The sequence below is a fragment of the Cibotium barometz genome, chromosome 22 (assembly GCF_041138505.1).
Source record: "Cibotium barometz isolate CiBa-2024 chromosome 22, ASM4113850v1, whole genome shotgun sequence".
NCBI classification, from domain to species: domain Eukaryota; kingdom Viridiplantae; phylum Streptophyta; class Polypodiopsida; order Cyatheales; family Cibotiaceae; genus Cibotium; species Cibotium barometz.
This window is the reverse complement of record NC_141067.1, coordinates 14,057,474-14,129,562: the sequence shown is the minus strand read 5'-3', so window position 1 is coordinate 14,129,562 and position 72,089 is coordinate 14,057,474.

The window sequence follows — 72,089 nt, the reverse complement described above, 5'->3', positions numbered from 1 at the left end:
TAACATGCTTGTTTCGGAAGTCCACAAGCCAAAAGTTTGAAAGCAAGCAAGCTAGTTAGGAAACAAGTTTGAAAGCTATGAGCCCCATAAACCAGGAAGACCTTGCATATGAAAGCATTATGAATGCATAAGAGAGATGAAAGATCCCTGTCCGCTCCGTGCAACGAATTCTGGGGTGCTAAGCAAAAGTAGCACTTCTTGCGCAGGGACAGAGCCTCTCACTCGGGGCCTTGCCCATAGATATCTGGAAAGAAATTAATCCCTCGATTCTTCTAAAACCGAACCTAGAAAAACTTCCCTCGCCCAGCAGACATAGGCGATTCCTCCAGGATATTTTATTCTAACGTAGTCAAGGTCTTCACTAACCAAACTAATCCAACCAAACCCATAAATCTCATGGTCAGATCTAGGAAGAGACTTACACTTGGATCATAGAGACCAACACTTTTTTCCTCGTCAAGAGGCATAGCCGTTGATTCTTTTCCATAGAATAAGGACTATCCAGGATTTACTTCATCTATCGTAACATAACAGAATTGAGTCTCATTTTAGGGATCCATCAGTCCAGCCTAGCTCCATCCAATCCCATGGGTTAGCCAACCGTCCACCCAACCACTGTAGCGATAGGATACATTTAGGAATTTGGTTATGTTTTGCCCCGGGTACCAGGGAAAAGAGTTCCGAGGCCCCTGTAAGATTCCTCCCCAGCCTCTCAAAATGTCCAGCATCTTCCCCTGTAATCAATCCCTCTTCAGAAATATAAAAGACTTGTTTCTAACTGTTTTAACCTAGAGAGAGAAAATATTCTAGAGAGAGAATATTCAGATTTTGAATATTTCTGGATAGAAAAATATCTCTTATAATTAAGATAAATTCCCCTGAAACAGAAATTCAAAAAGAATTTTCCAATGTGCAATTGGAATTAATTGAAAATGGGTATAAAGGACCTTAGCCTAAGGGTCTAGATTTTCAGAAAATTTTGGATTATGGTCCAATTAAGGTTCCTATGGGCCAATAGCATCAATCCAAGTGTAGGGAGGAGATAAATCCAATTTGTAAAAGAAGATACCCAAAAATGAGTAAATGCTCACATAAGATGAAGAGTTGAAAATGTACAAGGTTTATTAGTAAAAAACTATGAGCAATATTAAAATGATTCCATTATGACACATATGTAAGGAAGGGGAGTTCTTTAAAGGAGGTGCATATTTCACATAAGATGAAGAGTTGAAAATGTACAAGGTTTATTAGTAAAAAAACTATGAGCAATATTAAAATGATTCCATTATGACACATATGTAAGGAAGGGGAGTTCTTTAAAGGAGGTGCATATTTCACATAAGATGAAGAGTTGAAAATGTACAAGGTTTATTAGTAAAAAAAACTATGAGCAATATTAAAATGATTCCATTATGACACATATGTAAGGAAAGGGAGTTCTTTAAAGGAGGTGCATATTTCACATGCTTGAATGAGTTTTAAACTCATAAAAATTGAGATATTTCATCTCTCCTCTCTCCTCATTTAAGTCTAGTTCCAAAAAGTTAGCTTAACTGACCTAAAAATGGTCAAATATTGACCAAACTGATTTAGAAAATTCTAGAATCAGTTTGTTTGGTTAGGAGCTCAATTTTTCCTATAAATAGAAGCCTCCCCCTTTGTTGAAAAATATATAGTGTTTATGCATCGTTACTCTACTCCACCTAAGCCAAGAACTGTGAATTCATTTAATAATTCACTAGTTTTTGGAGCTTCCCTCTTTCCTTAATCCCCATTAGTGGCTCCATCAACATACTTAACCAATTGATTGGTTGGGGGCTTCTACCGTGAACAAAGAATCAAGCAAGTTGTAAGGTAATTAGTGAATATTGATCTTTCTATAATTTCTCAATGTTTCTCTCTTCTCAACCCCTCTCAAGCTTGAGAAGTTTAATTGGTATGGTTTTTTTAAATGCTATTGAAGTTTGAATAGTAGTGAAGAGTTACATAATTTAATAAATGCTATTGAAGTTAATTTTTATTTATGTTTAAATTCTAATGATTCTTATGTAAATTCTCTCTCTCACTCAAGAAATGGTCATACTCATGACCCGTTCTCAATCCAAATCAAGCTTTTCATAAAGCTTTTCCTTAACCCAAGATTAAGCTATGCTTGAGGCCAAATTAATGGCTTTTTTCTATGCTTTTAGTTTATGTATATTGATGATTCAATCCATTATGGATTAATAATCCAATTAGAGATCATTTTAATTATTTCCTTAATAATAAGCATTATCCCTTAGAAAAATTGAGATTTATCAGTCATAGCAGCGGAGCTATGGCAAAATTTTTATAAAAATTATGCATAAAATATTCAAAGCATAAAAAGAGGACTTCCTACCATATTCTAGGAATTATCATCCTAGATTAATTGAAAGAATTTCATTACAATCATGGAGAAATTGAATTTTAATATCATGCATAAAGGATAAGTTTTTATATCAAAAGTATTATTTTTATCATTTTTATTTCATGCATAGAAGTATGCATAATCGATAAATTTTTATATCAAAAGTGTTATTTTTACCATTTTTATTTCATGCATAGAAGTATGCATAATGGATAAATTTTTATATCAAAAGTGTTATTTTTATCATTTTTATTTCATGCATAGAAGTATGCATAATGGATAAATTTTTATATCAAAAGTGTTATTTTTACCATTTTTATTTCATGCATAGAAGTATGCATAATGGATAAATTTTTATATCAAAAGTGTTATTTTTACCATTTTTATTTCATGCATAGAAGTATGCATAATCGATAAATTTTTATATCAAAAGTGTTATTTTTACCATTTTTATTTCATGCATAGAAGTATGCATAATGGATAAATTTTTATATCAAAAGTATTATTTTTACCATTTTTATTTCATGCATAGAAGTATGCATAATGGATAATTTTTTATATCAAAAGTATTATTTTTATCATTTTTAATTTTCATGCATAGAAGTATGCATAAAGGAAATTTTTTTATATCAAAAGTGTTACTTTTATCATTTTTAATTTTCATGCATAGAAGTATGCATAAAGGAAAAATTTTTATATCAAAAGTGTTACTTTTATCATTTTTAATTTTCATGCATAGAAGTATGCATAAAAGAAAAATTTTTATATCAAAAGTGTTACTTTTATCATTTTTAATTTTCATGCATAGAAGTATGCATAAAGGAAAATTTTTTATATCAAAAGTGTTACTTTTATCATTTTTAATTTTCATGCATAGAAGTATGCATAAAAGAAAAATTTTTATATCAAAAGTGTTACTTTTATCATTTTTAATTTTCATGCATAGAAGTATGCATAAAGGAAAATTTTTTATATCAAAAGTGTTACTTTTATCATATTGGATTTCATGCATAGAGGTATGCATAAAAGTTGATTATTTTATTATAAAAGTGTGACTTTTATCATAATTGAATTTCATGCATAGAGGTATGCATAAAAGTTGATTATTTTATTGTAAGAGTGTTACTTTTATCATATTGGATTTCATGCATATAGGTATGCATAAAAGAAATTCTTTTATTCTAAAAGTGTAATTTCCTACCAAATTGAATTTATGCATAAGAAGATGCATAAAAGATTGATTTTAATTTCGAAAGTGTTAGTCTTCTTAAATGGAATTTATGTATAAATAAATGTGTAGAGAAATCTTATATCAAATATAAGAATTCTCTTTAAAAAAAAAAGATATGAAATGTGATAAGATGTGATAAGAGGTGTATGAGATGTGATAAGAATTGATAAGATGCGTATGGAAAGTGATAGGATGTGATAAGAGGTGTATGAGATGTGATAAGAATTGATAAGATGCGTATGGAAAGTCATAGGATGTGATAAGAGGTGTATGAGATGTGATAAGAATTGATAAGATGCGTATGGAAAGTGATAGGATGTGATAAGAGGTGTATGAGATGTGATAAGAATTGATAAGATGCATATGGAAAGTGATAGGATGTGATAAGAGGTGTATGAGATGTAAAAAGATGTGATAAGATGTGTATGAGATGTGATAAGATTTGATAAGATGCGTATGGAAAGTGATAGGATGTGATAAGAGGTGTATGAGATGTAAAAAGATGTGATAAGATGTGTATGAGATGTGATAGAATGTGTTAAGATGAGTTAGGATGTGTTAAGATGTATATGGGATGTGTTAGGACGAGAATGAATGTAATATGGTTGTATGAATGTGATGTGGATGAATACATGTAGATGTATATGTATGAATGTGAATGTTGATGTGGATGTGGATGTATGGATGTAGATACGGATGTGTATGTATGTATGTGGATGTGTATGTATGAATGAGGATGTGAAAATGGACGTATGTATGTAGATGTGGATGTATGGATGTATGTATGTAGATGTGGATGTATGTATGTAGATGCGTATGTATGAATGTGAAATTGGATGTATGATGTGGACGTACGAACATGGATATGTATGTAGAATAATGAATATGAAGATGTATGTGAGATAATGTAGTCTATATGAGTGAATGGACGAGAACGAGTACACACTGAATGGAATGTGGAATAAGTAATGTGGTCCGAGAGTGGATAATATGGAAAGACAAGAGTTCGATTTAGAAACTGTATTTTGTGACTGTTTGTAAATGACTGTTTTATGTCATGAATGCTGGGGAAGCATTTTGACCGTCTTGTGGATTAAGGTCATGAAGACCTAACTGTTAAAGTTGCAACTGCTGACGGAGAGTCAATGGAGGACGTCTCGCGTAGCAAGGTCGACTGAGGTCTTGACCAGCCTCGGTTCGATTTAAATGGTGAGCTTCCGGTAGGGTGGATGAGGGACCAAGGAAGCGGCCTATGAGTGAAGCGCTAGGTCACCTACGAAGGATCCTAGAGGGTGCTGACCATACGGTGCTCGGGCTCTCGGTCGCCGAAGATACCCACACGTGCGTCGTGGAAGATATTGGAACAAGGAGTAAGAGTTGTTTTCTGAAACCGGGCATGGATCTGGTTGACTGACCTTGCTGGTCCTCAACGGATGAGTCCATGGCTCTTTATATGGATCTGTTGGTTGATCTTGCTGATCTTCAACGAGAGTCCATCTTGATAAGTGATTATATTGCCGAGTATTATGGGCTAGGAACTAGGAAACGGCCCCTGTGTGGACAGGTGGTGAGCGTTCTAGTTGCCAATGATGCCATAGATACTCTGATGAAGGAATGATGGGAAATTATGAATCAACTGGATAAATTGGAAGATTGTGATTAGCGGTACTATGGTTTCATTAAAGGATTGTTTTAAAGTTAGCTGATGCTAAGAAAAGGCAATTTCATATTGGGTGTGTAAGTGGTGTGACTAGTTTTATGTTTGCATGAACTTCCGGCTAGGGGGCCTTGGAACTCTTTTCCTTGGTACCCGGGACAAAAACCTAACCAAATTTCAAATTGGATCCCATCACTACAGTGGTTGGGCGGTTGGCTAACCCATGGGATTGGATGGGGTTAGGCTGGACTGATGGATTCGTAAATCGAGACTCAAAAATTCTGTTATTACGATAGATAAAGTAAATCCCGGACAGAAATTGTTCTATGGATAGGAATTAACGGCTGTGCCTCTTGAATGGGGAAAAAAGCGTTGATCCCAATGATCCAAGTGCAAGTTTCTTCCTTGATCTGACCAAGTATCTTATAGATGCAATTGGATCAGCTCGATCAGAAATGATCTTGACTACGTTAGAGTAAAAAGTTATCCTGGTGGAATCGCCCGTGCTTTCCGGTAAAGGAAGTTTTTCCGGGTTCGGTTTTGGAACAACCGACGGATTAGTCTCTTATCCGGATATCCGTGGGCGAGGCCCCGAATGTGGGACCCCTGTCCCGCGCGAGAAGTGTTATTTCCGCTGCTAGTACCCCGAATCTGTTGCGTGGTGGGAACAGGGCTCTCACAGTTGGTATCAGAGCGGTTTTGAAAGCTAATAAAGATAATTAAATTCTTATCTGAAATTCGTAATAAGAATTCAAAAACAGCAATTTCATAATGTATTTTCATTCCGTAAACTTCTTTAATGAAGAAATTTTAATCAAAGAAATTGTTTTTATAGATGGAAGTTCCACATTTATCTGGTATTCCCGACCTCACCCAGTCTCAAGATATGATTGCATTTGCCTTCGAGCATCTCATCTCTTCCGCTTCAACTCAAACAAGCCGAGCAAGACTCGCACGCCATTTCGCGGATTTATATTTTCCTACCCTAGCGGAGAGAATACAACATAAGTGGTTTGCAGGGCAATATGTCCACGCCCATTGCAACCGCCGTACAATGCTGTGGGCAGAATCTCTCATTGACTATGATCCTGTTAAAGCTGAAAATGGTGCGTGGTGTCATTCTATATCATTCGACACCTCGAAATTTTAGACTTTCATGTCGAATTTATAGACTCCTTAGTCGATTTATCCCTAAGGAGAAAATAATAACTCCCTTCGCAGTTAGAGAACTTATGTAACAGGGCATGACTATGGCCCAGTACCGTCGTCTTATGCGTCTTTCGAAGAGATTTTGAATTTTGGAGCCGAGCCACTCTATGTAATTATTGCAACTTGTATATAAATATACAAATGTTTTTTTTTACGGACGATCGGATAAAGAAAAATCTATTTATCAGACTTAAGTCATAGATCTCCAATAAGATCAACTGAGGAGCAAATTATGTCAAAAGTTTATCAAGACGCACAAAAAGGTTGTAATTGTTTGATATAATTCATACAAATTGTTAATTCAAATTGAAATTCGTAAATTAGTAATTGGGTCTTCAATTGGAAGTACCGCAATTGTATGGAACCCTGACTTGCTTGAGACCTAGACATGATGGTATTTACCTTATAGTTTCGAGTATCATGACTATCCGTATATACCGAGGGTATAACTGCAGCTCTTTACCGACAGTATATACGAGTAAATCTAAGACTTGAAATTATAAGCGTTAATGCTATCCAGAGGATGATTTCGAATGTGGTTGATATGATTTTTAATTCTGTTTGAGAATTGATGAATTGATTTGGATTCTGATTGAAAAATGATGATCCCTGAAATTTGGTTGAAATGTAATAAGCTTCAATGAGGATGAATGGGATGAGTCCCTGTGATGATATTCATAACTGGAATGATGATAATGATTTCAGCAAATCACTATGAGATTAGTGGATTGTGCTGTCAGATTGCTACTATTAATACTTGACTTGGTGGATCAAGTTAAGGGATGACAAATTGAGAACTTGCTTGACTAAAATTCCTGTGGAGGAATGTTCAGAAGAAAATTTTTCGGTCTAATGGACCATTATCGTGTTAAAAATATGAATGATATGATCTGAATGAATTGTTATTTAATGATGAGTTCTATATAAGGGATATTTATCCCCATATTCTGTTGGGTTGACCGGAATATAAGGAACCCTAGAATAAATTGGATCTTAAGCAAAAGAGTTGTTCTCTACTTGCGAGATGAGGACATCTTGCACCTTTTAAGTGGGGTAGAATGTAAGATTCCTCCCCCAGCCTTAGAGGCATACAGGAGTAAGAATCTCCCTTTCTGATCTTATAATTATTCTCTCTCTAAAATAAAAGAAAGATTCTGTTTAAAAAAGGAAGAACCTTTTTCCTGAATACTTCTCAAGAGTCCCACCTGTTTTAAGGATTCAGAACAACGAGTTCAGAAGTGAGAATCGATGTTTTGGATATCAAGGTTTTGGTCTCGAGTACGGCCCAAAAGAAGTTCTTTATCTCTTGGGAAGTATAAGAAGTTATCTCCCAGATATTGTGGACCAAAGAAAGTAGGTGATTTAGCTTACGAACTTCTTTTATCTCCTCATCTCAAAGTTCTGAATGCCTTCTATAGAAAAATGTGCCAAACCCAAATCATGAAAAGACGGTAAAACTTCAGTGGCAAGTTACCGTTGGCTTCTAAGTTACGCTAGCTCCTTCCTTTATATAAGTCGTAACTTTTACTTGTCGTTCACAGTAATCTTACTTCCATCGATCTTCTTTCTTTCTTAATCTCCTTTATGGCTTGGCAACAAGAATTAGTTTTATCCATGATGATTTCTCACCTTCAAGACGCAAGGGAGTCTGTGAAGAAAGATTTTATAGAGCAGTATGAGCGCTCACTTTTCCCTCACTTGGGAACTTTTGTAGCGCAGACAAAATGGCGGACCTATCAAGACATAACTAGGGTAACACCAGCACTTCCGTAACAATGTCCGCCTGGCCATGGTTATTGAAGCTTTGGGTTTGGGTCCCCGATACTACTGCGTCATGAGATCAAGGCATCCTGGGTTTTCTGAGCGGGTCTTCTTACTGGCGTGTTTTCTTCCTCATGAGAAGATATGCCTTTACCCCGTTTTTGGCTTGCCTCTCAGAGGTCCTTTTGTTAGATCACCTCATACCACTGAGATAGGTGCGGCAATAACCAGCAGAATCATTCCCATAGATGAGTTACCCTATACTTGTGCAGCTTGTGAGTGCTGCTTTTGTGATCATATGATGGACGGGCTTATGGAAGTGTAAAGAGTTCTTCTATCTTTACTGTATAAGTTCCGAGAATGAATAAAGTTTAAATCTTGTTCTTATCTTGAATCTTGCTCTCTTGAGATTTTTTTTAATTGGTGGTTAATCTTAATTAAAAAAAAATTTCTCTCAGTCTCATACTTGTGCATCTTGCGAAATTACCCCCAGTTTGCGAGATGAGGGCATCTCGCATTTTTTAAGTGGGAGAGAATGTAAGATTCCTCCCCAGCCTCTCAAAATGTCCAGCATCTTCCCCTGTAATCAATCCCTCTTCAGAAATATAAAAGACTTGTTTCTAACTGTTTTAACCTAGAGAGAGAAAATATTCTAGAGAGAGAATATTCAGATTTTGAATATTTTTGGATAGAAAAATATCTCTTATAATTAAGATAAATTTCCCTGAAACAGAAATTCAAAAAGAATTTTCCAATGTGCAATTGGAATTAATTGAAAATGGGTATAAAGGACCTTAGCCTAAGGGTCTAGATTTTCAGAAAATTTTGGATTATGGTCCAATTAAGGTTCCTATGGGCCAATAGCATCAATCCAAGTGTAGGGAGGAGATAAATCCAATTTGTAAAAGAAGATACCCAAAAATGAGTAAATGCTCACATAAGATGAAGAGTTGAAAATGTACAAGGTTTATTAGTAAAAAACTATGAGCAATATTAAAATGATTCCATTATGACACATATGTAAGGAAGGGAAGTTCTTTAAAGGAGGTGCATATTTCACATAAGATGAAGAGTTGAAAATGTACAAGGTTTATTAGTAAAAAAACTATGAGCAATATTAAAATGATTCCATTATGACACATATGTAAGGAAGGGGAGTTCTTTAAAGGAGGTGCATATTTCACAGAAACCCACCCAAACCCACACACATATTCTCTCTCTCTATGTTCACACACATTCTCTCTCTATCTCAATGCACACACATCATCTCTCTCTCTCTCTCTCACACACACACACACACACACACACACACACACATTGGGAAAAGACAAAAGTGCCACATACGATAGACTTCATCGACCATCGTACATGGCACTTTTTTTCCCTAAACTTGGTACTTCAAATCATCTCTGTCTTTCTCTCTCTCCACATACACATGTACACCCACATTTTCTCTCTTTCTCTCGACACACACACAAATATACATTTTCTCTCTGTCTCCCTCAACACACACACAGACACACACATACACACACACACACCACCCACCCTCTCTTTCTTTACACGCATACACCTTCTTTCTCTCGACACACACACAAATATACATTCTCTCTCTCTCTCCCTCAACACACACATAGACACACACATACACACGCACACACCACCCACCCTCTCTTTCTTTACATGCATACACCTTCTCTCTCTCTCTCTCTATCTATCTCTCTCTCTCTTACACACACACACACACCACACACATATTTAGAAAAAAGAAAAACACACACACCCTAAACCCATCCACAACCATACACCCCACCTTTACCCCACACACACATATTTCTCTTTCTACACACACACATTCTCTCTCTCTCTCTCTCTCCCTCTCATACACACACACGCACGCATGCACAGAGATACATTGTGTGTTTAGATCTCAACACACATATATACACATTATTTCTCTCTATCTCTCTCGCTCAACACACACACACATGTTTTACCTCTATACAAACACCATTCTCTCTCTCTCTCTCTCTCTCTCTCTCTCTCTCCAAACGGGCTGATGCATGGTAAGGGTGTTCAGTTTTGTTTACTCTCAAGGTAAATAGAACATCAATGCAAGAATCAAAAGTCATGGGGAGAGAATCTCAATCAAAATACGAACATCACTCACAACTTAACACATGTTCACTAAGCTAATATCCCAATATCTTGATCGAGATCCTAACCATCACCATCTCAACAGCCTTAGAAGGGCTCACGTATGTAGATCTGCAAGGTCCATGTCACTATAACACATCACTCCCACATGGATATCTTGATCAAGATACTTAGTCAATTAGCATATACATCAATACCACATGCTTGGAAAGTTTGTTCACTACTATGAGACGATGTTTGATATGTCAAATAGCATCTAGTGTAGATTTTTTAAGTATCCTAATGCTTAAGAGGCCTTGAAAAACCGGTCTTCCCAATGCCATCAAACCCAAACATTATCCGATGGTCACCAAACTTTACAAGCATGGGGGGGGATGCTAACAAAGTTTGACTATTATATCAACAAGTATAAACATAAAGAGAGAGAGAGAGAGATAGTACTATTAACATTTTCCAAATTCTTAATAAATGTATGAGGCCTAAAATAGTACAACATAAATATGCTTAATACTTTACCCTAACGTATGAGAGGTAGCACCTTCAAATTCTAATGCATGGATAACATCATGCATTTGATCTCAATATGCATGTATTGGATCTCTATATGCATGAATATGATCTCTATAAGAATGAATTAGAGCTTACATGTGAGGTCTCTATCTCACATCACCACATGCATAAGAGATGTTCAATGCATGCAATCTAGCTATTTTTGTATATATGTACTATATCTCTCTTATGCATTCATAATGCTTTCATATGAATGGGATTCTTGGTAAATATGGGGTTCATAGCTTTCAAACTTGTTTACTAACTAGCTTGCTTGCTTGCAAACTTTGGCTTCTTGTCTTTTAGGCATATTGACTAATTTCCTTGTATGCTTATGGACTTCCCTCCTTGTGGACTTTCCAACTAGTTGTCTTCCATGCTTCTAGATTTCTTGTCTTGTAAACTTCCTAATCATGACTAGTAGGCTTTCTAGTATGCAATCTTATGGTCTCACAAATTTCTCGTCTCCCAGCTTTTACTTCCCACTTCCAAGCGAGCTGGCTATTGGCCTACAAACTTCCTAACTAATTAACTTGTAGGCTTACTTAATTAAAAACTTACAAACTTATATGCTTACAAAATTGGATGCATCACACACATTTGGAAAAGAAAACACACACACACCCACACACCCTTAAACCCTCCCACACCCACACCCACAATCTAAATCCCTCCTCTCTCTCTCTCTCTCTCTCTCTCTCTCTCTCTCTCTCACAGCACACACACACACATTTCGAAAAGCAAATACACACACACACACACACCCCTAAACTCACCCACACACAATCTAAATCCCTTCTCTCTCTCTCTCTCTCTCTCTCTCTCTCTCTCTCTCTCTCTCTCTCTCTCAAAACACACACACATTTGAAAAAGAAAAAAAAACCATGCACCTAAATCCACCCACATCCACACGCATAACCTAAATCCACCCACATCCACACGCATAACCTCTCTCTCTCTCTCAACACACACACACATTTAAAAAATAAAAAGCATGCATCCTAAACCCACCCATAGCCACATAAATAACCTAAACCCATATTACACACACACACATTCCCTATCTGTCTCTCTTTTCACACACACACACATAGAGACACACATTCCCTATCTCTCTCTCTCTCCACACACACACACACACACACATTTAAAAAAGAGAGAAAAAAACATACACACCCCTTAAACCCACCCACACCCACACACATATATTCTCTCTCTCTCTCTCTCTCTCTCTCTCTCTCACTCACACACACACACACACATGTCAGGCAAAAATCTGAAAGGTCTTTTGGGTCTGTGTACATATGGGATGCGTGGTGTGTGAATAAACTTTGCCCTGAATGCCCTGGCAAATGTACAGAGCGGGTGGTTTTGCAACGAGCTGGTACATGCGTGTTGTTTTTTTTTCGGAGTAGATGCTGGAGTTTTGGAAGTTTTATTGCAACAGTATGGTGTGCGGGTGGTTGCCAAATGTAGGGTACCGATGGCAACTGTCATGTTTGGTAAGTCATGATGCGGCCGGTTTTTGTGTGGGCGCCATGTATCAAGGTGAGCAAGGTAATAAGGTTGTGATGGTGACCATTATTGAGACTTTAAAGGATAAAAGAAATATAATATTAACATGGCCAAATTAAAAATAGCCAGATGGAAGTTTATTTAGGCTGCCAGCACCCTCGCCAGCGTGAAAGGAATCGCCTAGAAGGTTGGCAAAGAAAAAAGTGGGGAGACGCCGCCTAGGAGGCTTAGCTGGAAGGCGCCGCCTGTGGGAAAGAGATGGATGGGGTGCTCTTGCTCGGAGGCCACCTTTGAAGCAGGTAGCACAGGGTGTTGCGCAAGGAGAGGCAAAGGTGGCTGGTGGCCAAGAGAAGTGAGCTGCTCTGCGAAGGCTGTGGTGGCGTGTAGTTGCTGATAATAGGTGGAGGCCGCCTTTGGTAGGTGAAGAAGAAGGTGTTGTGGCTTAGGCTGGTTGTTGGCGACAACAGAGGGCTGGTCATGGTAGAGAAGTGACGCTGTGTTTTTGGGCAAGAGTGAAAAGCTGGCGACTGCTAGCGACAGGTGGGGGACATCGACGACAAGCTTGAGACAAGTTCAGTGTGCCGGTGGTAGCGGAAGCAAAGGAGGGAATAGAGCCTGGTAGATAAGCAAGGGAGGCTACTGCGAGGCTGGTAAGCACAGCAAGGTAGCTCATCAACAGGCATAGCAACACACGATTAGGGTGTTGAGGGTCGGGGGCCTCCAGAGCAAAGAAGAGGAGAACATGGCGTGGAACAAGCACGAAGGCAAAGGAGGGGATGAAAGCGCATCAAAGATTGCATCACTGCGAGCTTAGAGAGGCACCGAATGATAGAGCCAAGACAAAAGCATGGTAAGGTCAGTGCAAATTAAAGCAGCGCTACTGTACCAGCCAATCTTAAAGGCACACAGCGTAGAGGAAAGTCGTGGGAGCAAGCGAAGGTAAGCTCAGGTGTTGTGGCAACGAGGCAGGTAGACAAGGAAGAGGACCTTGTTATGGAACGTGGTGCCTCGGATAGCAAAGGCTGGCGATGACAAAACAAGGGGTGGCTTTGGTTTGCCTTGTACCCTATCTCGGTGGCTTGTAGCATAGGAAGTGGCTACTGTCTTTGGACAAAGAGAGAGTTTTGGGTAGAAGGGGTGTTGGTTTTGTTGATTAGCTATGGTGGCTGATGTCTAGTGATGCCAGAGAGTTTTTCCTTGATGGGGTGCAGCTTGTAGTAGCGAGTAGGGACAGCTTGGTGAGTGAACACCTTGTGTTGACATGAAGGTGCTGAGTTTGTACATGGTTGGTGCTCTGTATGTTTATATGAATGATCATGTGTCTATTGTGGTTTTGAGCTATCTGTCTGGCATGGGTGGGTGGTGAATTGTGAGAAATGTTCCAGCCGGTGGCTGGTGGTGCCCCCGTTCGTGGTGTTTTATCAAAGTTTGGGAGGTGAAGGGCTATAGAGGTATGGTTCTTTCTCCTTTTTTTTCACCTCACATCCTTCTGGTGCCCCTGAGGATAGCTCTGGGATTGTTCGACTGAGGAGAGCTCAGTTTTTTGAGGGTGTTGATTAGCAAGGAGTAGTTCTGCTTGAAGCCACCTCCAGAGGGTGTATGCCCCATAGGAGCACGACTCGCTAGCTACTTTTTCTTGCAGTGTTGTGTTGGTTTTCAGAATGTTGATGTATCCGGAGTTTTTTGGTGGTTCTAATGAAGATGTAGCAAAGTTTCTTGAGAGGTTCGAGATCGCATGCATTAGCAACCATGTTGATAATGAAGAGCAAGTGTTGAAGCTTTTGAGGATCTTTTTGAAGAGTGATGCTAGAGATTGGCTCAAAGGTTTTGAAGCAAAGGAAGCTAAGGCTGTACCACCTAGTGTTTTGACATTAGACAGGTTGACAGAGGTTCTTTTGGAGCGGTTCCAGCGAGTTGAAGACTCGAGTGTGCTATGGCAGGAACTCAATGATTTGCAACAGGAACAAGGACAAGACGTGGATGATTTTTTGCATGTGTTCACAGGGTTGTGGGATCGATGGTGCTTTTCTTTGCGGAGTGAGGCTTCCCCGATGTTTGTGAAGAAAGGATTGTTTGTAAGTGGTTTGCTTCCTGCATTGAAGCTCAAGGTTGAAGGGAAGAAACCCAAAGCGTTTGAGAATGCTGTGCAGATTGCAAGGGACAAGGAGTGGAAGATGAAGAAGATGGCAGAACTCGGTATGCATTTAGAGGGTGTGCATGAGGATCTCTTTAATGCTGGAAAGGATGCCAAATCTTTTTTGCTGGAAGGAATGCCTTCAAGGTCAGAGCAGGTGAATAAATGTATGCTTGATAAGCCGTCAAGGTTCTTTTTGTGGTTGAAAGGGTGTACGAATGAGGATTCCATACAGGTTAAAAAGCCAAAGCAAAAAGGAGTGCTTGACAGGTCTTGAAGTGTTATTATGCCAAATGAAGAGATGGATGTGGAGGAAGAGATATCCTTGCAATCGAATGTTGATGCTATTGTGGAAAGTGATTTGGAATGCTCTCTTGGTGACGACTTGATTGTAGCTGTGGATGTTGAACATATGTGTGGTGACACACCCATGTGGGAGGATATGGACCATGAGCTGATTGCTTTGAAGAATGAAGAGGAGCAGGTCATTGTGGACTTCTTGGATGAGCATGTTTATGGTTGTGAGAATGTGATTGATGCTGTGGATGTTTCCTTGTCTAATGAGCCAAGTGATATGGATCTTATGCATGAAGATGAAACTTGGATGGGCATAGACAAGAATGTTATGGATGATTGCTTTGATGTGACTTTGGACAGGAAACATGATGCTCCCTTGTATGCTTTGATTAGAGGATGGTGTTCACAAGTGGTCTTGAATTTGATGATGAGTGCTGCCATACAACAGGTTAGACAGATGAGTCTATGCATTGTGGGTTATCACTTAGGTGATGCTTTGAAGCAGGAATCAACGGAAGTTTTGGACAAAGAGGATAGGATGTGTGATGAGGATGTTACAAAGGGGTTTTTAGCTACTATGGGTGAGAATGGTGTGGTGATAAAGGAGAATTTTCCAATAAAAAAGATGGATATATGGTCAAAACAGGTACTCTTGGATGTTAAAGTTGAATGGTGGTCTATGCGTTTTGGACATGGTTTGCATGCAGATGTTGAGGGTGCTTATCTTCTCAAGTGGTGGCAGTGTATTGATCAGTCCTTGTTCTTTCAAGAGCCTTTATGGCATGGTGAATTTAAAAGGATGGTCTTTGACCTAGGTGGGTGGATGTGGTATGCTATGATGTTAAGTTGGGTGATACAACTTTGGCCGTTTGATCCAGGAATATGAATGCAAGTTCTTGTTTACTGCTAGGACATGAATGTCCTGCAGGCTGGGGGGTTGGCAAAGTATGTTAGGCAAAAATCTGAAAGGTCTTTTGGGTCTGTGTACATATGGGATGCGTGGTGTGTGAATAAACTTTGCCTTGAATGCCCTGGCAAATGTACAGAGCGGGTGGTTTTGCAACGAGCTCGTACATGCGTTGTCGTGCTATGGCGTGTCTATGGTGTGAAACCATGCATGTGAGGCTATTAAATGCAAATCCAAATGCATGGATTAAGTGCCTGTGTACATATGGGATGTATGGCGTGTGGAGGGTTTTGCTTTTGAGGGCGTCGCCAGGTGTATAGGTGAAATGGCTTAGCTTTGAGCTTGTTGGCCTGTCAGGTGAGAGGTCAGATGATGGAGATGATGTCAGATGTTCGATGGCTCGTATGTGTGCGCGGCCGTTTGAAGTGTGTGGACGTCCCAAAGGAAAAAGTGGGCATTCGAAGCTGTTTGAAGGTATGAGGAAAGCATGGGCAAATAAAGATGAAATGGCCAAGGTAGTATTGTGGGCATTGGGTGTGAAATAGAAGGTATGGTGGGTGGCCATCCTTAGGCATTAGGAAAATAATAAATAAAATAAAAGGAAAACATTGCCAGCTGGTAACGTTGGCGTGGAACGTTGAAGGGGCCAGCGCATACTTCTGGAGGCGGCCAGCGTGGGTTCTGGAAGCTGGCGATGCACGTGAAGATGCGCAGCTAGAAGGTCACCGGTGAGCCATTGGCAGGAGCCACATGCTATAGGCAGGGGAGAGCAAAGGAGCTCTAGGAGGTGTGCAGCGCCGACCACGAGAGGAAGTTGGCAGAGATACAGGTCACAAAAGATAACTGCCTTACTGAGGTGCCGGGGTGATCGGGAGACAGCAGTGCTGCTGTTCGTGAGGCCGCTGAAGCTGCAGAGGGGGGCTCTCTTGGGCGAAAACAGTAGGCCACAACGGATGCGCAGCAAAAAGGGTAACTGCAGGTGACTATGGGGTGTATTCGGTGCGCTGTGGATGACTGAGGGCCGCTGGTGAGAAGGGGTAGCGGCTGCCATCTGCAATCGCAGTCTCTTGCTTTATCCTCAAAAAAAAAAGGTGGTTGCTGTTTGTGGTGATGGTGGCTTATGATGAATTCTCAGGAGATGGAGACAGCGGTCCGCTTGCAGCTAAATCTGACTGTTCTGGTCTTGAATGACAATGCTTATGGGATGATCAAATGGAAGCAAAACCATGCAGGCTTTGACAAATTTGGACTTGACTTGTCCAACCCAGACTTGAGGAGTATGCTAGAAGCTATGGAGCTAAAGGGTATCGTGTAACAAAAGCTGACGATTATCTTAAACTCCTACATGAATGCCTCTTTCTATCTCCACCAGGAGTCAAGCTTATTGAGGAGAGCTATGCCGGATGATGGTGTTGTTTGCCTAGACAATGGAATGTACAAGATTTGGTTTGCTCGTTGCTATAAGGCATATGAACCAAACACGCTGCTGCTTGATAATGCATTAGCAACCATGGGAGCAGGCTTGACTTATCATCAATAGAGGCAAGAAAATCAGAAATTATACCTTTTGCTTCTGCACTTCGTACATGTGCATGATCCCCTTCTACGTGAGAGGTGTGACCTCAAGTAGCATAGGCTATTGCATCTTCTGCCAGTGAAGAGCAAAGTAAAGAGGTAGCTGCTGCTGGTATGTCTGAGGTATTATCATTATATGATCGTGTTGTTGTTGAGATTTTGGTGTCTTATTGCTCATGAAGCTATGTGTAATGGGTGCTGACGGTGTTTGGGCCATGTTCTTGCTTTAAATGAAGACTTGATGATCATGATGGTTTGGTGTTTAGCCAAGAGAGATACCTTTTCCCCCTCGTTTATGCGTCTCTGAGAGAGGAGAGAGGAGGTGGCGGGATTTATTTTCTCTGAATAATCAAATAAAGTGAATGCAAATCAACGCTACTCTCACAGCCAGACACCCAGTGTGTTCCCGGCTAGACCGCACACGTCACGACAGCTTTGGTGAACCCGACGTGAAACCGCTGGGGTGAGTGATATGGGGGATTCCAACAGTGATGTTGTTTCTGAAGCTGGTTGCCAAGGTTCTTTGGATTTGGGTTATTCTGGAATGCTAACAGGGTGTTCCAACAATAAATAGGGTGATGCTATGTCATCAGTGTCAGGGTTACCTTGCAACCACATTTGTGAGCAACAATCTCGAGCTTGGAAGCCTGTTTATGATGATGATTTGGAGAGGGAAATTGAATCTGTCTTTTTGGATCATGCAGGGTTCAATGATATACAGATTCAAGGGTACTTGGGTGAGGGACCCATAGTTCTAAGCCCATCTGCAGACATGTATCAAGAAATACTGGAAGATAACATGCAGGATATGCAAAGTGTGGTCACAGAGCCTCAAGAGGCTGCATATGAGCAACCAAATGGATATAGCTATGGGGGTATGAATGTTCATGATAATCAACATGTGGGATTGCAAGATGATAATGGCTTCAATGCGATTGATCCTGGATTGGATGCTATCTTAGATGATGCATTGGATGATTTCATGGTATATGATAGATCCCCATCAGCTTTGGACTCTTCTATGCTTGATGCTAGTCAACTATTGGTTACAAGTGAGGATGTGCAGGTGATATGTGAGCCAAATGATTGTGATGAGATTGATTCAGAGCTGGAGGCTATTCTCGATGATGCCTTGTTGGACTTTGTATGTGTTGATGCTTTTCCGTCTTTGGATGAGAAGAATGAATGTTTATCAGTGGGTGAGCTGGATCCAGACACGGTAGATTTGGATGGGATGTTACAAAGTGTGTGTTCCATGCTATTAATGCAGTTGTTACTTGGTGTGGCCATACAATATGTGGTGCAAAGGCTTCAAACATGGCCTGAGGAAAATTTTGAAGCAAATCATTTTGAAGAGCATCCCACTTTGAATGATGAGGGTAATTATGCATATGCAGGGAATCTAAGTGAGGATAGGGCTTCATATGAGCAAAGGATATGGCACATATGCCAAAAGCGGTTGGTATTTGATCCAGGTGGAAAAGCAGAGCCATTCAGATGTGATTGCTAAGGGTTTAAGACGCCTAGTTGGATGCTTGTACATATACCAATGTTGGTGTGTAAATAATGCATGGACACTGAATTCCAGGACCAGTGTGGCACATACCAGAGGATGTGCAGGTTTAGAGGGGGTGGATGTCGTGCTATGGCGTGTCTATGGTGTGAAACCATGCATGTGAGGCTATTAAATGCAAATCCAGATGCATGGATTAAGTGCCTGTGTACATATGGGATGTATGGCGTGTGGAGGGTTTTGCTTTTGAGGGCGTCGCCAGGTGTATAGGTGAAATGGCTTAGCTTTGAGCTTGTTGGCCTGTCAGGTGAGAGGTCAGATGATGGAGATGATGTCAGATGTTCGATGGCTCGTATGTGTGCGCGGCCGTTTGAAGTGTGTGGACGTCCCAAAGGAAAAAGTGGGCATTCGAAGCTGTTTGAAGGCATGAGGAAAGCATGGGCAAATAAAGATGAAATGGCCAAGGTAGTATTGTGGGCATTGGGTGTGAAATAGAAGGTATGGTGGGTGGCCATCCTTAGGCATTAGGAAAATAATAAATAAAATAAAAGGAAAACATTGCCAGCTGGTAACGTTGGCGTGGAACGTTGAAGGGGCCAGCGCATACTTCTGGAGGCGGCCAGCGTGGGTTCTGGAAGCTGGCGATGCACGTGAAGATGCGCAGCTGGAAGGTCACCGGTGAGCCATTGGCAGGAGCCACATGCTATAGGCAGGGGAGAGCAAAGGAGCTCTAGGAGGTGTGCAGCGCCGACCACGAGAGGAAGTTGGCAGAGATACAGGTCACAAAAGATAACTGCCTTACTGAGGTGCCGGGGTGATCGGGAGACAGCAGTGCTGCTGTTCGTGAGGCCGCTGAAGCTGCAGAGGGGGGCTCTCTTGGGCGAAAACAGTAGGCCACAACGGATGCGCAGCAAAAAGGGTAACTGCAGGTGACTATGGGGTGTATTCGGTGCGCTGTGGATGACTGAGGGCCGCTGGTGAGAAGGGGTAGCGGCTGCCATCTGCAATCGCAGTCTCTTGCTTTATCCTAAAAAAAAAAAGGTGGTTGCTGTTTGTGGTGATGGTGGCTTATGATGAATTCTCAGGAGATGGAGACAGCGGTCCGCTTGCAGCTAAATCTGACTGTTCTGGTCTTGAATGACAATGCTTATGGGATGATCAAATGGAAGCAAAACCATGCAGGCTTTGACAAATTTGGACTTGACTTGTCCAACCCAGACTTGAGGAGTATGCTAGAAGCTATGGAGCTAAAGGGTATCGTGTAACAAAAGCTGACGATTATCTTAAACTCCTACATGAATGCCTCTTTCTATCTCCACCAGGAGTCAAGCTTATTGAGGAGAGCTATGCCGGATGATGGTGTTGTTTGCCTAGACAATGGAATGTACAAGATTTGGTTTGCTCGTTGCTATAAGGCATATGAACCAAACACGCTGCTGCTTGATAATGCATTAGCAACCATGGGAGCAGGCTTGACTTATCATCAATAGAGGCAAGAAAATCAGAAATTATACCTTTTGCTTCTGCACTTCGTACATGTGCATGATCCCCTTCTACGTGAGAGGTGTGACCTCAAGTAGCATAGGCTATTGCATCTTCTGCCAGTGAAGAGCAAAGTAAAGAGGTAGCTGCTGCTGGTATGTCTGAGGTATTATCATTATATGATCGTGTTGTTGTTGAGATTTTGGTGTCTTATTGCTCATGAAGCTATGTGTAATGGGTGCTGACGGTGTTTGGGCCATGTTCTTGCTTTAAATGAAGACTTGATGATCATGATGGTTTGGTGTTTAGCCAAGAGAGATACCTTTTCCCCCTCGTTTATGCGTCTCTGAGAGAGGAGAGAGGAGGTGGCGGGATTTATTTTCTCTGAGTAATCAAATAAAGTGAATGCAAATCAACGCTACTCTCACAGCCAGACACCCAGTGTGTTCCCGGCTAGACCGCACACGTCACGACAGCTTTGGTGAACCCGACGTGAAACCGCTGGGGTGAGTGATATGGGGGATTCCAACAGTGATGTTGTTTCTGAAGCTGGTTGCCAAGGTTCTTTGGATTTGGGTTATTCTGGAATGCTAACAGGGTGTTCCAACAATAAATAGGGTGATGCTATGTCATCAGTGTCAGGGTTACCTTGCAACCACATTTGTGAGCAACAATCTCGAGCTTGGAAGCCTGTTTATGATGATGATTTGGAGAGGGAAATTGAATCTGTCTTTTTGGATCATGCAGGGTTCAATGATATACAGATTCAAGGGTACTTGGGTGAGGGACCCATAGTTCTAAGCCCATCTGCAGACATGTATCAAGAAATACTGGAAGATAACATGCAGGATATGCAAAGTGTGGTCACAGAGCCTCAAGAGGCTGCATATGAGCAACCAAATGGATATAGCTATGGGGGTATGAATGTTCATGATAATCAACATGTGGGATTGCAAGATGATAATGGCTTCAATGCGATTGATCCTGGATTGGATGCTATCTTAGATGATGCATTGGATGATTTCATGGTATATGATAGATCCCCATCAGCTTTGGACTCTTCTATGCTTGATGCTAGTCAACTATTGGTTACAAGTGAGGATGTGCAGGTGATATGTGAGCCAAATGATTGTGATGAGATTGATTCAGAGCTGGAGGCTATTCTCGATGATGCCTTGTTGGACTTTGTATGTGTTGATGCTTTTCCGTCTTTGGATGAGAAGAATGAATGTTTATCAGTGGGTGAGCTGGATCCAGACACGGTAGATTTGGATGGGATGTTACAAAGTGTGTATTCCATGCTATTAATGCAGTTGTTACTTGGTGTGGCCATACAATATGTGGTGCAAAGGCTTCAAACATGGCCTGAGGAAAATTTTGAAGCAAATCATTTTGAAGAGCATCCCACTTTGAATGATGAGGGTAATTATGCATATGCAGGGAATCTAAGTGAGGATAGGGCTTCATATGAGCAAAGGATATGGCACATATGCCAAAAGCGGTTGGTATTTGATCCAGGTGGAAAAGCAGAGCCATTCAGATGTGATTGCTAAGGGTTTAAGACGCCTAGTTGGATGCTTGTACATATACCAATGTTGGTGTGTAAATAATGCATGGACACTGAATTCCAGGACCAGTGTGGCACATACCAGAGGATGTGCAGGTTTAGAGGGGGTGGATGTCGTGCTATGGCGTGTCTATGGTGTGAAACCATGCATGTGAGGCTATTAAATGCAAATCCAGATGCATGGATTAAGTGCCTGTGTACATATGGGATGTATGGCGTGTGGAGGGTTTTGCTTTTGAGGGCGTCGCCAGGTGTATAGGTGAAATGGCTTAGCTTTGAGCTTGTTGGCCTGTCAGGTGAGAGGTCAGATGATGGAGATGATGTCAGATGTTCGATGGCTCGTATGTGTGCGCGGCCGTTTGAAGTGTGTGGACGTCCCAAAGGAAAAGTGGGCATTCGAAGCTGTTTGAAGGTATGAGGAAAGCATGGGCAAATAAAGATGAAATTGGGTGTGAAATAGAAGGTATGGTGGGTGGCCATCCTTAGGCATTAGGAAAATAATAAATAAAATAAAAGGAAAACATTGCCAGCTGGTAACGTTGGCGTGGAACGTTGAAGGGGCCAGCGCATACTTCTGGAGGCGGCCAGCGTGGGTTCTGGAAGCTGGCGATGCACGTGAAGATGCGCAGCTGGAAGGTCACCGGTGAGCCATTGGCAGGAGCCACATGCTATAGGCAGGGGAGAGCAAAGGAGCTCTAGGAGGTGTGCAGCGCCGACCACGAGAGGAAGTTGGCAGAGATACAGGTCACAAAAGATAACTGCCTTACTGAGGTGCCGGGGTGATCGGGAGACAGCAGTGCTGCTGTTCGTGAGGCCGCTGAAGCTGCAGAGGGGGGCTCTCTTGGGCGAAAACAGTAGGCCACAACGGATGCGCAGCAAAAAGGGTAACTGCAGGTGACTATGGGGTGTATTCGGTGCGCTGTGGATGACTGAGGGCCGCTGGTGAGAAGGGGTAGCGGCTGCCATCTGCAATCGCAGTCTCTTGCTTTATCCTCAAAAAAAAAAGGTGGTTGCTGTTTGTGGTGATGGTGGCTTATGATGAATTCTCAGGAGATGGAGACAGCGGTCCGCTTGCAGCTAAATCTGACTGTTCTGGTCTTGAATGACAATGCTTATGGGATGATCAAATGGAAGCAAAACCATGCAGGCTTTGACAAATTTGGACTTGACTTGTCCAACCCAGACTTGAGGAGTATGCTAGAAGCTATGGAGCTAAAGGGTATCGTGTAACAAAAGCTGACGATTATCTTAAACTCCTACATGAATGCCTCTTTCTATCTCCACCAGGAGTCAAGCTTATTGAGGAGAGCTATGCCGGATGATGGTGTTGTTTGCCTAGACAATGGAATGTACAAGATTTGGTTTGCTCGTTGCTATAAGGCATATGAACCAAACACGCTGCTGCTTGATAATGCATTAGCAACCATGGGAGCAGGCTTGACTTATCATCAATAGAGGCAAGAAAATCAGAAATTATACCTTTTGCTTCTGCACTTCGTACATGTGCATGATCCCCTTCTACGTGAGAGGTGTGACCTCAAGTAGCATAGGCTATTGCATCTTCTGCCAGTGAAGAGCAAAGTAAAGAGGTAGCTGCTGCTGGTATGTCTGAGGTATTATCATTATATGATCGTGTTGTTGTTGAGATTTTGGTGTCTTATTGCTCATGAAGCTATGTGTAATGGGTGCTGACGGTGTTTGGGCCATGTTCTTGCTTCAAATGAAGACTTGATGATCATGATGGTTTGGTGTTTAGCCAAGAGAGATACCTTTTCCCCCTTGTTTATGCGTCTCTGAGAGAGGAGAGAGGAGGTGGCGGGATTTATTTTCTCTGAATAATCAAATAAAGTGAATGCAAATCAACGCTACTCTCACAGCCAGACACCCAGTGTGTTCCCGGCTAGACCGCACACGTCACGACAGCGTGTTGTTTTTTTTTTCAGAGTAGATGCTGGAGGTTTGGAAGTTTTATTGCAACAGTATGGTGTGCGGGTGGTTGCCAAATGTAGGGTACGGATGGCAACTCTCATGTTTGGTAAGTCATGATGCGGCCGATTTTTGTGTGGGCGCCATGTATCAAGGTGAGCAAGGTAATAAGGTTTGATGGTGACCATTATTGAGACTTTAAAGGATAAAAGAAATATAATATTAACATGGCCAAATTAAAATAGCCAGATGGAAGTTTATTTAGGCTGCCAGCACCCTCGCCAGCGTGAAAGGAATCGCCTAGAAGGTTGGCGAAGAAAAAAGTGGGGAGACGCCACCTAGGAGGCTTAGTTGGAAGGCGCCGCCTGTGGGAAAGAGATGGATGGGGTGCTCTTGCTCGGAGGCCACCTTTGAAGCGGGTAGCACAGGGTGTTGCGCAAGGAGAGGCAAAGGTGGCTGGTGGCCAAGAGAAGTGAGCTGCTACGAAGGCTGTGGCGTGCAGTTGCTGATAATAGGTGGAGGCCGCCTTTGGTAGGTGAAGAAGAAGGTGCTGTGGCTTAGGCTGGTTGTTGGCGACAACAGAGGGCTGGTCATGGTAGAGAAGTGACGCTGTGTTTTTGGGCAAGAGTGAAAAGCTGGCGACTGCTAGCGACAGGTGGGGGACATCGACAAGCTTGTTCAGTGTGCCGGTGGTAGCGGAAGCAAAGAAGGAGGGAATAGAGCCTGGTAGATAAGCAAGGGAGGCTGCTGCTACGAGGCTGGTAAGCACAGCAAGGTAGCTCATCAACAGGCATAGCAACACACGATTAGGGTGTTGAGGGTCGGGGGCCCGCAGAGCAAAGAAGAGGAGAACATGGCGTGGAACAAGCACGAAGGCAAAGGAGGGGATGAAAGCGCATCAAAGATTGCATCACTGCGAGCTTAGAGAGGCACCGAACGACAGAGCCAAGACAAAAGCATGGTAAGGTCAGTGCAAATTAAAGCAGCGCTACTGTACCAGCCAATCTTAAAGGCACACAGTGTAGAGGAAAGTCGTGGGAGCAAGGGAAGGTAAGCTCGGGTGTTGTGGCAACGAGGCACGTAGACAAGGAAGAGGACCTTGTTATGGAAGGTGGTGCCTGGGATAGCAAAGTCTGGCGATGACAGAACAAGGGGTGGCTTTGGTTTGCCTTGTAGCCTGTCGGGTGGTTGGTAGCATAGGAAGTAGCTGCTGTCTTTGGACAAAGAGAGAGTTTTGGGTAGAAGGGGTGTTGGTTTTGTTGATTAGCTATGGTGGCTGATGTCTGGTGGTGATGCCAGAGAGTTTTTCCTTGATGGGGTGCAGCTTGTGGTAGCGAGTAGGGATAGCTTGGTGAGTGAACACCTTGTGTTGACATGAAGGTGCTGAGTTTGTACATGGTTGGTGCTCTGTATGTTTATATGAATGATCATGTGTCTATTGTGGTTTTGAGCTATCTATCTGGCGTGGGTGGGTGGTGAATTGTGAGAAATGTTCCAGCCGGTGGTGGCTGGTGGTGCCCCCGTTCGTGGTGTTTTATCAAAGTTTGGGAGGTGAAGGGCTATAGAGGTATGGTTCTTTCTCTTTTTTTTCACCTCACAACACACACATTTAAAAAAGAGACGAAAAAACACACACACCCTAAACCCACCCACACCCACACCCACACATATATTCTCTCTCCCTCTATGTGCGTACACATTCTCTCTATATATCCACTCACACACATCGTCTCTCTCTCTCTCTCTCTCTCTCTCTCTCACACACACACACACACACACACATTGCGAAAAGAGAAAAGTGCCACACAAGACAACCTTCATTGACCATCGTACGTGCCACTTTTTTTACCCAAAATTATGCCACTTCAAATCATATTGAAAATGGTATAAGGAACCTTAGCCTAAGGATCTACATTTTCAACAAAAAAAAGAATATGGTCCAATTAAGGTTCCAATGGGCAAATTGGATTAATCCAAGTATTGGGATGAGATAAATCCAAAAGAAAAAAAGAAAAAACCCAAAATTGAGTAAATGCTCACATAAGATGAAGAGTTGACTGAGTACAAGGTTTATTAGTTAAAAATTATGAGATATTACTAAAAAAAATGAGATATTTTAGAATAATGATGCATTTTTGACACCTTGGTAAGGAAAGGGGGACTCTTGACATAGGCGCCTATTTCACATGTGTGGAAGGATTTTTAATTCAAAAAAATTATGATATTTTTATCTCGCCTCTCTCCTGGATCAAACCAAATAAAAAAGGGAGCCAAACTGGTCTAGAACTTGTCCAAATTGAGTCAAGCTGAACCTAGAAAATTCTAGAACCCAGTTGGACTTTGTTAGTGGCCTTTCTCACCTATAAATAGACCCTCAGTCATTTGTTATTGAATATTGGAGCTATATCATGCCAGTATTATATTTAAAATAATCATATTTTCTATTATCCCTTAAATTTTCCTCTCTTGGGAGCTTGGAGCTCTCTCTCTCTCTACAACAACTCTTGGAATTGCTCTTCTCCTGTTGGTGGACCAATTTATTGGTTGGGGGCTTCACTACAATTAGAGAATCAAGCCAAACTTGGAGGAGGTAAAATCAAATTTTATGATTTTTTTTCTAATTTTCTCAATAACTTTATTCTTATCAACCCCTCTCAATCTTGAGAAGCTTTCTAAATGATTGTTTTAATTCAAATCAAGCTTTCTCTTAAAGCCTTAATGCTTAATTAAGATAAAGTTAATATTTATGCTTATTTGTAATGCTTTCTTTAAGTAAATCTCTCTCTCTAAAATAATAGCCATCTTTATGGCTAAATCCCTTGAAAAAGGATGCTTCTCAATGATAGTCTCTTAACTCAAAGCTAAACTCTAGGCTTGATAAGCTAGAGATTAAGAAAATGATCTTTTTAGGATTTTATGTTAACAAAATAATGGTTATTTCTTTTAGATTATTTATAAGTAGTTAAAAACTACTTTGATTGATTCTAAATGAGAAATAGATTATCCTATCAATTTGGAAAAAGAGAAAATTGAAATTAGCTTAATCTAGTGAGATAATCATATTCAAGTTTATGATTATGGTTAAAATTATGATTTAAATTCATAGTTTGATTTTAAGCATAAAAGAGGAACTACTATCATATTTTCATTACAAGCTTTTATTATTTAGAAAAAAATTGAGAATTATCAGTAATAAGCAGCAAAGATATGGTAAAATTTTTAGAAAATAATACATGTCTTATTCTTATGCATAATGCTAAAAGAGGAATTCCTACCATATTCTAGGATTGGACATCCTATGCAAAAAGAATGATTTTCATCATATTCATGAGAAATAAATTTTTTATAATTATGCATAATTAATTGATTATGAGAAAAGAGTAAATTTTGGTGAATTTATTTTTATACAAAAAGAGGAACTCCCATGATATTTGAGATCCAGGTAATTAAATGGTAAAAGAGGAATTTTTGGTAACTTTATTTTTATGCAAAAAGAGAAATTTTTTGGTAAATTTATTTTTATGCAAAAAAAAAATTTTGGTAAGTTTATTTTTATGCAAAAAGAGGAATTCCCATGATAATTAAGATCCAAGTAATTAAATGGTAAAAGGAACTTTTTGCATAATTCAAATTATGAGTATTTATCAAAAGTGAAATTTTGAGCATTATTAATTTTATTGAAAAATATTGGTAGATTTGATTTTTGTAAATTCTGGTGCATGAATCTTTTACTCAAAATAAGAATATTGAATATATTTCACTTAAGAAATTTGAGAAAGAATATGAAAATATCCATCGAGAAAAAGTACCTTTAACTAGGCCAAGCAATTGGCAGAAACTTAGAAAAGTCCTATCGGTATATAGAAAGTAGAAAACGGTGCGATGTGAATAAGATGTGATAGATGCGATGTGAATAAGATGTGATAGATAAGAATACGACGTGATATGTGAATGCGATGTGATAAGATGTGAGTGGATGTGATGTGATGTAAATGGATGTAGATGTGATGTGATGTAAATGGATGTGGATGCGGATGTGATGAGATGTGGATGAGATGTAAATGGATGTAGATGTGAATATGATGAGATGTGATGTGATGTAAATGGATGTGGATGTGAATGTGATGAGGTATGAATAAGATGTGATGATATGTGAAAGGATGTGATGTGATGTGATGTAAATGGATGAGAATGAGATGTGATGATATGTGAAAGGATGTGATGTAATGTAAATGGATGAGAATGAGATGTAATGTGATAGATATGCATGTGAATAAATGTGGGATATGAATAGGTGTGATGGATGTGAATGGATGTGATGAGATGTGAATGGATGTGATGAGATGTGAGTGGATGTGGTGAGATGTGAATGTGATGTGAATGGATGTGATGTGATGTGGATCTGGTTAGATATGATGTGGCTAGATGAGATGTGGACTTGGGTAGATGTGAATGGATGTGAAGTGATGTAAATAGATGTGAGCGTGATGTGATGATATGTGGATGTGATGTGGATCTGAATGAATGTAGATGGATGTGATGTGATATGAATGGATGAGATGCAATGTGGATATGTTGTGATGTGATGTGATTAGGATAGCTGTGGATAGATATAATGAGATGTAATATGATGTGATTGGATGAGAATGGATGAAGGATGATGGGAATACATATGACTAGATGCGGAATAAGCAATGTGAATTGATGTAGAAGAATGTGGAATAACGAGAAATGATGTGGAAGAATGTGGGAAGATGAGAGTTCGTTAGAAATTGTATTTATGAAACTTGTTTTCAAATGACTGTTTTATGTCAAGAATACTGGGGAAGCATTTTGACCATCTTGTGAATGAGATCGTGGAGACCTAAGTGGTAAAGTTGCACAACAACTGACGGATAGTCAATGGAAGGCGTCTCGCATAGCAAGGTCGGCCGAGGTCTTGACCAGCCTCGGTTCGATTTAAATGGTGAGCTTCCGGTATACGGTGGATGAGGGACCAAGGAAGCAGCCTATGAGGAGTGAAGCGCTAGGTGACCTGCTTGCAAAGGAGCCTAGGGGGTGCTGACCATACGGTGCGGGCTCTCGGTCACCGAAGATACCCACACATGCCTCGGGGAAGAAAATGGAATAAGGAGTTAGAGTTGTTTTTTGAACTCGGGTAGCATGGATCTAGTTAATTGGCCTTGTTGGTCCTCAACGGATGAGTCCATGACTCTTTTATAAGGATCTGTTGGTTGATGATCTTCAACGGAGAGTCCATTTGGATTTTTCTTATATGATTATATTTTTGGGTACTATGAGCTAGGAACTATTGAAAAGGCCCCTAGGTGGATAGATGGTGAGCGTTCTGGTTACCAATGATGCCATAGGTACACCGATGATTGCAAATTGGAACTCAAGCTAAATATTTTGGAGGACTATAATCAGTGATACTATGGTTTCATTAAAAGATTGTTTTAAAGACAGTTGAATCTGTGAAATAGGCAATTTCATAATGGGTGTGTAAGTGGTGTGACTATCTTGAAGTTTGCTTGAAGTGTCGGCTAGGGGGCTGTGAGAGCCCTGTTCCCACCACGCAACAGATTCGGGGTACTAGCAGCGGAAATAACACTTCTCGCGCGGGACAGGGGTCCCACATTCGGTGCCTCGCCCACGGATATCCGGATAAGAGACTAATCCGTCGGTTGTTCCAAAACCGAACCCGGAAAAACTTCCTTTACCGGAAAGCACGGGCGATTCCACCAGGATAACTTTTTACTCTAATGTAGTCAAGATCATTTCTGATCGAGCTGATCCAATTGCATCTATAAGATACTTGGTCAGATCAAGGAAGAAACTTGCACTTGGATCATTGGGATCAACGCTTTTTTCCCCATTCAAGAGGCACAGCCGTTGATTCCTATCCATAGAACAATTTCTGTCCGGGATTTACTTTATCTATCGTAATAACAGAATTTTTGAGTCTCGATTTACGAATCCATCAGTCCAGCCTAACCCCATCCGATCCCATGGGTTAGCCAACCGCCCAACCACTGTAGTGATGGGATCCAATTTGAAATTTGGTTAGGTTTTTGTCCCGGGTACCAAGGAAAAGAGTTCCAAGGCCCCCTAGCCGGAAGTTCATGCAAACATAAAACTAGTCACACCACTTACACACCCAATATGAAATTGCCTTTTCTTAGCATCAGCTAACTTTAAAACAATCCTTTAATGAAACCATAGTACCGCTAATCACAATCTTCCAATTTATCCAGTTGATTCATGATTTCCCATCATTCCTTCATCAGAGTATCTATGGCATCATTGGCAACTAGAACGCTCACCACCTGTCCACACAGGGGCCGTTTCCTAGTTCCTAGCCCATAATACTCGGCAATATAATCACTTATCAAGATGGACTCTCGTTGAAGATCAGCAAGATCAACCAACAGATCCATATAAAGAGCCATGGACTCATCCGTTGAGGACCAGCAAGGTCAGTCAACCAGATCCATGCCCGGTTTCAGAAAACAACTCTTACTCCTTGTTCCAATATCTTCCACGACGCACGTGTGGGTATCTTCGGCGACCCAGAGCCCGAGCACCGTATGGTCAGCACCCTCTAGGATCCTTCGCAGGTGACCTAGCGCTTCACTCATAGGCCGCTTCCTTGGTCCCTCATCCACCGTACCGGAAGCTCACCATTTAAATCAAACCGAGGCTTGTCAAGACCTCAGTCGACCTTGCTACGCGAGACGTCCTCCATTGACTCTCCGTCAGCAGTTGCAACTTTAACAATTAGGTCTTCATGACCTTAATCCACAAGACGGTCAAAATGCTTCCCCAGCATTCATGACATAAAACAGTCATTTACAAACAGTCACAAAATACAGTTTCTAAATCGAACTCTTGTCTTTCCATATTATCCACTCTCGGACCACATTACTTATTCCACATTCCATTCAGTGTGTACTCGTTCTCGTCCATTCACTCATATAGACTACATTATCTCACATACATCTTCATATTCATTATTCTACATACATATCCATGTTCGTACGTCCACATCATACATCCAATTTCACATTCATACATACGCATCTACATACATACATCCACATCTACATACATACATCCATACATCCACATCTACATACATACGTCCATTTTCACATCCTCATTCATACATACACATCCACATATATACATACACATCCGTATCTACATCCATACATCCACATCCACATCAACATTCACATTCATACATATACATCTACATGTATTCATCCACATCACATTCATACAACCATATTACATTCATTCTCGTCCTAACACATCCCATATACATCTTAACACATCCTAACTCATCTTAACACATTCTATCACATCTCATACACATCTTATCACATCTTTTTACATCTCATACACCTCTTATCACATCCTATCACTTTCCATACGCATCTTATCAAATCTTATCACATCTCATACACATCTTTTTACATCTCATACACCTCTTATCACATCCTATCACTTTCCATACGCATCTTATCAATTCTTATCACATCTCATACACCTCTTATCACATCCTATCACTTTCCATACGCATCTTATCAATTCTTATCACATCTCATACACCTCTTATCACATCCTATCACTTTCCATACGCATCTTATCAATTCTTATCACATCTCATACACCTCTTATCACATCCTATCACTTTCCATACACATCTTATCAATTCTTATCACATCTCATACACCTCTTATCACATCTTATCACATTTCATATCTTTTTTTTTTAAAAAGAGAATTCTTATATTTGATATAAGATTTCTCTACACATTTATTTATACATAAATTCCATTTAAGAAGACTAACACTTTCGAAATTAAAATCAATCTTTTATGCATCTTCTTATGCATAAATTCAATTTGGTAGGAAATTACACTTTTAGAATAAAAGAATTTCTTTTATGCATACCTATATGCATGAAATCCAATATGATAAAAGTAACACTCTTACAATAAAATAATCAACTTTTATGCATACCTCTATGCATGAAATTCAATTATGATAAAAGTCACACTTTTATAATAAAATAATCAACTTTTATGCATACCTCTATGCATGAGATCCAATATGATAAAAGTAACACTTTTGATATAAAAAATTTTCCTTTATGCATACTTCTATGCATGAAAATTAAAAATGATAAAAGTAACACTTTTGATATAAAAATTTTTCTTTTATGCCTACTTGACAAATCAAACATCGTCTGATGGTGTGACCAAACTTTGCGAGCATGTTTGGGGGTCCCCATATATGCTTACAAAGTTTGTTCTGAAAAGATGCAGGGGAGAAGAGAGCTTGAGCTCTTGCAAGTACACACACTCACAAAACCCTAAAAGAGAACACACAAGGTCAGTGAGAGGCTGAAAATCTTCTTCTTCTTCACACAACACTCAGCACACCATGTACAAAGATAAGAGTACACATATGAAAAGGTACTCAACCAAATACATACTAGGGTTCTCTATAGTGTGAACCCAACTAAAATGAGCTGGCGCTATAACTATGCCAATCTCTAGAATGGCTATCACACACTCATCCCACTGGCCACATATCACCCATGATCTCACCAACCATACCAGTGGTGTAAGTGTGGGGCCTATCCCCCAGGTGGGACACTAGTGTCCACCGCCTCACTAGATGAGATTGATATCTCAACATGTTCACCATCCATTGGATACCTGATGGTTGGGAATGATGGCATTGGGAAGAGTGGGATTTTTTGAAAGCCTCTTTAGCACTAGGAGACTTGAAAAATGTGCATTGTGTGCTACTTGCCATATAAAACATCTTGCAATGGTGGAGGTAGAACTTGCTATATCAAACATCATCCCCACAGATGGTGTGACAAACTTTACAAGCATGTGTGGCGACCTCCCCCACATGCTTGTAGTCACACCAGTGGTGGTTGAAGATGTTTGGGTATGATGGCATGGGGAGGAGGAGGACTTTTCTATAGACAACATGATAGACAAAGTGCATTGAAAGAAATCCATAAACCATGAACATCAACTAAAATGCAACAATCCTCAATAAAGACATTAGTCATAAAATATAAACATTAACTAAGTACATCATAATGTAAGCTAGCCTAGCTAGTCACTGTCACAATAGAACAAAGTACAATATAAAAGAGCTAACCTACTCTAGGTTTCACTAAGTACATTGCAAGTGAGCTAGCCTAGCTAGTTTGAGAAAAATGGATAGGTTACATTTGTTGAAAACATCTCGATCAAGATACATGATCGATGGAGATCATTACCACATCATCTCATTCAAGATATATGAACGGTTGCGATAGCATCTTGTAGTATCTCGATCAAGATATCTCAATGCTCAAGATCACATTTCCATATCTCATTCATGATACATGGATAGTTGAGATTGTAATAAAGTATCTTGTCTCGTCGATATACTTTAACAGTCTTCATGAGGGGCATGGTTGCATTGCATGGCATCACAATACATGCTGAATGTACATCTGAGTGGGCAATTATGTGTATCATGAACCGAGATTCCTTGTGGTATTTATGTGTATCCTAATTGACTAAGTATCTTTATTAAGATAACCATGTGGGAGTGATGTGTTTTAGTGACATGGAACATGATCTAGATATGTGAGCCTTTCTGAGGTTGTTGACATGATGATAGTTAGTATATGGATTGTGATATTAGGCTATTAGCTTAGTGAACACGTGTCAAGTTGTGAGAGATGTTCATACCTCGATCGAGATGCTCTGCCCATGACTTTTGCTTTTTGTATTGATGTTCTATTTCCCTTGAGAGTAAACAAAAGTGATCACCCTTACCATGCATCAGTCCATTGGGGGAGAGAGAGAGAGAGAGAGAGAGAGAGAGATAGAGAGAGAGAGAGAGAGAGAGAGAGAGGATGGTGTGTGTACAGAGATAAAATTGGTGTATGTGTGTTGAGGAGAGTTATAGAGAGATAATTTGTATATGTGTGTGTTGAGATCTAAAGAGACAATGTTTGTGCGCGCGCGCGTGTGTGTGTGTGTGTGTGAGAGAGAGAGAGAGAGAGAGAGAGAGAGAATGTGTGTGTAGAGAGAGAAATATGTGTGTGTGGGGATTAAGGTGGGGTGTATGGGTGTGGGTGGGTTTAGGGTGTGTGTGTTTCTCTTTTGTAAACACGTGTGTGGTGTGTGTGTGTGTGTGTAAGAGAGAGAGAGAGAGAGAGAGAGAGAGAGAGAAGGTTTATGTGTGTGTGTGTGTGTAAAGAAAGAGAGGGTGTGTGGTGTGTTGAGAGAAGGTTTATGTGTGTGTGTGTGTGTGTAAAGAAAGAGAGGGTGTGTGGTGTGTGTGTGTAAAGAAAGAGAGGGTGTGTGTTGTGTGTGTGTGTGTGTGTGTGTGTTGAGGGAGAGAGAGAGAGAATGTGTATGTGTGTGTGAGTATCAAAAGAAATAATGTGGGTGTATGTGTATGTGTAAAGAGAGAAAGAGATAGATGAGTTTAAGTAGCACAATTTGGGGAAACAAAGTGGGACATACGAAAGCTATCCTATATGGCATGTTTTTCTTTTTCTAATGTGTGTGTGTGTGTGTGTGTGAGAGAGAGAGAGAGAGAGAGAGAGAGAGAGAGAGACAGATGATGTTTGTGCGTGGAGATAGAGAGAGAATGTGTGTGCATGTAGAGAGAGAATATGTGTGTGGGTGTGGGTAGGTTTAGGGTGTGTTTGTGTGTTTTTTTCTCTATTTTAAATATGTGTGTGTGTGTGTGTGTGAGAGAGAGAGAGAGAGAGAGAGAATGTGTGTGTGTGTGTGTGTGTTTGTGTGTGTTTCTGTTCCAAATGCACATGTGTGCTAAGAGAGAGAGAGCGGGAGTGACAGAAAGAGAGAATTTGTGTGTGTGTGTGTGTGTGTGTGGAGAGAGAGAGATAGGGAATGTGTGCCTCTATGTGTGTGTGTGTGGAGAGACAGAGATAGGGAATATGTGTGTGTGTTGTTGCGTGACGAGTGGAGATCAATGCAAGGATGAAACAAAAAGATGCAAGCAGGAAAACAACTGACATTCTTATTTAGGGCTCTTGTAAAGAGTTCCAAGTTGTAGATGAGTGTGGGAGTGGGCTTAAGAATAATCCCACATGGGAAGTTTTGGGAGTTTTAGAGTTTTTGTATAAAAAGTGGCTCATTTGAGAGCTTATGTACACATTGGACTAAACTCATGTTTGAGCTCTCTTGAGACTAGCTCTCCCTCTTTTCCATAGAGGTGCAAGCTCTTCTCTCTCCCCATCTACATTATTGTATGAGCAATACTCTTTTTTTAATTCAATGCAATGAGTTGATGTTTGTCTCTCTTCTCATGTCTATTCTCTAGTGTGCATGTTTCTTTGTTGATAGCTTCAAGGTTTGTGTGCATGCTAGGGAAGTAAGTGCTTGAGAATGAAGTATGCTTTGAGCTTGTGTATGCATTAGCTTAGCTTTCTTCTTGTATTGGATGCATGAATGAGTGGGATGATGAGTGAATGAGTTATGGCAAGATTGAGCTTGTGTGTGTGTTAAGTCTATGTCAAGGTAGTGGTGTTCTTAGCATTCTCTCCATTTGTGGATAAGCTTTTGTGCACCGGTACGGGTTGAATCCCTAACTCTGAAAGGGATGCAAATCCCATTGGATTGAGCTACACGTGGATCATGCTACTTTTGCTACAAGTGAGAGAGTTTTCCGTCTCTCCATTGGCGCCGCTGCCGGGGAGAAGACTAGGGTTAGCACGAGTGTGGAATCTCGGAGCTAGTGATTAGAAGAGAAAAAAAGTAGATTACAAAGACAAAGGAGGGGCCGGATAAGGTAGCAAAATTTTTTTTAATTTTTTGTTATATTTTTAAAAACACACACAAAGAAACCATGCATTATGACGGGTTGTAGCTCTCATGGAGCATTGCGGAATGTTATTGGGTGCGTTGCTAAGCTCTTTCATAGATTATGCAAGCTCCATAGGCTCCCAAGTGTGAAGCCCGCTTAAGAAAGAGAGGAGAGAGGGAAAGAGAAGGGAGAGAGGAAAAAAAAGAGGAGGAGAGAGGTCGCAAATTTTATTTTTTATTTTTGTTATATTAAAAAAAAACACACACACAACATGAGTTGGCTGTTGGCTGAGTGGAGGCAAAGTGGGCGCAAGGCACTGAAGGGGCCGAAAGTGACGGCTGCTGGCCGACGAAGGCGGAGGCCGTGTAAAAGGCGAAGGGCCGTAGAAGGCAGTTGAGTAGCTGTGAGGCGGAGAAGTGGTGAAGAAGCCGGCGTGGAGGCGACTGGTCGGTGCAGAGGCGACTGTAGCGAAAGTGGCGACTGCTGGCCGACGAAGGCAGAGGCCGTGTAGATGGTGAAGGGCTGGCTGCACAGCAGATGAGGAGAGGTTGAAGGCGGAGAAGTTGCAACACATACCGGGGCAGCGGGTGGCACAGTTGTCAAGGCGAAGGACGTGAGGGGAGGCGAAGGTTGACCGGCGGTTGCGAAGGCGACGAAGGCGGCCGCGTGGAGAGGGCTGGGCACGGGCCTCAGCTGGGCTACTTCTGCTCTGGCGGCGACGAAGGTCAGCGAAGGTGAGGCTGCGCCGGTGGCGAGGAGCAGACGACACGACTGCGCCTATGGAAGCGAAGGTGGTGGTTGACTGGCCACAAGTAAGTTGGCTGTTGACTGCAGAGCAGACGAGGAAAAAAGAAGGCGCAGCAAAGGAGGCTACAGAAGGCGAGAAGGAGGCGTGAAGAAGGTGAAGCAGGACGAGGATAAGGCTGCGAAGGCGAAGGCGCAGGCGCAGGGACCGCACGATTCGTCGGCTGCAAGGATAAGGTTAGTATTTTTTTTCTTTTTTATTTTTTTATTTTTTTTATTTTTTTGTTAATTTTCATGTTTTTGCATTTTTTTAAAAATAATAAAAATAAAAAGAAAAAAATAATAAAACAATAAAAAAATAAAACAATAAAAATATTTATAAAAAAAAGAGAGAAAAGAAAAGAAAGAAAGAAAGAAAGATAAATAAAAAAGAAATAAAAAAATAAAAATAAAAAAAATATTTTTTTTTGGTAGATTATGTGTTTTATTTTAAGGCATATTCCCTGCATATTCTGTATTTTTTTTAAATTTTTGTAATTTCTTTTACATAATTAGTGTAACTTGCATCTTGTTAAATTTTTGTAATTTGGTGCATAATTAGTATTTTTGTGTAATTAGTTTTTTTAAAAAGAAGAAGAAGAAGAAGAAGAAGAAGAATAATAATAAATAAAAAAAATAAGATAGGTATTTACACACATATTCATGTTAGTTGCATTTAGTAGTTAGGTAGAGTTTAAAATATATATATATATATACATAAATATATATATATATATATATATTAAAAACAAAAAAAACAAAAAAACATAAAACCAAAAACAAAAAAAAACAAACCCTAAAATTTGACCTTATGCACTTGCGGTCGGGACATCATATAGACACTGCCATAGGGCCTAGGGCACCTTCTAGAGTACCTACGCAGGAAAGTGGGACCCAATCGGTAGGAAATTTGGCAGATATTGCTGAAACCTTTTCCGAATCCCAATCTGATACCCTTTCCAGAACAACTAGCTCATTGTCCATGGACAATCTAGGGCCGTCAAATAGCCATCCCTTAGCCCCAAATAGGACACCCACAAGATCTTTTAATCCATTTGAAGCCGACACCATGGGGTTACCAGTCAATGTGAGACTTCAATATGTCTACACAAACGCTCAAGGAGCTGAGATCTTTAGGGATCCACAACAACGATATCTTGTTAAGATCGCAGACTTTTTCTCAGAACTTGATAGAGCACCTCTAGTCAATGACCAGGGTAACATGTACATGGGTGGAGATGGTGTTCGCTCTACGAAGTCACCTATCATCCAGAGAATGTAGACAAATTAGGGGAGCTAGGGGAGCTCTCTAAAAGCGAGTTCTTAGACTTATCAAAGCTTTCCAGAGCAAGGGAGTCTAGAGATGATTGGCTCATTGAGCCAGACATGCTTGGACCATCCAATGCCCAGTCCTCAAAGCCATCCATAGATGTTTTACTTCTTGTAGATCTAAATTTGGAAAGGGCGGAGAACCAATGGGAGTTTGTACGACAAATTCCAGTGACAAAGGTCTTACACGATGACCCACTTCAAGAGGTCTATAAGGACTCTTTAGAGGGATATTATGCCACAACTAGATTGCCAGAGCTAGATCTTCCTCTAGAACTTGTGGTGATAGTCGAGAAGCTTGCAGGACACATGAACCGAATCGTTAATAAATGGGCCAATGAATACCGAACCTTAGATTGAAAGGAGATTCGGGAGCTCACGTGGAAAGGACAACCATTATTCATGGAAGTGTTCTCAACAAATACAGCTAAACAGGGAGAGACAGCCTTTCTTGGAGAAACTGCTGCTCCTCCCCTACGAGAGTTCATTAGAGAGGGACCCTCAACATCAAAGTGGACCACTGCAAGTAGCCCAACTCTAGCACCAAGATATTATCCTACACCAAAAGTGCGACCACAGATCACACCACAACAACGTTTTTCTCAGTATGACAATCGGAGGGTAGGGGAGCCAACTCGGCCTCCCATAAATGCACCTCCTGAAATGTGGGTAACAAGATCTTTGGAGGGGGTTGGTGAGGCAGGTAATAGGGGACCCACACCAATTTGGGACGCATGTGGACCGTCTTACCAAAGAGAGGAACAATTCCCACTGAGAGTGAGAGGCCGTAGGCCCTATGATGAGTAGTCAAGACAAGTAAGGCCATCAACTCTTCAGAAACTGGTAAAGAAGTACGAAGGGTCGGGAGATCCATATAACCATGTAGCAGCATTTAGGCAAGCAGTTCGAGCTGACAAGCATACTCAAATTGAAGGATTTGTGCCCACTCTTGAGGGAAAGGCCCTTGCTTGGTTTCAGGCACTAGAGGCTTCAGACAAATCTTCTTTACGAGTTCTGGAAGAGAGATTCATTGCTGCTCTTTCCTTGATGGGGATTCAACATGACACGGTAGCAAACATCTACTCTTTCAAGCAAGGCGAGACTGAGAGTGTTAGAGACTGTGTAAATAGGATAAAGCAGTACATTAATCGTTGCCCAGAAGATGAGAAGTCCACCCCAGAGTCGATTAATTTCTCTCTTCTTAAGGACTCAAAAATTCAACACTGCATACACATCTCTATGCAAAGAAGCATACAAATTTCAATGAGTGTTGCCATGATGCTATGGATTTCACAGATAACTTCAAATTCCAAGATGGTACTGGCCCTGAGGTGAAACCTAGAGATCAGTGGGGTGATGACCAGAGTTCAGGGTCTAGTGCGCTAGTAAATCCAGACCAGATAGCTAACCTAGTACTAAGGAGATTGGGACAAACCTATCGCCCACCCATGCAGCCACAACAACAGCAGCAGGCAGCGAATGAGGAGTGTACTACCTACAGGTCCTCATCTTTGTGGAGCATGTGGCGGTAACCATAAAACCGAAGAATGTAATACCTTTTCTCCTCTAGTCACAAACCAACCCACAAAGAAGTGGTGCCAGGCCTCTGCTTGGAACTTTACCCACACCACACAGGAATGTACTCGCATTGCAAGAATGAGAGTGACAGGAGGGTGAGCAGCAAAGGGGTGGAGTGGCTCCACAAATGCATCAACAGTATACTAATTTTGAACGTAAGCCACCGATGGCACAAGAGCAAGCAGGACCTGTTCTTGGAGCTCAACCTCCTGCTCCTGGGACTGCTCCTGTGAGGGTTGTTGACTATGACAATTCAAATATGTGTAGAGACTTGGTAAACCCAGGCTATGTGGAGAAGGAATATGCATCATATTCATCCAAGGAAAATCTCTTTGAAAGTCCCGCATATCCAAGCCAAGCACTGGAGGCTCCAGGGGAACAAAATTCTTTGATGTTGCTAGGCGGCTACCAACCTAGGACTCCAGGCCCCTCAGGTCAATGGCAGCAAAGGAAAGTAGAAGCCAAACTAATGGGCCCTTGTTATGAGTGCGGAGAACCCCATTGGGCTCGTGATTGTCCACATCGCTCAAGGCAAGCAGCTTGATCCAATACAACAGTACCACAGTTTCCACCAATTGAAAGATATTGTCTAGGGTGTTGTGTAGAACACTTCCCAAAGGATTGTTTGCTGAAACAACATGAGGAAGGCACCTCTCAACCAAAGGTCTCACTCAACCTTGTAGGGACAGTTCCATCGCCACCTTCATCAGAGAATGAGGATGTCGTGCCACTTAGAGTCATGACTAGATCACAGACACGAAATGCCAAAATGCAGACTGATGAGACACCTCAAACTAGGGATGCAAAGGCAAATCTAGTGGACAAGACCCTACATTCCAATAGAAAAAGGACCACTAGGAGGAAAAAGAACCGCAACAAGCAAACTAAGAGTGCATCCATTAGTTCTCAAGAAGTCTCTAAACAAAACATGAGGGATCAAACTTTTACAACCCAAGAAGTGCATGAGGAGCATCAACCTCAACCTGGGCCTAGTACTAAACAAGATGAGGCTAGTACGATCGAGGATAGTTCTGGGGGTTCTGTTTTTGTGGATAAGGTGAATGACACTCTAGATGCCATCATTGATGCTCATAGAAGTCGCATTGCAGCTTTATCTGAGCTACCCAAGAAGCTTCAAGAATACCCAAACCCTCGTGAGGAGAAGATCAATCTAGCTGTACATCATCAACTCATTAGGGAAGCTCAATCAATACTTGAGGGCCCTCCTCCACCTATCCCTCCACCTATCCCTCGGGGCCCAACCTCTCTTAAGCCAACATTAGAAACCATAACAGAAGTGTCATCAAGTTGGGAAAGGAAAAGTGAGCTCATCTCACAAGCTCATAGCGAGAAGTCTGCACCAATTGACACCCCATTGAAAGAAGGTATTCTGCCACCACCTAGCCTTGCCTTCCCATGCAATGATGAAGTTATTGATGCTAACGAGGACATGGCAAATGAGATGTGGAAAGCAGTTCATGAGAAAGTTAATGAGAATATGTCCTCTATTATTTCACCTCCATTCTCTGAGGTTTATTTTACCAGGGGCACAGAAAACAACTCTAGACGCCCAAGCATCTAGGAGGAAGTTCAAACAATTGTTTCTCCTAGAAGTAAGCATACAATGAAAACCTTACCATCATATTTAGGAGAATATGAGAACTGTTCTCAAACCTTGAGGATACCCTCCATGCATAGAAGGTTGACAAAGGAGATGGATATGGGTATCGTGCAAGCTATTTTGTCAGCACCAGTGGCTTGTACCTTACCTTTGCTTGATTTGATAAAGCTTCGACCTGAGTTGTGGAATGATATTGCCACATGTTTGTCAGAGCAGGTATTGCTACAAAAGGGTCACCATCATTGTACTATACACCCTCAGACAAAGCATGTTATGCCAGTTCCTATCAACAAAGTAGGAAAATTTTGTGAGGACGATCAGGGAAATGCTACCCTCCCATTAGAAGTGCGAAAAGTAGCTTCAACTGCAATACTTGATAGTGGTGCAGGAGTGGGCATTGTGACAAGGTCCATTTGGGAAAAGTGGGGCAAACGAGCTATTAGGAGTACCAGGATGCGCTTGCAGCTAGCAGATGGAAGCTTAGAACATCCCCTTGGGCTGCTTGAGAACATATTGCTCACCACATGTGGGATTGAATATGAGCACACCTTTGTAGTAGTGGATTTTGGAAAACATCCAAACTATGAAGTGATATTGGGTAGACCATTCATGTGACAATTTCAAATGATTCAAGATTGGGGATACAATTATTTGTACCTCTGTCATCACAAGGGTCAACTTAAAGAATCACTCATATCGTGATGTAACAAGGTCTCCAATAGATGAGTTTGATTCTGCTTCATCTGAGGGCTCAAGAGTTACATTGTAAGATGGGCGAGAAGATCTGTGGATGTGTGGAGCCTCATGTAGGGATTTCAACACTGAGAGACTTAAGGGTAATCAAAGTGTATCAGATGAGGCATACATTCCACAACCCTTCCCTGAGCACTTAATTGATCCACTAGAATGGAGTCATGTCCTTGCAACATTATCGACATGTGCTTTACCTAAGCCAATTCAATTTTGTGACTCAGATGGATATGACATTATTCCTATACGAATGGTACAACCACGTGACCTTCTAGATGTTTTGTACTATGGGGATGCATCCACAACAGCAGTGCATGTAGAGGAAGTCTCAATGGAGGATTTAACACTCGAATCTGCTAATGATGCTGATAAGAAAGATGGATGGGACTCTAATTTTGATAATGATGTGATAATCCCTGAGGAAGAGTTAGGAAAGGCACGCCTACTCTTGAAAGGCACGCCTACTCTTGAGAGGAAGGGAGGTTCAAGTAGAGATCCCTCGAAGCCGACCTAAACGTAAATGCTGTAAGAGCCATAAGAGAATCCATAAACAAGATGAGAGGGAACGACGTGAGAGACTACAAAAAGAAAAGGAGAAGTTTAAGAATGAACACTCTCGACCACCACCTCACTTCTCAGGAAAGAATGGATATCTATACTGTTGAAATTTGAGCATAATGATGAGCTATGGTAGATCATACACTAGAATCAACATCATTAACAAAGTGATTAGTAAATGATTAAGACATAATTAGTGAATAATTAGCAAATAGATTAATGTAGGCATGGATACTCAAAAACCAGCAAATTCTCATTAGGGCTATGCCTCAATTTATAGAGTTTACATCAAGCATCAAATCCCATTGATTTCTCCATGATTCACTCCCAGAATATCTCCACCTTTTGCCTGATTCTCTCCACCTCTTCTCTTTTCCCTGAATATCTCCCAGAATATCTCCACACTCCTAAATTCCCTCATGCTACCCATTATTCTCTCCCAGTAGATTCTTCTAACCTTTTCACAGGTTCTTTCACAATTACATCTCCTCTTTTACAGCCTCTATCCAAGAGCTTGTTTCCACACACACCCTATTCACTTGTATATTTCAACACCTCCCCTCAAGTGAATAATCCTAGTACACCTAGACCCTATACCAAGTTTGCCTCCCCTTACTTGGTAGTCCGCGACCAGTGTCTACTCCTCCCCTCAAGTTATCTTAGCACACCTGGACCCTGTATCAAGTTTCTCTCTTACTTGACAGTCCGCGACCAATGCCTCAAGTCCCTAAACTCCATAGTCCTTGACACACTCTCTCTCTATGTGTCCAAGGCTACTATAAGTGCCCGCGACCTTGACTAAAGTGCTCACACATACATCTACCACGTGGCCTACATCATCGATGGCTCAGAGGTGGTTTTACTTTATTGGGGCAGGTTACATTGGGTTGTGGGATCTCTCTCTCTCTCTCTCTCTCAGAGATTTTTACATGGCTCCTCACTCTTTGGAGCCTCACATCTTCTCTTGTCTTCAGTCTTCTTGTCGTGGCAGCTTCTCTCCACGCGTCCGTCTCTTCTTTCAGTCTTCTCGGGGCAGCTTCTCTTCTTGTGGTAGCTTCTCTTCTCATGTCCATGTCTTCCTTCAGATCTTCTTGGTGTGGATCCTCTTCTTGGGAAGAGATATTCTTCTTCTTTCATGGCTCGGGCCATGAGCTTGTCCGTCAGGTCTTTTTGCTCCATGTGAGTAACATGTTTCAATGTTTTGCTGACAGTTCCTTTGGGCTTTTTATGTTTATTTTGTATCATTATGCAATGCAAACCCAAATTTATGCGGGAGGTCTTACCTTTTGCCTTATTCTGGACAAGGGCAGTGTTTGTTCCCATTTTTACATTGATGTAATGTGCCCAATACATAATGCGTATAGCATTCATTCTCATGCACATTCCAAATGCAACTCTGGCTATGAATAATCTTGATTTTGAGTGAGAGTTACAGGCATTAACCAAGGGTTAAATGCAAAATGATGATTTTCACAAATTTAAAAGCATAATTTTCTTAGAAATTACATTAAATCAAGGGTAACCAATTTGTACGGGATGGTTGGAGTATCAAACCAACTCCGATTTGTAATCTGAAGTTATAGGGATCTGTATCAGATACCTAATGGTCAATTTGAACCCTCAATTGTACCAAAAATATAGTGATTAGCTGATTAGCAAATTAATGCTCTGTTTTGTGGGCAAAAAACAGAGTATGCGGGGAGTCCAGATCTGGTGCCTTCCACTTCAAATGAGCTCAAATGCTTTCAAAGGCATCAATAGCAATGAGTCTAGTAGAGGATTAAGCCAAGAAACACAAGATTTGACCAAATATTGAAAGCTTAATCTCTGTTTTACCAAAGTCACCTGCAGATTTGATGAAGAGCTTGGATCTCAATGTAGACTTGATGAAACTCAATTCTGTCTTCACCAGCTTGTAGAGCATGCTTGATTACCCCTTGGACTAAGAGGAATTAGAGACCTTTGATCTGTGGAAGTAGAAATCACCAAATCATCTCAGAAAAACGTAGCTTTTTAATCAGCAAAAATCGGGAGCTTCCGTTGGGCGGTTTGCGCTTCTGATTCAATGGGCTAGAGCTCCTATGGGTTAGCTAGCTTGTGTTAGAAGCTTATGCCCTAATTGTGAGTGTGCAAGGTGCTAGAGATCCTCCACTGGCTGGGGATGAAGGGGAGAAGTGAAAACTCACTAAAAATTTGATTTCTTACTAATTACTACTAATCCTAATTAATTGACTAATGGGCTCATAAACCTAATTGATTCTAGGCATGGCTCTGATACCATGTTGAAATTTGAGCATAATGATGAGCTATGGTGGATTATACACTAGAATCAACATCATTAACAAAGTGATTAGCAAATGATTAAGATGTAATTAGTGAATAATTAGCAAATAGATTAATGTAGGCATGGATACTCAAAAACCAGCAAATTCTCATTAGGGCTATGCCTCAATTTATAGAGTTTACATCAAGCATCAAATCCCATTGATTTCTCCATGATTCACTCCCAGAATATCTCCACCTTTTGCCTGATTCTCTCCACCTCTTCTCTTTTCCCTGAATATCTCCCAGAATATCTCCACACTCCTAAATTCCCTCATGCTACCCATTATTCTCTCCCAGTAGATTCTTTTAACCTTTTCACAGGTTCTTTCACAGTTACATCTCCTCTTTTACAGCCTCTATCCACCAAGAGCTTGTTCCCACACACACCCTATTCACTTGTATATTTCAACATATACTATGTCCAAGCACAAGATAGTATCAAAGACAAAGTAAAACGATCAGATGGATTCCAACTAGGAGAAAAGCTAAAAACTGTTAGCAAAATTACAAAAAAATGAAGAAACAAAAACCAAAACTCAAGTCTAAAACCGATTCGAAAGAGAGTGTCGGAAGTGCAAAGATAACGGTTGAACAAAAAAATCTGATGCAAGATTGCAACAGAGAGCTCAAAACCGCATGGTCTTCAATTAGTGATGACTCAAGTGGACAAGAACAAGGTCTCAATGTTCTCCCCAACTTCACACAGTACACTCTTCAAGATTGGAAGATTGTTCTTCAACAGCCCATCAACAAAAGCCAAGCATGCCAGGGGTTTCATATGATGGTCCAAAAGATGCAAAAAAAATTGATATCGCTAAGCCAGGAGAAGAGCCTCGCTATGTGTGGATTGCCACCACAGACTTGTCCTTAGATGAGGAGAAGTTATTATTTCAAACAATAAAGGAGTATCGCCGCGATTGCTTGGAGTTATAAAGACCTCAAAGGAGTTGATCCAAGCATATGTCAGCATACAATTCCATTTCGAGAGGATGCAAAGCCTTCCAAGAGACGTCCTTATACTTACAATGAGAATTGTGCACGAAAGATAAAAGAAGAAATAGACAAGCTCTTAGAGGCAGAATTTATCTATGAGATTGAACACACTGAATGGGTCTCCCCTATTGTAGTGGTGCCCAAGAAAAATGGAAAACTTTGAGTATGTGTAAACCTCAAGAAGGTAAATGCAGCTACTGTACGTAATCATTACCCACTTCCAATCACGGATCATGTTCTGGAACGAGTTGCAGGGAAAAAGGCATATAGTTTCTTGGATGGATTCTCCGGTTACAATCAACCGTCAATTGATCCAAAGGATCAACATAAGACAGCCTTTGCTACTGAAGATGGCATCTTTGCCTATCGTGTTATGCCATTTGGTCTAACAAATGCACCAGCAAGCTTTCAGCGGCGGTTAATGAGTCATGTATTCAAGGAGTACCTTAGGCAATTTCTTGAGATCTTCATGGATGATTTATGTGTTCACTCACAAGAGCGTGATGATCATATAGAACACCTCAGACTTGTGTTTCAAAAGTGTCAAGTTTATCGTATATGCTTGAATCCTGACAAGTGCAAATTCATGGTAAGACAAGGGAAAATTTTGGGCCATATTGTTTCTCACAATGGGATTTCAATAGATATGGATAAAATTGATGTCATTGTCTCATTACCTCGGCCTATCAACCCTAAAGGGGTACAAACATTCATGGGATATTGTGGCTATTATCGTCAATTCATCTACATGTACACTGTCCTAGCCAGACCATTATATGCTCTTCTTGTAAAATTTAATTGGACTGATGAGTGTGAGGAATCCTTTGAAAAGTTGAAGCAAGCATTAGTGACTGCACCCATCTTACGGGCACCAGATTGGAACCAAATCTTTCATGTCCATATTGATGCTTCAAACTTTGCAATTAGATGTATTTTGGCTCAATTGGGAGAACATAATAAGGATTTCCCAATCTAATATGCTAGTCGACAGTTGAACAATGCTGAGAAGAATTATACCACAACCAAAAGAGAACGTTTGTCCATGATATATGCAGTAAAAAAGTTTCGCCATTTGGCAAACAAATTCATATTTTTTGTGGACCATCAAGCATTGCTATATTTGGTGAATAAGCCTTGTGCAACTGGAAGGATTGTGAGGTGGTTTGTCATCCTTCTTGAGTTTGATTTTGAAGTGGCAGTCCGAAAAGGAACAACTCATCTTAGGGCAGATCATTTGTCTCGAATCACCTCTGGCGAAGCTCCTGTGGGTGTGGATGATGATATGTTAGATTCAACACTTTTCCTTGTAGAGACAGCTCTTAAATGGTCTGAATCCATCTTAGAAATTTTGACAAGTGGGCAGATACAACTAGCGGGTCCTAATGTGGACCTATGGCAACCATTCAAGTTAATCTCAGGGAGATTATATCGTCAGGGTAATGATGGAGTGTTGCGACTTATACCTAACCTTGACCAATATGAGGAGATATTGGAATGGGCACATGTGGGTATCGGTGGAATCCATGCATCAGCTACTACTTGTGTGAGACGTATATCTCAGGATGGGCAACGGTGGCCTACCATGCATGCGGATGCTGAAAAATTTGTTTGTAACTGTGCTTCATGTCAAATTCAACAGCCAATTCATAATGTCACATTATTCCTAATTTCAACTACACCAAGTTGGAGTAAGTATATTGTGGACTATCTTCAGCATGGTCATACTGATCAAAAAATTCCTAAATATCGAAAGCATGCTATTGAAGTTGAAGCGGCAAACTATATGCTGATAGAGGGCCAACTCTACAAGAGGGGCAAGGATGGCAACTTACGCATGTGTGTATGTGAAGCTGACTACTTGAAAATCTTGACTCATGCACATGCAGGTGTTGGGGGTGGACACTTTTCGGGCAATACCACAGCTAAGTTGATTAGGTGGTCTGGGCTTTGGTGGCCAACCTTACAAATGGATGCCGAAGAATATGTAAAACGTTGTGACGATTGTCAAAGGACCAAACCTCCCATCACAAAGGACAATATGCCATTGCGGCCTATGTTAAGCACACGTGCTTTTGCAAAATGGGGTATTAATTTTGTCGGTCCCATTAAACCTCCAGCTTGTCACACGCATGCCGAATATATTATAGTCGTAACTGACTATTTGACCAAATGGGTAGAGGCAAAGGCTACAGTTAAAAATGATGCCAGAACCACAGCCAAGTTCTTGTATGAGTACGTGTTTACACACTATGGCTTACCTATTGAAATCGTTAGTGATCAAGGTGTGCACTTTGTGAATGAGGTCATAGAGTTTTTGCTTCAAGAATTTATGGTAATTCACAAGCGTTCTGCACCCTATCATCCCTCGACCAATGGACAAGCTGAGAGTACTAACAAGATTCTCTACACAGCACTCACAAAGATTGTTGAGGGACATAGGACTGATTGGGAGCAAAAGTTGCACTCAGTTCTTTGGGCATATAGGATAGCCTATAAAACATCTGTGGTGGGCACAACCCCATTTGAGCTTGCTTTTGGGCTAGATGCAATTCTTCCCATTGAATTTCTTGTACCTACTCTACGAGTAGCTAAATAATTGGACTGGACTGGTCATGAGCTTTCACAATGCATTGATGAATTGGAAAAGCTTGATGAGACCCGCTTATTGGCGGTAATGGGGATGTATGCCGAGAAGAGGAGACAAAAGCAATGGTATGATAGAAATGTAACAACTGGTCGATTCAAAAAAGGAGACCTTGTGCTCTTGTACACACTTAAGAAGCATAAGAGAAAGCTCAAGAAATGTGGCCTAGGACCGTTTGTGATTAATGAGCTTACTCCAAGTGGTGCAGTGTGTTTAGAGACACTAGAAGGTGATAACTTCATTAATGGAAGTCATCTCAAGAAATACAATGAACCATTAACTGAAGCCATGCTTCAACAAATGCATGCTGCACACACACGGAAAGAAGCACATGACCTACTTAAACATCAGGCTCAAGAAGAGGCTAAAGCTAGAGTTGCAAAAGCCAAGGAGCGTCGCAAGGCTTCTATGTTGACCTTACAGTTGGCTACTGATGAACAATATGTCGATCCTTTCAATATTCAAGTATGTCTTCATCTTCATGAGACTACCTACTTTGTCTCTGCCTTAATTGACTCTGGTGTGCAGATTATAATGTTCTCTCGTTTGACACATGGATAGCCTTGGGACAACCAACACTTGTGCACATTCCTATTGACTTACGAAGTTTCTCAGGTGAAGATAACCCTATAGAGGAAAAATGTGTCATTATGATGTCCATTCAGGATCACCAGATGTCAGTTCCCTTTTATGTGGCAAGTAAGTCCAAGGCAGTGATAGAGGCTGTTCTCGGTCGATCGTGGTTAAGTGCTACCAATTGTTCATTAGATTGGAAGAATAGACAATATAAATTACAAATTGATTCTGATTGCATCTTGGGATTTGCTACTCCCCCACGAGCTTTATCATGTCAAAAGTGTGGTGTTTCTACCTTACACAACCCACTTTCAAAATCTGCTCTTGAAGCTTCAACACAAATGATGTGGATAATCGATGAGTCCTCAAGTGAGGGCCATGGCTGGCATGTTCCAACTACTCCACTGCTCAAAGAAGGCCGGGCAAGAAGGAATTATCAATTTGGCTACCCAAAGATGCGTACAAACTTGTACCATCTAGCCTAGTTGCTAAGCCTCCTAAAAAGCACATCTTTTCCAAGCCTAAACCTTAGATTGTTACTCATTGGGTCCGAAAGCATGTTCTTAAAGCACAAGGCTGTTATGAGGGTGCAACAGCAATTTGGCTTTCCAAATGCCGTGGTTTGCTAGAGGTAAAAGAGTGTATCAGTAAGATTCCAAAAGCCACCCTTGGATTTCCATATCAGTGGTCGGGTGCAAAAGAAATCAACACAACTTCTTCAAGATAGGATAGGTGATTGTGATAGCACCTACAAATCTCCTTGTGTTGACCTTCCCAAAACATGTATTGAATCACCAGTTGTCCCAATTTCTCCTTGTTACACAATTCCACCATCAACTTGTGTACCTACGACAAATCCAACTTTACACGAGTCTCCTTTGAGCGTAGATTCTAGCACTTCAATGCCTAAATCCTCTTATCTTGCTCAAATTCCTCGACAATTGCTAACCTTTCCACCTCTTAAGAAGGACATACCCAAAACCAAAGGTAAGGCATTAACACTATAATTGAAGCTCTTTGGTAGATCAGTGTTTGAATAGTCTCACATTTACTAATGTGGTTCCTTATGTCTTTAGAGGATTGTGTTCTTTTTGAGATGATCTTATCTACAATGTTTTTTTATTGGGATTGTAATGATGGAAATGAGTGTATAAAGTTTGAAGTTTCTAAATTTCATTGTTCTACGACCAGATACCTCCTGATGGATACCTGGCGAGATACATGTCCACCATGCATTGACCCTGATAGTACTCAACCTGAACATCGCGGGGGTTATAGTGCTCCTCCTTTTCAAACTCATTCTAGGTACTTTTATGCTCCCTTAGGTGAAAATTGCTGTGGGCATCACTTTGTCACTTTATTCTATCAACAACATCACCCATTTCCACATTGTCAAGAGTGTGCACGACTCGTATTAGGAGAAGCTTCACACATTTGTTGGATATGCCGCTCTTACTTTAGACGATATGGCACGGGCTTAATGAAACAAATTGTGGGAATTACACCCCAACGCCATAACCTTCTTAATGTGAGAATACCAGAGAGAGGACCAAATCAACGTAGATTACCTGAGGAGGTTCAAGCACAACAATGGAGGGATACATGCATAAATGACTTGCAACCACCTATCTTGCAAGCCCTCCTTCCCCAAGCCTCAACATGTCAATTTTGGATCACTATGAGTACCTATATTGAGCAGTTCCAAAATCGAAATTGTCTACTTAACCTTCCCATAGAACCAATAGCGACGAAGCACTCCTTCCTCTATCACCTTCTCCAGAGGCCAGTTTTTGTACAGGGTTGTCCTTGCATCCTGAAGTGATCGATACCATCTTTCTAGCACAAGTGGACATGGATCCATCTTTCTAGCACAAGTGGACATGGATCCACCACCAGTGCAAGGGTAAGCTCATCGACTCCACAATAAGATCAACAAGCGAGGGCACTTTTCTCCCACCCCACTGGGTTTTTTTCCTCGGCTATATTCGGTGATTGGCACCAATAACAAATTTTATTCCTTTCTTTTTTTTTCTTGTTTGTTAATAAACATTTTGCAGAGATCTCAGCTAAACAAGAGCATACAAACACGCCCCAATAGTCCACCTACCGTGCACACAAATTAGGAAGGGGGGAGACATGCAATGCCTACAAAGAGCAAAGAGAAGCAATCTGCACAACATCAACGAGCACTACAACAGGTGTATTCAAATCATAATCTTTTGTTCTTTATGTGCTTTTAACTTTTGGATATATAGTTTGCATGTTCACACATAGTTGGCTAGTTTAAGTTTTAGATTAGTTGTTAAAATGTGGTGAGTGATTTCTAGATTCTTAGAGAACTTAGTAGAAGGTATTTCTATTTGAAGACAGTGTAGGATATATACCAACGGAGTATGCCAAGTTCTTATGCTCTCGAAGTATATTAGTTATCCCTAGTGGTAGCTACCTCTTAAGTATGGGCTAGGTGTGCTAGGATTAATAAAAAATTTACAAAATCATGCCCTAAAAAATATATACAAGTGAATCGAGACATGACGTGTCTATAGCCATGTGGAATGCTTGGTAGGACCTGGGGTTGTCTTAGCACCTTGGGACCGATGCCTTGGTTTCCATGGGGTGAACACTGACATCTAACAGATTCAAAAAAAAGATCTTCAAGGACTCTATCGCCTTGGTAGATGTTGGTAGGACTCTGGGGTACATTATGGGCCCTCGAGACGACCGATACGCTCATCTTCAAGGGATACTCCTTATGTCAAAAAGAAAGAAAAGAGTCTGTCACCCTTGAGATACTTAGCAGATTTTAGATTCTCTTGGCGGAGGTCTCTTGGCCATTGCTTGGGTCTCATTGGGATGGAACCTTCCTCTTTACACACACACCAAAAAAAAAAAAAGAAAGAAAAGAAGAAGAGGTCCAATCACAATTGCTCATATTTAGGAGTAGGTTTGCCACTTAGAAATAACTTAAATACTTGTAGGACATTGAGACTGCGGTCATAACCTGTGGTGTGCAAGCACACTTGCCTTTGCATAGCACTATCTACCACTTAGTCTCACTTTGACTAGTTTTTACTTACCTCTTTTAGCACTCTTTAAAACTCTAATCAGCCTTTCACTTGTATGCTCACGTGTGAGATTGTCATTGCTGGTTTTTTTTTCAATAAAAGGCTTTACTTGTATCCATTGTTTTTGCAGCTTTTGCTTCTACCGCGCTCGAGGACGTGCGCAAAATAGGAAGGGGGGAGTGTTGCGTGACGAGTGGAGATCAATGTAAGGATGAAACAAAAAGATGCAAGCAGGACAAGTGACATTCTTATTTAGGGCTCTTGTAAAGAGTTCCAAGTTGTAGATGAGTGTGGGAGTGGGCTTAAGAATAATCCCGCCTGGGAAGTTTGGGAGTTTTAGAGTTTTTGTATAAAACGTGGCTCATTTGAGAGCTTATGTACACATTGGGCTAAACTCATGTTTGAGCTCTCTTGAGACTAGCTCTCCCTCTTTTCCATAGAGGTGCAAGCTCTTCTCTCTCCCCATCTATATTATTGTATGAGCAATACTGTTTTTTTAATTCAATGCAATGAGTTGATGTTTGTCTCTCTTCTCATGTCTATTCTCTAGTGTGCATGTTTCTTTGTTGATAGCTTCAAGGTTTGTGTGCATGCTAGGGAAGTAAGTGCTTGAGAATGAAGTATGCTTTGAGCTTGTGTATGCATTAGCTTAGCTTTCTTCTTGTATTGGATGCATGAATGAGTGGGATGATGTGTGAATGTGTTATGGCAAGATTGAGCTTGTGTGTGTGTTAAGTCTATGTCAAGGTAGTGGTGTTCTTAGCATTCTCTCCATTTGTGGATAAGCTTTTGTGCACCGGTACGGGTTGAATCCCTAGCTCCGAAAGGGATGCAAATCCCATTGGATTGAGCTACACGTGGATCATGCTACTCTTGCTACAAGTGAGAGAGTTTTCTATCTCTCCATGTGTGTGTTTGAGTGTCTGTGTGTGTGTGTGTGTATGGAGAGAGACAGAGATAGGGAATGTGTGTGTGTGGAGAGAGAGAGAGAGAGATAGGGAATGTATGTGTGTGTGTGTGTGTGTGTTAGAGAGAGAGACAGAGAGGTTATGCATGTGGATGTGGGTGGGTTTAGGTTCATGTTTTCTTTTTCTTTTTCAAATGTTTGTGTGTGTTGAGAGAGAGAGAGAGAGATCAGGGGTTTAGATTGTGTCTCTGGGGGTTCACTATAAGTAAACCCTTTGTATCATGTATGTTCAAGGCCTATTTTAAAAAATCCCTCTTCCGTGAATTTTTCATGAATAAAATGTAGCCTTTTTCTATTCAACCTATGAATACCCCCTTCAAATGGTACCCTTTTGTATGTAAAAAATGTGCAAAAAAAGGATTTTTAAAATCCCTTCTATTGAACCCATGTGCTACGCTTACATATTAATGAGTGACCCCTGTGTGTGGGTGTGGGTGGGTTTAGGGGGGTGTGTGTGTGTGCATATTTTATTTTCCAAATGTATGTGTGTGCTATGAGAGAGAGAGAGAGAGAGAGAGAGAGAGAGAGAGAGAGAGAAAGAGGGAGAGGGGGTTAAGATTGTGTGTGTGGGTGTGGGTGGATTTAGGGGTGTGTATTTTCTTTTCCAAAGGTGTGTGATGCATCCAATTTTGTAAGCACATAAGTTGTAAGTCTTTAAACAAGTAAGCCTACAAGTTAATTAGTTAGGACGTTTGCAAGCTGAGATCTCCATGAGCCGGTTATCTTGGAAGTAAAATCTAGGAGCCAAGAAGTTTGTGAGACCATAAGATTGCAAGATGGGAAGCCAAAGTACTAGTCGTGATTAGGAAGTTTACAAGACAAAAAATCCACAAGAAATCAAGACAACTAGTTGGAATGTCCACAAGGAGGGAAGTCCATAAGCATACAAGGCAATTAGTCAAGAAGCCAGCATTCCCACAATCCTTATAAATGGCTTATAAGTTTGCATGACCATAAGCTCACAATATGAGAAGAGTATAACATGGTTATTTGGGAAGTCCCCAAGCCAAAAGTTTGCACGCAATCAAGCTAGTTAGTAAACACGTTTGAAAGCTATAAACCCCCATAAATGGAGAAGCCCATGCATATGAAAGCATTATGAATGCATAAGAGAGATATCTAGTACATATATACAAAAATAGCTAGATTTCATGCATTGAAGATATCTTATGCATGTGAAGTGATATAGAGACCTCATATTTAAGCTCTAATAGAGTTTATGCATATAGAGATCAAATGCATGCCCTTATCCTAAAGATGCTACCTCCCATACATTAGGGTAAAGTATTAAGCATATTTATGTTGTACTATTTTAGATCTCATACATTCATTGTTGAGACTTTGGAAGACGTTAAGGGAAATCCCATTCTCCGATCAACCTTCTCCAAGAGAGGTGAAAATTAGAGCCAAACTTGGCAATAAATCCCAAAAATTTAAGATTTTCTAGACACAATTTTAAAACACAAATGTAATTAGTAAAAAGTGCATCGTTTTTCACCAATCCAACAAACATAAGACATATGCACTTACATAATTTTTTATTCACACCTCACCATAAACCAGTTGAAAGATACCAAGATTGCATGAGGGTAAAAGCATGATAAGGTGGATTGAAAGCCTATGTCCTTGACAATGGTTTACAACTAGTTGTGAAACATCTTTATGCAGAGTTAGAGAATTAAAACATGGTTGTTTAATCTTGTTTCACATTTATTATATCTAAAAGACACTAGATAAATTGCTAAATATATCTTATGATGATATTAAATCCACTAATATTGTTTGTCTTCAAGTGTGGTAGCAATCAATGTAACTAGTAGAAAGTGTACTACCTTATTATGCTTTCACCCATGAACCACCAATACACAAAACCTTTCTATATTAGAGTGCATATATAAGTTACCATCCTTACATAACCACAAATCAATTGGAAGATCCCAAAATTACCTGAACCACCAATACACAAAACCAACCCAAACTAAAGGTGGAGAAAACATTGTAACTACCAAAAATTGAACTACACAAAACATTCTAACAATCCCATGTCCTACAAACCCCAAAAAGGCATAAACATCCGATGAAAAAAACCCACATTCAGTTGCGATCTTTCAAGGTGCGACATTTCGCTTGCCTCTAAGTTCTTAAAATAACTCAATTTTTGTTAGAGCTTCTTGGTGAATATTCTCATGAGCAGTCACATCCAAACCAAGGACATGAGATCTTTCAAGGTGCGACATTTGATCGCTTGCCTCTAAGTTCTTAAAACAACTCAATTTTTGTTAGAGCTTCTTGGTGAATAAACTCATGAGCAGTCACATCCAAACCAAGGACATGAGTAAACAAAGTACATGTGCTTACATGGAATATATGTAGAGTGCTTACTCTCTCTTTTTTGAAAATATTCACATGTGCATCTTGGAAAACTGTTAATCATAATAGAGTAGTTCACTCCCAACACTCTAGATCCATTAGCGCTTATGGAGAAGATATGAGATTCATTGCATACAACAATGGTCTCATGGATTACCTGTCCATCCAAGTTTTGACCCTTATCAATGTTCTCATTAAATTATTTTGTTAACCTTGTCCTCCATCTCACAATTTTCCCATCATGAAACTATGGACGCAAAGCACTAGCCATTGTACCATTTGCAACCGTATATATTTTGTGTGCTTTGCGGAATATCAATCATTTTTTGCAAAACAAATCCATTTCTTTCAATCATTTGCACCACATGATAATCCAAATTGGTATCTTCTTCTTCTAGAGGCCAGACCACCCCGGGTGCTAGTCCTAGTGTGCCTATCACATGGTCCTCGTCAACATCCCAAGAGTGTGTTGGAGATGAATTAAAGAACTACACATAGCCTCCAAAAAATCCATTAGGATACTATCTATGACCCCAAAAAGTTGGAGCTGGAACTCCACTATTTCTTTCCAACCCCACATTAATAATTTGAGAGCCACATCTACCATTCTGTCTTGGAAATCGCCCAAAATAAGCTACTTTTCTACCAGGACTAGTTCTGCAAATTGACCACTTTGTTTTGGTTATTTTAGTCTCCACACTCTCTGCACTCTACGTGCTACCCTATGGAGAGTCTATTGCCATAGTCACATACTCTGGCCGATGACTGTCTTCATCCAAGATCTCGCTTGGATCTGCACATAGTGTGCACATTTGTTGTGGCACACACTTTGCTGACCTCTCTTTCCGTGTTGCATCTTAGGAGAGTCAATACACATCTCCTACATAGTTGTGTGAGCCAAATCAATGAGTCTTTTGGTAGAAGATGTTATTTCACCCTTACTCATAAACCTGTTAGCCATGTCCTGTGTTTTTGGGCCTGTGCAAGAGTGCACACCTTTCAAGTAAGCATTATACTTGACACTTTGCAAAATAGCCAATGCCATGTTTGCACATGTGGCCATGAACATGCTAATCTAACTTTTATAACCTACTAATGCTCTTATACTCACATGCTTTGCCTCAACAAGGTTTGTCCTTGGAACAAAAACTCCCAAGTCCTCCTCAGTAACAAACCAACATCCCCAGTGAAAATCCCTAATATCCCACCAAGCTAGCCATGCCTCTAATGCAAGAATCTCTCCCTGCATAGCATGGCTAGAAAACCAAAACTTGTGAATCTCATTTTTACAAACCTCTACAACTGTCTCTCAAGGAGCATTTTTTCAATTTCTACATAGAAGACCATATTAGGGAGTTTGAGAAAATCCCATTACTTTGGGAATTTTCTTTTCAGTCTACTTTTTAGTGTATCTTGCACATACCAATTCCAAATTTGTCGGACAATGTGGATTTAGAACCTACTCTTTAAGAGCTTTCTAATGATATGTCACATGAGGCGGTTTTGACAAAATCTTAAAAAGATTAACCATGTCCCCATTTTTTGATCTTGCAAAAAGGGAATTGGGATTTTCTCAAACTCTCTAATATGGTCTTATAGAGACTTGTGGTCCTCAATGAAAGATGGTCAAATACACTTACCCGAGTGCCTCACCATACTCTATTCCCAATGGAAAACACAACTTCTCTCTTTCTCAGGAAATATTTTCTTTTTCCCTCCAAAATAAATGATGCGAATAACAATCCAATTAACATTTGGTTCATCTGCCATGAATCCACAAACCTTAGGTTTATCAAAGGTGTTTTGCTAAACCATTGTATTCAACATTTTAAATTCTATTTGTGCATCCCGATTATCAACAACTCTAAATTCGCACGTAGCTATGGTGACTAGTTCACGAATGAATGCATTGTATACGTGGGCATACATTGTGGGCCATCCAAAAACCCTATAAACATAGTCAAAATGGATCCACATATGTTGCCAAATACCACTTGGTCTCATCTTGTTGACCAAGTCTAATCCACTACTAAGACCTTTCATAGACATCTAAAAAACATGGGGTTGATGTTTTTCCCCTAACTAGCCCGGAAAGAGCACACTTTGAAGAAAAGGGTATCAACACTTATTCTTAAGTTCAAGTACTGCCTCAAGACCAATAGTTGAAATATTTTTATCCCGCTTGGCATATTCCAAACACCTTTTAATGTGTTTCTTATTGGAAAAAGGAGTAATAGACTCCAACATTTGTGCAAACTCATCATCCCCAATATCTGAGTAAACATGTGCATCATTCTTCATTAGCATGTCAAATATAACATCTTCGGCCACTGTTGTTTACAACTGCTTTGTTGTAGTGAAAGGATTAAGGGTGACCCTAGTGTTCATCTTCTCTTCCAAATTTTTTCCAATGCATGTACTTATGCCTTCTTTGTAAGGATGTACTAGCAAATCTAGCTCATATATTGTCTTGCTCTTCATGGCCTCGATATTTGCATTGGGTCATGTCTTGGGAGACGTGACTTATATCATAATGTATCCAAGTATATCAAAGATCCCCCCTCTCCCCTTGAATTGGTATCTTTTTTTTAGGAACGTACTATTTTAAACCTTACATTTCACAAGCTTAAAATATTTTTTCTAAGAATTCACTAATTTTTTAAACATACTATTTAATTTTGTAAACATACTATTTAAATTTTTAAACATAATATTTTATACCTTGTAATTTACAAGCTCAAAATAATTTTCCTAAGAATTCAATAGTTTATTTAAACATACTATTTTGAGTCTCATAAATTTTTTAAACATACTACGTATATATTTAAACATACTATTTAAATTTTTCAACATACTATTTTATACCTTGTAATTTACAAGCTTAAAATAAAATTTCTAAGAATTCAATAGTTTATTTAAACACTCTTTTGGATCTTATAAATTTTTAAAACTTATAACTTTAAAAATGTATTTCTAATTTGTCCAAAAGTGTAGGTCATAAATTTCTTCTTTCATTGTGGTGTCCTACTTCTTTCTCATGGGAATACAAACTAAAATGCCAATAATGGTCTCATCAAGGTACACCCCATTAGAAGAAAAGGAGAACTAGAAAGGTAATGTTTTGCCATAAACATGATATGTGCCCAATAAGCAATCATTGGGATGATGCCAACATATTAGGAATCAAAACCTCCTTGCTTTTCTTTTGTTCTCTCCTAAATAACACACTCGCATATATTTATGTATACATAGGCTTGTATTTAATCAAAGTTATAGTTCTCCAAATAATAAACAATTTTAACACATAACATGAAAATTATATCATTTCAAGGTACATAGATTTTAATCCATAAACAACCATGTAGCTCACCTAGCTCTGTAATTATGGTGTTGAACTTTGACTTGAGTACTAATGTTTGAAAAATCCTTTTAAAGTGTTCTTTTTGGGATCTAAAACAAGGTAAATATTTTATGAGTAGAAAGACCAATTTTTTAAAAGCACATTAAATCATAAACATTACAAATGATAAATTAATAAGGAACATTTTCTCTTACACTTTTCTTTATAAGAAGGTACCTTGATTTTGAGACTTATAATGCCATGTATATAATTTTCTATAAAGGTCAAACATCTTCACATGTTGTCAACTTAGTCTACCCTCTTTTATTTACATTTGTGTGTGTGTGTGTGTGTGCATGTGTGCACACTTGCATGTGAACATGTATTAGGGAGATCACCTAGAAATATTTAAGCATCACACGAGTTTATTGGAAGAGATGTTTAGAAGTAAAAAATTGGCATTTTTCACTTAACACTAGTTTGGTACCAAAAAAGGACACTTAAGTGTCCTTTTTCGGATGATGCAAATAAAATGCTACTTGCGCTAGGAAAGACATATTCAAAATCCCTCTTGAGGAGTTTGAATATGTGACCTAGTGTGTCTTTAAAAAATGTAACCTTGCAATTTGGATGTTAGCACGATAAGGAATTACACCCATAAATAGGACTTGCATGAGACTGCAACTCATGTTTGAGAAAACTACCTTATAAGCTTAGAGAAAAAAATCACTAAGCCCCGTGAAAAATTCCAAGTAATTATTTCATATTTGTGTCAAAGATTTTGCCAAGTTTCACATGAAATAAAATTCAATTGAGAGTGTCTAAAATAGTAGGAAGTTGTGTGTGTTTGATACACCACTTTTTAGCATCCATTTGTATCCAAACCAATACACGGTTTTAATGTGTTTGCAAGCTTTTTAAGGTGATACAATGCTTACTCTATCCATTGAGATCTTAAAGTTATATGTAAAAGCCCCTTAGTAAGCTACAAATATTAATTGTTTCAAAATGTCAGAACTACACACAACAAAAATTCTGGATTTAGATTCTTGAGTCATACGCATTACATTCCTTAGTAAACTTGCAACATTTTGTCTGTATAGAATAATTCCACTAAGGTACATTGTACAAACATAATTTGGGCACCTAAAATCTTTGTTTCATGGTTGTTGAGAGAGAATTTTAAAATTTTGAAAAATGTAGCACGATTGAAAAACTAAGATAGCGCTCAAGTAGCAAGATTTACTTGAGCTTGGGACCCCAAAAAATATGTATTAACTTGGTTTTGAACTATATAATCATTTTCGATTGCCAATTTGCACTAACATAACCCTAGTTTTATGGAAGTACCTTTAACACCATATTGGGAAATATGGGGATTTCCCAATAGTTTGGGACACGTGGTCAAATCTTTGGATTAATCATAACTTGAACACCGTTACTCCAAATTGAGCACTCTATAGCTCACTAGATTCCATTTTCCAAGCGCTTTCCAATAATAGGTCACATGATATGGTTTTGAGAAACGTATAGGCATGTTATCCAGGTCCCACCTTTTTAGTATTCAAAAAATGGGAGTTGGGAAATTCCCAAACTCACGAATATAGTGTTCTTTGGAAGGCCAAAATTTTTCTCTTTTTCAGCAGCTTGGTAATTATGAGATTTTTGTTATAGTTCACAAGTAGCTTAGGAACTAGGACCTAAAAGGAGATTGTGTTGTTTTGAAACCCCAAGTTCTACCAATTGACTTTTACAAACATGAAAAACATGATTTATTCAAGAAGTTATAGGCATTTTATGGGATTCAAATTTCAATGAAAATTTCAAGTTAGAGTTTTTTTGTCAAATTTCTAATATAGCTTGTGTTTTGACATCATGAAAAATCTTCTTTATTTTTTGACTTCTAACCGACCTATGGTTGAAACAAGCTGTAGAAATGTTGTTTCTAGGTTCCCCAAAAAATTCCAAAGTTTTGGTGAGAAACTGGACACTAAAGTGTCCTCAGGACACTTGAGTGTATTACAGAACTAGTGTTAACCCTGATAAAAGTGGGAATCTCATATGAGTTTATATGTAAAAGATATTAGCATTTTATGGAATCAGTTCAATTTTGGGACAGGGTGTATACATTGACTTTGTACCTAAGAAAATGAGGACTTTTGACTATCTAATGCTTAATCAAATTATGCAACTATATTTCCAACTTTGAATATGATGTTCCAACAAAAGAACTTGAAACGAAATTCCTTCATTTACTAGGAGAGATTAGCCACTAAAGGTAAACAAATGCCTGTTTTTTTTCTGTTTACAGGGTGCCTGAGTGGACAAAACTGGGCACCCTGATCTTGCAACCACCCACATATTATTTTTCAGGACTAGGGTTTGTGGAAGCAAGATTTTGAGGCTGTTTGAGGAAGGCGTGAGAAGAAGCAAAGGTCTATGGATAGCAACGCCAGTATGCGCCTAAGGAAGCCTCCAATGCCAAGGTAGGTCTACGATGCCCATGTGTTGGTTTCTTTGGGCTACCTTAGCCTTCTTCTGCATTTTCAAAGAGATTAAAAAAATCTTAGAAATAGGTCGCGCCCACGTGGCCTATTTTTGGGCATATATTTTTATATGTGCTGCTGTCATAGAGTTGAAAGATCCAAGTATTGGTCCTTCTTCAATTTCATGCTAAAGAAACAATAAGTTAAAATATCCAAATGCTCTTGTGTTCAAAGAGATTTAAAAAAAGCCTAGAAACAGGCTGCGCCGGTGTGGCCTATTTCTAGACATATTTTTTTAACTAGTGTTGCTCTCTCCACAACGACAAAGTTGAGCCATAGATGTTCCCGCTCTCAAGTGATTGTGTCTTTGGCACGGTGATGGCACGTAAGCGGTAGAGATGTCTACGCCCTCATAGGATGCCACACTTTCACACACGCATGCAAACACACCAGAACACCAGACCAAAGAGCATGAACAAGACTTATATTTCAAAACAGACCTTTCTTTACAGGGTTAGATATCCCAGACACCAGCTTCATCAAGCACCCGCTCGCAATCAGCCCTCTCCAGCGCTCCAAATCTGTTCACTCTCTCGCTCCTCTGCAGCCGACCTCTTTGTTCTCTGTTCAATCAGCACCTCAGCTGAAGGTCTCTCTGCTACACCACCAGCACACTGCTTGTTCTCAAAGCATAAAACCTGGTCATCATCTAACTTTGTCACCAAGCCAACAACCAGCCCAAAGCCAACAATACCAAGGCGGCTCCCCTACCAGCCGGAACCATCAGTCACAGTAGCCATCTCCGGCGGTCAAAAACAAACCAAGGCCCCATTCCCTAACTCTCTCTCTTTTACCTTCATGCTCCCCACCATGGCTATATCACACCAGCCCATCAGTTCTTCTTACACTTCACCACCTACCCAGCCCTCCTCTTTCCTTCTCTCGTATCACCCAGCCTCTACACTTGCGCTGCACCTCTCTATCGTTGACGTATCCAGTCACCAACTGCTGATGTGTCGACGTCCTAGCTGGCTCTCTGCAAATCGCCAGCAACCCATCACCGCTACCAACAGCTCCCACTCTGACGTCGACTGCAGCCACTACTCTTAGGCGACTTTCCAGCCCCTCGCCTGCACGCTCCAGAGGCCTCTAACGTCGCTAGCCTCTCCTCACCACTGTACTTGCACCACCACACGCCAGCTCATCGGCGTCTTTACTATCCTCGCTGCTCTTTGGGCTGCGCCAAGCTGCACTTCGCCTGCAGCCTCCACACGACGGCCATACCAGCAGCCACGCCTGCCTGAGAACCCCAGCCCTAACAACAAGGCAGCCTTGCCTCTTCACCAACTATCACCATAGCGGCACGCTGCCAGGCCTCCCGAATCTTCACATGGCGAACCTTCTTCAAACCCAAGCTGCGCCGACTCCCTTGCTTCGCTTAGCTTCCAGACTGTGCGGCGCTGGCAGCACCTCACCAACCTCCACGTAGCTCTGCCCTCTTATAGCCACGTTGTTCTTATTTTATTTTTATTTATTTTGAAGAAACCCCTATGGATGGCCACCATTGCTTTTCACACTCACTCCAAGGTTCATGGCTCCCTTTTCTATTATTGCCCTCATGCTCCACACATTCTCAAACACAACCTTGTGCCCATTGTATTTTGACGTGCCCGCACATACCAATCATCCGAGCAGCTGACATCTTCTCCATCATCTGACCTCTCACTCGACAGGCCTACAACAAGCTCAAAGCCAATACCGTCCACCCTTTACACCTGGCAACACCCTCAAAAGTAAAACCTTCACACACGCCATGCACACGTATGCACACATTATCAGCCTCTATTTTTAGCCACACATATTTAGCAACCCCCTTACTTGTGCTGAGACATTTATGTCCAGCAGCTGCACAAACAGAAACCACTTATCTCCCTAGATCAAACAGAAACCTCGGTGCATCTACCTTCCAATCCTTCAAGCATTTTTCTCCATCAAACAACCATTGATACACCCTGCCATGATCTTCCACTTCCAGCAACCCCCTTTGCTCTTCATACATGGCATCAGCACCGTCCACTGTTACACTTCTTCCTCTAGACCAGCTCACATAACCTTGTGAGGGAAACAACCATCCCTCACCTCTACTCCCCTCTGACATATCTGATTCCCACTCATAATCATATACCACAATAACACACATCTGATCAACTCCCACCTCACGGTCATCCAATCTGCAGCCCTCATCATTGGCTTCCAACCCTTCCTCTGGGGACTAACTGCCAGACTCGAACTATAACCAAACCACTCATCCATATGCTGAGCATCAACATGCGGTGTGTCCACCATACACTCACTTCCCTTCAGCCCATCAACATCACACATAGCAACCTCGTGCACTGTAGACTCATCATTGTCGCTTTCCTGCAGTTTCTCCAGCTTCAAGACCATTGGCGATCCTGCAAGATTCTCCACATCTTGCACAGGCATCTCTACCAAGTCTAAGCTCCCCAAACTCCCAGGCAAAGCATCTTGGTCCCCCTGACCAACAATAATAGCCTCACATGCATCCTCACCACTGACAACCACCTCATCCTCTTGGGCATGACAAGGAACACACACCTTATGATCAGCATCCGCACCTGCGAAATCTATCACACCATCATCCAAAGTAGCATCCAGGTCACCATCAGTCACACTATCACTCCCTCCTTGCTGCACAACTGGCATGCAAGCACTTGTTTCCTTCTCCAAGGAAGCCAACTCCAACAAATCATCTAGTGCACTATCAAGTACACAGTCCAGCTCATCATCCACACTCCCACAGGCTGCAATATCCAACTCATCACCCGGATCATCCACACGGACTCCATCCACAGCATCATCAATACCCTCATCCTTCTCCTCCTCACCTTCTGAAAGCTCTTCAGGGCTGATTCCAGAAACCTCACCCTTCTCCATTCCTAACAGGCTAACCTGTCCCATATCCTGCTCTCCAAATGTGACCTTATGGACCTCACAAACATTGGGCTGGATTTCATCCTTCACCTGCATATTAGGGCCAATCACCCTATCACTCATTCCCAAAGACAATTGATATATACCACCATTAGCTTTGGCTGGTCTCTCACATTGTGGACTGATATGACCCCACTCACCACAATTCCGGCATTGCACATCACTCAGATACCCTTTCCCTCTTCCAATATCTGCTGAATTTCCTTTAGAACTAGATGATGCATCAGTCTTCCTTCCCATAGCACCTATGCCTCATCCTCTTCCTGCAGACTCTATCCAATTCACGCTTAAAGACTTCATGAGCTCCACTGCTTCATGAACCTCCCTCTTCGAAGAGTCCTCCTGTCTAGGAACAACAACAGCTTTTCTTCCAGGATGCATACTCTCAATCTCTAGCACCTTCACAAACCTTTTTGGCTCTTTCTGCATTCCCATCTGCCTCAGACGCTTCACCTTCCACTCCTTCTCATGAGCAACTCTGACAGCCTCCTGAAAGCTATCCAAGTTCTTCAGCTCCACCTTCAGTCGGATTGTTGGCTCCAGACCACCAGCCACAAACCGCTCTCTCTTTATCATCTGCGGGGGTACTTCAGGAATCAGAGCCTCACACCCAACTCCTTCCACACCTCATTCGGACTCTTCACATGGACAAACTGTGCCAAAAATGCAGTTCTGACTACACGGTACTCAGGATCCTGTTGATGAACATTCCTGTGTGCAGTCACAAATATCTGCAGCCATGCTTTTGCATCACCCTGCAAGCAATAAGTCAAAATCCGAGAAAGGATCTCCGGGGTTGCCTTGTCTTTCATCAAGGCTGTAAATTCCATCTTCTCCAGAAACCTGGTTTTATTCTCCTGTGGGCAATCCCCAATACTCCGGAAAATCCTGAGCCATTTCCCAAATCTCTCTTCACGCAGCCCCTATCTTCTTTCACAAACCAGAGGAAATCTGCTCCTCTGTGGAGGCACCAAAAAGTGATGGCACGAAAGCGGTAGAGCTGTCTACGCTTTTATAGAATGCCACACTTCCACACACGCATGCAAACACACCAGAACACCAGACCAAAGAGCATGAACAAGACTTATATTTCAGAACAGACCTTGACCTTTACAGAGATGGATATCCCAAAATATCCCAGACACCAGCTTCATCAAGCACGCAATCAGCCCACTCTAGCTCCTGGTCGCTCCAAATCCCTTCGCTCCTTGCTTCTTTGCAGCTGACCTCTTCGTTCTCTGCACTGCTCAGCTGAAGACCACTCTCTCCTACACCACCACCACACTGCCAGTTCCCAAAGCAAAGCACTCTCTGTCGCCTGCACAACAGCCAGCCCAACACACATACACTAAGGCAGCTCCCCTACCAGCCGGAACCATCTGTCTCATGGTAGCCATCACCGGCGGCCAGAAACAAAGCAAGGCTCCACTCCCAACTCCCCCTCTTTTACCTTCAAGCCCCCATGCCAGACACCAAAAAACCGATCCCCAGGGCTCTCCAACAAGTCACCAGCTCTTGTTTTGCCTTCGCTCGCTAACTCTCCCACATACGGTTGCTCTTCACTCTTGCCTTGCACCTTGACGCCCTGGCGGCCTTCTCTGCAGCCTGCAGCAGTTACCCACTCCAGCCCAAACAGCTTCTTCTTTTTACGCGTGCCTTCCACGCTTACCAGCCTGTCGGTTGTACACTCTGTCAGCAGCATAGCCACATCTTCTTCTCTTTATGACGGGCGCCTCCCCAGTCGCCAACCAGCCCCACGTTTCTTTAGTCACCAACCAGCTGCGCCTACCACCTGCTCGCCGACTTCACTCCACTCTGGCGCCAGCCATACCAGTCTTCACAGCAGCTCGCCTCTCCCTCACACACGTGAGCTCCACGCTTCAGCCCAAACGGCCTCCAGGTTCTCTGCAAACCCTTCTTTACACGTGCACTTCACGCTCACCAACTTCTCTGCTTCAAAAAAACAACAAACCAAGGCCGCCTTCCACTCCAGCTCCTGCCTCCTTGCAGTCCGTCTCATCGACGTCCCTTCCCTCTCTACCTGTGTAAGCGGCTTACTCTCTTCGCTCCCTCTCTGCTGCAACCAACGTGGCTCTGTCCGCCTGGCTGCACACGCCTCAGAACCGCATCTCTCCACACACACAGCTACGTTCCCGAGCACTCGTTTTCTCTACGCCTGTGGGGCTGCAGTTAGCCACCCACAAACACAAGGGCCTCCACACCTCTGCGTTCAACGAGACCCCACCTTGCAACAACACCCTGCTGCACACACACCAGAGCCTCCAGCTCTTCAAACACACCCCCCTACCCCCAACACGGCAAACACACTCTTCTTTTTGGAGCCTACGCCGACTCGCCAGGTTTGCCAGCTTTCTGGATGGCATGCGTTGGCAGCCCCTCATACCTCCACGCAGCTTACCTTATAAGTGGCCACATTTTTTCATCATTTTATTTTATTAAAGCCACCAATTATTCCATTTCACACCAAATGCCCAAGGCAACTTGTCCCCTTCATCCTTATTTGCCCCTGTCTCCATACCTTCTCAAGATGCAACCTTCAGTGCCCACTCCATTTGGACGCGCATAGAATTCAAGTGGCCGAGCAGCTGACATCATCTCCATCATCTGACCTCTCACCCAACAGGCCTGCAACAACAAGCTCAAAGCCAATACCGTCCACCCTTTACACCTGGTAACGCCCTCAAAAGTAAAACCTTCACACACGCCATGCACACGTATGCACACATTATCAGTCTCTATTTTTAGCCACACAACGGCCTATTTCTGGGATTTTTTTTGTATCTGTTTTTGGAGAAGTTAGCTGTAGGCCGGTGGTGAATTTTCGGGCACACATGATCTTGTATTTGGAAGCAGACTCCATTTGGTAATTTAAGCGAAGGTAGCCAGGGGAGTGGGGATACCTTCGGCACCTAGTGTGGTGTAGTGGGCATACTTCTATTTGTTGTTGTGCTTATGTCATCATTAAGTGGTCATAATCCAGGTTACAATTCAGTGCTCATTATAGTAGGATCTTTCTCTTTAATGTAAGCTCTCTACTGAAGGATACATGCAACCCTCTTTGGACTAGGGCTATGGGATGGGCATGATTGGTCACTTTTGGGGCATATGTTGAGGATTTTTGGGTCTCTTAGAGCTATGGCCAAGGCTCAGATTCAAGGGGAGGGTCTTTCTTCAAAGTGATTAAAAGAATAATGATTAGGGCACGTGTGGGGCATATGTTTTTAATATTTGTTGTTGTGGGAATGATTATAGGGCACATGTGTGAGCATTAAGGATGCATGGGAGGTTTGAGATGAAGTTGAAATTATATGGAGGTGATGTTTGATACTCCTCGTTAGCTCAAGAAGTGATGTTTGTCTCTGTTCAAAGTGTCTATGTAACTAGACATTGTTTTTATATGCTTGGGGGTCATGTGTTTTGGTGAAATGAATGGTAAAGTTTTTGGGTGTTGCATAGTTGAATGGTTATGTTCTAATGGATAAATGATTATTTTTGAAAGGATTAATGGTTGTGTCTGTATTTTTTAATGTGTAGGCAATCCGCCCCACTGGTGGCAAGGGAAAGCGTACCATGAGAGAAAGGGCACAAGCAATTAAAAAGGAAGCAGAGTATCAGGAAACAGTTAGCTTGGATGAAACTAGTCCAGTGGTGGAGACTAACTTTGAGAGTGTTCAGGATGCTGGGGAGGAGGTTGATAGTCACACAGTGACTAACTCTTTGCCGAGTAGCTCGCATGTGGCTGTTGATACAATCATAGGCGACACTTTTAGGAAAAGGCCTTGGTAATAGATTACCAGGTACCTCTCTTAATACAATGGATGAGTGGAATGGCAAAGAAGCTTTCTCAGATTGTGCCTTCTGTGATGATATCAGAGGTGCCTCCATGGTAGGACAACAAAGATGAGAATAAGATTTACATTAACAAAGGTGAGGATATCATGCAAACAATAAGATAGTCAAATAGTCTTGGTACCGCTTACTCGTAGATACTTGGGCAAACTTGTCTCTATAATGGGAGTATTCGATAGCTTAAGATTTGTTTAATACTCATGCTTTGCTTTAAAATGTCATGTGACGAGATTCGATGTTATGTGAAGGTTCATACTTTCCTCATCTCTCTCCACTCCGCACCATAGGGAGAACTTGTAACCGGTTGGTCCTCCCCGTACAGTAGCCGCTTCGCACTCTCGAAATGAGGCCGGCTTGCAAACACCCTGTCGTGCATTTGCAGGAACTCTCTCGCCAGCTTTGAGCTGGACACCACCACTGCAGGTCTGCACCCCAACCGCAGATACATTATCGGACCGTACCTCTTTGCGAGCTGTGCAAGGGATCGATGCGGGAGTGGACCTACAAAATGCAGCAGGTTGCCAATTACGGGCAAAGGGAAGGGTCCCGGAGGAAGGAGGTGCTGCTTCTTCTGCACCACCTTTCTCAACACTATACTCCCACCTAGCCAGAGGAGCGATGCTACCAGAATCACGCCACCAACGTCTAGCAGGAGCTGATCCATGGCTCCTTCCCTCCAATAATTACGGATTCTGATTAGCAAGCAGCTATGAGTCTTATATAGATAGCATGCGCACAAAAAGCTTCTTGAACGTTCATGCGGCTGCCCAAGGCTTTCACGACCACACAGACGGAAAATACGCGACTTCACCAGCTTCATCATCGACAAAAAATCGTTTCCCCTTCCCACTCTCAATGTTCAACTTCATCAATGATCGGTCATGCGTAGAAAAAATTAGCACCTCATGTCACCTTCCACTCTCAATTTTCAAAGCTGTACTTCATCAATGATCGGTCATGCGTACAAAAAATTAGCAGCTCATGTCACCTTTCCACTCTCAATTTTCAAAGCTGTACTTCATCCGTGATCGGTCATGCATAGAAAAATTAGCAGCTCATGTCACCTTTCCACTCTCAATTTTCAAAGCTGTACTTCATCCATGATCGGTCATGCATAGAAAAACCCACCCTCCGCCGTTCGTCTTTGGTATTATGACTACGGTGGTGACACTGATTGATTGGTTGTGTATAGAAAAAACTACCCTTTGTTGATTTTGCCATTCTTCTTTCATACTATAACCATTGGTCACACCCAATTTGTATGCTCTATCTCGTCAAGGCTGAGATTCAAATTCTAGCTTGCCTTGAAATAAATGGCTGAAGATTTTTTTTTTGGGGACCAATAATATATATATCATAAAAGAAAAAAAAAGTTTTACATAAAATTCTTTCCATGCCCACAATCAGCCTTTAACATCAGCATAACCATTAAGCAGGCTACACACCAAATCTCGTGTATCATCATGTGATACAAAAGAAGATTCATCCCAAGGATAAGTGATATCCCAGCAAAATACAAGCCTTAATCAAAGCTTCGGATGTGCATCCCCTAGGGGTCTGTTTTTCCAAGATCTCACCCTTCACCTCCCCTTTTTGGAACCATATTTTAAGTGTCGGTCTGGACCCCATTGGATTTTTAATCAATGCCACAAAGATGTTGCTAGCTTGTTTGACTTTCTTATACCATCTCTTTGTTCTAGGTCCATACCAAGTTGTCTTGGTCTTCACCCTTTGCCTTCTGAGACCCGCCACATCAATATCCTAGAAGTTAGGCATAACCCAGTATGTCTGCAACAACAAGTGACCCCCCATGGAGAAGGCCCAAATGATAGCACAGTGCAGAGACTAAATTAGCTGAAAAACTCAACTCCACTAATTCTATTAATCAAACATACAGACCAGCACATACAAATACATTTATGCATCAATCCCTATATCACAAGATTTTTGAAACACAATGCAATTTCTAGAATTCTAGATTTCCCATAAACAGTAGCAGCTAATGATGCGAATCGCTTTGTGACGTCTACACATCACATTGAAACACAATCGTGTTGGTACTCAACATTTGTGGAATAGGTCGTTCTAGCATGCTAACGTGGACGAGATTGCTAAAACAGACCGTTTGTAAAAATCGACCTCCGATCCTCCAACTTTCTTCTCCATAGCATCTGAAACTTGATGCAAGACATCAATTTTTGTGGTAGAGTTGATGTTTTGCATCAACTTTAATGCAAAATGACAAGTTGTGTATAAAAGTTGATGTTTTGCATGAACTCGATGCAAAACATCAACTTTTAGGCTAAAAGTTGATGTTTTGCATCGAGTTAATGTAAAACATCAAATTTTCCATAAAACTTGATGTTTTGCATCAAAGTTGATGCAAAACATCAAGTTTTATGGAAATAGGTTGAGAAAATTTAAGCATTGCTAGGATAATGCATCAATGGGATGGAAAGAGCCATACCAATTGATTTTTTATTTAATGGCTTGCATGGGACTATAATTCTCTATTTCACCTTCTATTTCCACCACAAGATTTGCTGGAGAGCTAGATCTTTCACTAATCACCTGTTTACCCTTATCATCAATGAAAGACTTGGTTTTCTATGGACAATCTTGTTTGTAAAGCCCCTCCCCACTACAAGTCCTACATATAGGGGTGTAATCCTGATGCTTCATTTCATTGGGAAAATAAGCAACAATATGTCCTTCTTGCTCAATGATAGCATATTATTGGACCTTGTGGCCTATAACAATTGGCACCCATTCCACTATTCCCAGGGTTCCCAAAGTTTCTACTAGAAGGAGATCCTCTTCGCATATTCCCACTATTGTTAGGAAATGAGGTTCTGGGTAATTGAGGTTTCCCTTGTGCAGGCAATCATCTTTGTATAAACAATCCTGGTGGTGGGACTATCTCTTGAGTCCCATTTGATGTATCCATACATTTATAGTTAGTTTGCATTCCCTAAGCTGGTCGTTACTAATGATTACACTTTAGATAACATTGTTTCGCAAACAATAGTTGCAAAAGAGGGTTTAGGGTTGGTCTGGAACAATCCTGGACATTGTTGGTCACTCCATTATCAAATGACCATACCCATGACATTTTCCACACCAAACATTTGATCTAGGTGGGTTCTGAGCATTTGACGCACCCTGCGGTGCTACAGCATATGCCTCTTTCTCTTGTGGGCATACCACACTTAGAATCGAAATCTCTTCTTTAAACTTTCCTAATGAGTTCTCCACTATCTCAGTGACTTTAGCCTCACTTAAAGGTACTTGAGGCATGCCCGTTTGAACCATATAAGCAGGTGCTAACACTTAAGGATTATATGGAGCATATGTTGATGGGTGAGGACTCATCATAGTTTGCCCTTGCATACTAGTTCCTGGCATTAGAGACATCCCATAAGATTGTGATGTTGTATTGGATTATGGGATGAGCATCGCGTAAAGTTTGTGAGACGTATTGCATTCTTTGTGCAGGTAAAGCCCAGGTAAAGCCATTGAAAATAGAAGGTTAAATCCAAAGTCTTCCTTGTCAAGGAAGTTTAAGGCCTTTCTTTTAGGTAATTTAAAGAGTTTTCTCAGGCCAAATTCTGGGCTATCCCAGAATTTTCCAAGATTCTTTCGCACACTTGGAATAGGAGTATGGACACTACTTACACTCTTTTTAGCACTGCTCTCACCTTCCTCTTTGATTGGACTAATATTAGGATGATATCCTATATTGCAACTCGCTGGACATGAAACTATTCAATCGTAAAATAAGGGATTGTTTTCGCTTATACTCGAGGCAATACTACCTGCTACATGTCCTTGATCTAAGTTTATACTCATGTTTGTTGTTCCTCTTAGTCCTTCTTGGATTAAATCATTTATTTTCTTGAGTCTCTCACCTTATTGTTGAATATGCCTTTCGTCTCTTGGTCTCTGTCACTCATCTCTCTCTCTTCTTAATTCCTCTCTTCTACTTTTCCCATTCATCCATTCTAATTCTCATGCACTCCTTTCCTAAATCCACTTTTTCTCTTCCTCTAAATAGGTAATCACGTCTTCTATAGTTGGCAGTGACATGGA